The sequence below is a fragment of the Gymnoscopelus microlampas genome, assembly GCF_963454915.1.
Source record: "Gymnoscopelus microlampas genome assembly, chromosome: 8".
In the NCBI taxonomy this organism is placed as follows: domain Eukaryota; kingdom Metazoa; phylum Chordata; class Actinopteri; order Myctophiformes; family Myctophidae; genus Gymnoscopelus; species Gymnoscopelus microlampas.
The window spans coordinates 32,263,706-32,333,920 of record NC_139945.1 but is presented as its reverse complement, the minus strand read 5'-3'; the positions used below and the strand labels follow the sequence as shown (position 1 = coordinate 32,333,920).

The 70,215-nt window shown below is 41.7% G+C and overlaps 3 protein-coding genes across 10 annotated transcripts in view; 1 reads left to right on the top strand and 2 right to left on the bottom strand.

The window, feature by feature from the left end:
- dner (delta/notch-like EGF repeat containing) overlaps positions 1–8,119 on the bottom strand; it is a 72,407-nt gene extending 64,288 nt beyond the window's left edge. Inside the window, exon 1 of the mRNA XM_084065553.1 lies at positions 7,544–8,119. Coding sequence (XP_083921679.1) covers positions 7,544–7,852 — 309 coding nt within the window. The 5' untranslated portion in view covers positions 7,853–8,119. The remainder of the gene's footprint in view (positions 1–7,543) is intronic.
- A 4,221-nt stretch (positions 8,120–12,340) lies between these two features.
- Positions 12,341–55,486, bottom strand: trip12 (thyroid hormone receptor interactor 12). Of its 6 annotated transcripts, none has more exons than XM_084064216.1 (42): positions 55,363–55,486; positions 51,410–51,556; positions 48,444–48,569; positions 46,584–47,383; positions 43,771–43,876; positions 40,362–40,498; positions 39,977–40,060; positions 39,277–39,372; positions 38,777–38,928; positions 38,577–38,612; positions 38,374–38,469; positions 38,179–38,271; positions 36,440–36,601; positions 36,176–36,244; positions 35,889–36,054; positions 35,514–35,631; positions 34,210–34,366; positions 33,378–33,531; positions 32,619–32,847; positions 31,896–32,014; positions 30,221–30,428; positions 29,801–29,901; positions 28,879–29,053; positions 28,617–28,758; positions 26,962–27,171; positions 26,600–26,751; positions 26,068–26,225; positions 25,511–25,584; positions 24,133–24,332; positions 23,790–23,917; positions 23,168–23,319; positions 22,466–22,608; positions 21,493–21,649; positions 20,952–21,050; positions 20,558–20,672; positions 19,985–20,139; positions 19,252–19,461; positions 18,399–18,563; positions 18,192–18,305; positions 17,963–18,057; positions 17,524–17,627; positions 12,341–13,946 (listed from the first exon to the last, which is right to left on the bottom strand). In XM_084064216.1, the coding sequence occupies exons 2-42, from the start codon at positions 51,505–51,507 to the stop codon at positions 13,750–13,752; spliced, it is 6,252 nt and encodes a 2,083-aa protein (XP_083920342.1). In that variant the 5' UTR covers positions 51,508–51,556; positions 55,363–55,486; the 3' UTR covers positions 12,341–13,749. The 6 variants fall into 6 exon arrangements, with proteins under 6 accessions (XP_083920342.1, XP_083920345.1, XP_083920344.1 ...); XM_084064219.1 differs by having other exon boundaries at positions 19,297–19,461; XM_084064218.1 differs by having other exon boundaries at positions 26,980–27,171.
- An 8,665-nt stretch (positions 55,487–64,151) lies between these two features.
- Positions 64,152–70,215, top strand: part of zbtb38 (zinc finger and BTB domain containing 38) — a 12,075-nt gene continuing 6,011 nt past the window's right edge. Inside the window, exons 1-2 of one of the 3 annotated variants that reach the window (XM_084063731.1) lie at positions 64,152–64,252; positions 64,843–65,155. The gene's annotated coding sequence lies outside the window, so the exon portion shown is untranslated. Of the gene's footprint in view, positions 64,253–64,842; positions 65,156–67,522; positions 67,894–70,215 lie in introns of those variants that run through there. The other 2 variants (XM_084063733.1, XM_084063732.1) reach the window with 2 other exon arrangements.

Here is a 70,215-nt window from a genome sequence, read left to right as displayed (position 1 = left end):
TGGCCTTCTTCAGCACTCGGATGTTACCACCGTTATGGTCAAAGCAGGCCAAGCAGTTGCAGCTGCAGTCCTAACGTATGGACTTCCATTTGATATGAGATGATCTTAATCATCCTTAAACAATGGACTGCGACTTATCTTCTTTCCACCTTGCTTTTCTCTGTGTCTGATTACATTTTGTTTATTTTTTACTGTATGTTCATTGTGCTTTTAGCATGTCCCGCTGTTTTGTATCAGTTGTATGTACTCAGTGTCTATTCTAGTTTGCTGCTGCTGTTTTTATATCAATCCTGTTAATCCAAGTTTGACTTCCTTAAATTACCCAATTGGTACAATCTGGTCAAAAGTGCCTAACAGTAGAATATGCACGAGGGATGAAGCCTGTGTCCATGCCAGAAAAGACAGACTACACAGATGTCCAACCTGCAGGAATCCAAAAGGACAGCCAACTGAAAGCTGTTTCCTTTTCCTTTCAGACTGTTCCTAATTAGAGGAATTGCAAGTTTTCTCTTTTTCTTTTTCAAAACAGAGGATGATGACAGAGCGATGCAAGCAGGAGGCTTAACAACTATGACGTCTTAGGAAGCAATCTCCCATGCCTCAGTGATGGCGATTTTGGAGCCATACTTCTATTCTATTGTATTCTATTGTATTCTATTGTATTCTATGGGGAAACCTCCATCTTGATGATGTTTCAGGGGTTTTGATAGAATTTGCCATCACTCCATTCTGCTTTACTACCTGTTTGACAAAGATCATCCACAGCTAAAATGATGTTGAGAACATTGACAGGCAAAGCCAGACCATATGAATGATTTTGCCAACAAACAGCAACATTCAGTGTGCGCTGGTCTGAGCTGCTTCAATGAGTCGAACGATGAGAAGAGGTCCCTTTGCAGAAATTGCATGAGAGTTATATCCAGTGTAAATATATATTTATATATCCCCATGCTCCTTGTGCCTTCCATCTCCCTGCTGCCTAACAAGCTGAGCATATCAAAGAGCCTGTGAGACCAAAGGCTGGCGATGAGCTTTGAGCTGGGCTTAATTGGATGCGGCTGAGGCTGTATGTGAAGCCCGGGGAGATGTACTGTAGGGTTCACTACCACACATCATCACTAACTCCACAATCTCTCATAGTTAGCGTTCAACAGATGAAGGGCTTGGTTTAAGTCACAGACAGTGGATCATCTTTTAAATCCAAATGCCACAAAAATTCAAATACACACGCACGCGCACACATGCGCACGCACGCACGCACGCACGCACACACACACACACACACACACACACACACACACACACACACACACACACACACACACACACACACACACACACACACACACACACACACACACACACACACAATGTGGGCTATGTGTATAATGGGTTGAGTGGGTTGAAAAAGATTGTCAAGCCAATTGATATATGACTTGATCTATGTTTTACTTGATATAAGTAAATTGCATCTTCAATACATTTAATAAAGAAGGAACCGTGACCCTTACCAGTAAACAATAGTTTACATTTTTAGGCATTTAACAGATGTTCTTATCCAGAAGTAGTCACTAAGAAACAGTAAAATAATGGAAGCTATTAAAAAGAAACAGTAATAAGTCTGATAAAGAGTTGCTAAACTCTTAAAATAACATGTTTAATGAGGAAGCACAGTTGGAGGAAGAGCCTCAGAGTATGGATGGAGAAGGGTGATAAGCAAATGCCCCAAGGAGATATATTTCTACTAAATATGACAAATTGTAAAACCATCTAACAATAGCCTTCTCTGTAATAATGACATAATTCTGACGGTAAATTCACGTCATCCCATAATCTTGTAGGGACCAAGCCTATTACCGGATGTTTTATTTAATTTGGACGTGTATTATGCTGATCCTATATGTTAGCATTGCATTGCCCTTTCTTTTTGTATTACTATATTACATATTATGGTATTTTAGGATAACTAATATTAGGCTACTTAATTACTAACTGGAGTGGGTAGTATCTCTCTCTCTCTCATCACTCAGATTTGACGGTAACCACAATCCCATAGCCTGGAGGGACAACAACTGAAGACTTCTCATAGCCTGGATTGTCTCTTGTTCTAGACCAACCAGCCAACCAATTACTGGAAGTTGATCACTCAGTCAGCCTGTCAGCCAGCGACAACGTCATCTGACAGGCTTGTGCTCAGCACAGGCAAAAACATCCTCACTGGTGAGGTTCAGAAACATCATTCCATCAGAGTGCTGACTTTCAGCCTGATAACTGATTATAATGAAGGGAAATTGCTGTACTGCTTCCCTCTCCGCCTTGAAGAAACTCACAGCACAGCCTTCATTCAGTCCTTCACCCATCTTCAAATGAAAACTGAAACCCAACAGATCTAGGCCTCATGCAGCCGAGGCACAAAAGAAATCATTTAGAGCCTACAGTACAATACATACTAGTGTGAGCTCTGCAAATTCCACAATTACCCCCTGAAGTCGGATAGGCAGAACAATCCAATAACTCCCTAGATTCTCGTCATATGGGACTGCAATGCACTCCCATGCAGTCTTATTGTGCCCTATTGTGCTGTGAAGAAGCTTAACAAATCTATCACAGCACACAACAAGGTCTTTCAATAATCAATAAGGTAGAACTGCCTGAATGCAGTAGCTCACAAGAAGATATGCAGCAAAGCGTACACAGGGAGGCCGTGCTATGCAGGAAGGTGTAAACCAATCTAGAAAACCCTCTAGTCTCTAGTGCTCTGGTTTACTTAGAACTGCATTGAGTTCTCTGCAGCCTCTACTGTAAACCAGGTCTAGGAGTGTGACTGCAGGAGAGAGAGAGAGAGAGAGAGAGAGAGAGAGAGAGAGAGAGAGAGAGAGAGAGAGAGAGAGTACATAGGCTACGTGCTTGCAGCTCTGACATAGACATTAACAATGGCATCCAGCATGTTCCACTTTCTTCTTGGAACTCGCCAGGAGGAGAGTAAAGTTTGCCTGATTCCACCTGTCCTGTCAGTCTGTCCATCCCGCTCTGCTTGACCCCCAGCCTCCTCCATCACACAGTGAAATGTTCAGTGTTAGAGAGGGTAAGAATGGACCCCAAATGAACCCACCCCTATCTGCCTGTCCAGCCACCCCTCTCCACCTCCATTACCAACAGCTTTTTTCCCCCGACCCAGTTCTCCATCCCTCTTGCTACACATTTTCTTCAATCTGGGCCATCAATAGTAGTTAGGGCTGTCACAATCATGATATTTTAGTTTAGGTACATTTTCGTACAAATAATTGCGATTAACAATTGAATCAGGTTTTTGGCATTGAACAAATACATAAAAAATACATTTCTGTTTGCCTTTTAGGCTTTGTGAACAAGAATTGCACAGGGTAAATATGGCATATAACTGAAATATACAAATAAATGACAATTATCAATATAAATAATGTATTATGGCCAAAATAAGCCATATTTAATATATTTTTATTTATGAAAAAAAATGTAATAGCTGATCTACAAGCTCACAATGCGGCGCGATCTGTAGCACTTGTAGATCTGCTATTTCCACATTTATTTTTAAATGTTTGAAGAAAAAAAATCAACATGACGATTATGCAACATAATTGCGATTATGTAATAATTGCGACAGGCCTATCGCCAGTGTGTGACACAGTCAGAGGAGGAGAGAGACATGCAAGTCATGGCTGCACCAGAACCAAACAGGTCATTTAGCAAATGACTCCTGGTTGCCATGGAGATGTTGACGGGGGGGTGGGGGGGGAGGGGGGGGATTTATTGCCCCAAAGGCTCCCTCTCATTGGCTGGAGGACCTGGTGTGGAGGAAGAATAGTAGAGGACATTAACGCCACAGGCCTTTATGGGAAACACAAAAACTATACCAGTACACCACCCGAGTAGCGGTACTGTATGTTTTACCCAGTTACCATGACAACCGTTGAACTGATCCCTTCACACCTGCGTTGTGTGACTGGCCCTGTGACATCACTGTCCTCTGCTCGTCATTCCTCCCTCAAGGCTTCACCGATGAGAACAGGGCACAGCAGGCTGTGTGTGCGTGTGTGTGCGTGCGTGCGTGCGTGCGTGTGCTTGTGCGTGTGAGAGAGTGTGTGTGAGACACAGAAGATTCTATTGGGAGTTAAGTGACCTGGTATTACCTAGAAATCGTTCAATTTGAGTACTTTTTCCACCAGTGATTATATGTTTGGCATCAGCCCAAATATGGGCGGCAGTGGCTCAGGGGTACAGTGGCCGGATGGGACCAGTGAGGTTCCTAGTTCGATCCCGGATTCCCCCTGAGTTAGTGTCAAAGTGTCCTTGAGCAAGACACTGAACCCCTAATTGCTCCCGATGAGCAGGTTGTTGCCTTGCATGGTTTCCTCCGCCATCGGGTTATGAATGTGTGTGTGAATGGGTGAATGTAATGCACAATCTATGTAAAGCGCTTTAGATAAAAGCGCTATATAAATGCACCATTTACTTGAATCACTATACTTGTGAGGGCCAAATGTCCAACAAGTATAGCAGAAATAGACATTGTGAGGACAATTTTCCACGAAAAATATTTGTTTTCTGGTTAAAAAAAAGATTTTGTAACGGCTTCAAGGTTAGGCTTAAAAATGGCAATAAATGGCATTCGTAAAATTGACGTTCCTCACAAGTATAGTAATACAAGCGTGTGTGTGTGTGACTGCAAACTGACTGCTGCCGCTGCCCCAGCATTCTATTCTGAGAGATGAAACCAGGACAGTTCTAGGGGTCCCTGGTTAAATGTTCCATTAAGCGGTCCACTCCTCCTCCCAGCTCTCGCTCTGTGAGCAGTTTGCTGTTCTCACCGCCTGGCTGCGACACAGACTGTGACTCCCTGCCTCTACGCCAGTGGTTCTCAAACTTCTTCATGTCAAGGACCCCCAAAATGATATGCATTTGGCCGCGGACCCCCAGGTAAAAATACTTTGTTCCAGGGACCCCCCCCAGAAGCAAAGATTTGAGTTACAAATGTTCGCTTTATAAAAATATTTATATTAAAATATTTGCACAAATTTTCAAAATGTTTTGCTTGTATATCTGCTATTTTTGAATAGCCCAAAGTATAAAAGGTTAAAGTGGTTAAAAATATTGTGACGCTATATTAACACATTTGGCTGGGCCATTTTTAAGCTGAACCCCCCCCCCAAGGACCCCTGGGGGTCCCCGGACCCCACTTTGAAAACCAATGCTCTCTACGCCACTCTACTGTATATCCATAATACTGTATGTACACGATGCACTTGAAAGACCTATGCTCCCCAAAGGGCAAAGGGGTTTAAAGGAGTAGTTCACCCAAGAAATGACATGTTTTCTATCTATTAGACACCCCATGAGGCCTTGAATTCAAGGAGATCTTTTTGTTTTTGTCGCATTCCTAAGCCAATAATTTGATTACCAGCAGAAAGATCTCTGAGTCTCCTACCGGAGAGACCGCCGGTGTAATTGATTTAAATTAGTCATTTTTGGGGTGAACTCCTCCTTTAAGTCAAGGAATGATGCACTGCAATGTAGCTGCACACACACACACACACACACACACACACACACACACACACACACACACACACACACACACACACACACACACTTCACAGACGTCCATCAGGGGGTAATGGCTGCCACCTGTTGGCGGTGCTGTCAAAGCTCTCAGTCACCTTGCGGAGTCCCTCAGTGAAAACCTGTGATCCTGCTCGTCCTCTGTCAAACTGCAGCCCAGAGTGAGCCATGAGCCCTGCTGTTTATACCAGGCATACAACAATTGCATTGAATTGAATGGAAGAGGAAGCATGACATGAGCAATGAGCATCAGTACCTTTAAATAAATAAATTCAGTGATTTTCTACTGACAAATCACTGAATCTTTTCATCTTAGTGTTAATGTAACTCTAAAAGAGTTGCAGGTCAATTTGGTTACATTTGTACACTCTCAGAGTTACAAATGGATAAATGAACACTGAGGATTTTACTGTGTATTTGGAATTTATGTGAAAGGTCAGGGGCACCTCGCCACCAGGCTTCGGTGGATACCAGGCCAATGTTCACCTCTCTCCCTTGTGGCCTGCCCAGACTGGTTTTGTTCAGGTGATTAAGTCAGCACATAATCTTTTGTAGATGAAGGATGGAAATGCAACATAATTAATCCACTGCGAAAAAAACCCACAGGAGGTAAGGACAAGTCTAAATCTGTTCTTGAGGGAGCCCACAGCAGCAGCACACAGGTGCTGCCAATTTCATGAACATAGCACCCTGCTCACACCTCTGCCAATCACTACCAGCCAGTTTGAGACTTGAAAGTGTGTGTGTGTGTGTGTGTGTGTGTGTGTGTGTGTGTGTGTGTGTGTGTGTGTGTGTGTGTGTGTGTGTGTGTGTGTGAGAGACAGAAGATTCTATTGGGAGTTAAGTGACCTGGAATTACCTAGCAATCGTTCTAGTCAATACGCACTTGGTGAAACCACATACTGATGTATCAACATCATTGATTATTGCCTTCCAGGATAGGCTGGACAATTACTGGCTCACTGACTGATATCCCACTCACTACCAATGGTTTCTCCTATGCACAAACAAACACACACACACACACACACACACACACACACACACACACACACACACACACACACACACACACACACACACACACACACACACACACACACACACACACACACACACACGCAGTGCTCAGTCGAGCTTCGCTGCGGCTGCCTGCTCCTCGACTTTGTTGCCACAGCAACGCAGCACTTCTCTGCGTGTCTCAGTAGCAGCACATGCTCCCATTAAAAAATACCATCTATACACAGCAGAGGAAAAATACAACCCAGCTCATCTACACACACACACACACACACACACACACACACACACACACACACACACACACACACACACACACACACACACACACACACACACACACACACACACACACACACACACACACACACACACACACACACACACAGAGACATCTGCAGACAGACACGTATGCACATTAAACTCTAATAATCCACTGAAACCTAATTTTAGGCTGTTACTGCAGCAAGCGTCTCGGTCAACATTATTTCATTCTGTGTCCCAGATCTCTTCTTTTTGCCAGGAAATATGAGGTTAAAATAAGTGAAATAGTTGTATTCTGTTTTCTCTGCATACCCATACCCTCTCATACACTTTCAGGGGAATGCATGTTCTCTTACAGTCGCATCCAATAAAGTAGAAAGGTTGCATCGGATGGATGGGGGGGGATCAATTCACACACACACACACACACACACACACACACACACACACACACACACACACACACACACACACACACACACACACACACACACACACACACACACACACACACACACACAACTTCCTCCACCAGTGTATTCAGAAGAATTGGTATATATACTAAAAGGCAACCATGGGCAAACAGGGCATCAAGCCAATATGCAGCAGAGACCCTGAGTTACACACAGATTAGAGGCTTCATCCTAAAATGCATGCTCACCTCACAGTTGCGTCCGGTGAAGCCCTGGGCGCACGTGCACGTGTACAACCAGGTCTCCTCTGGCCTGCCCTCAGAGGGCAGAGCTAGGCAGAAGCCCCCATTGAGGCAGGGCCGTCCCTCGCAGGGGTCGGGCGGAGGTGTGGCCTGGGTCGGGGTGGGCTCTGCCGGGGACGGGGTGTCGGGGGCCAGCTGGAAAGCAGACGGCAGAGACCCGGCCCTGGCGCCCAGGACGAGGAAAAGGAGCAGGGACACGGAGCACCGCATGGGCTGTCCGCACAAACTCCTCCTGTCTTCCTGGTCCTTCTTCATCTGCTTCGCTTTTGTCTGTTTGCTCCTTTTGTCTTCTTCTTCTTCCACCTGTCCTCCCTGCCTTCTTCTCTTGTTATTTGTATTTCAATTGAGCTCAGAACGATGCCGCTTGCTCTGCCGGCTAGGGGTCAGTGGTGTACGTACGTACGCACGTACGTGTGTGTGTGTGTGTGTGTGTGTGTGTGTGTGTGTGTGTGTGTGAGAGAGAGAGAGAGAGAGAGAGTGTTTAAAGTGAGCGAGAGAGGCAGCTGGTTAAGGATGCTGAATCCTGGCTGTATGCAGGAGGACTGAGAGAGAGAGAGAGAGAGAGAGGGAACAGGCTGGCTGACGGGGAAGAGGAGGGAGGGAGGGAGGGAGGGAGGGAGAGAGAGAGAGAGGGCTGGCTCCTGCTCACTCACTGCCTCCTATCCCTAGTGACGACAGGTGACGCCACTCTCTCTCTCTTTCGCTCTCTGTCTCTCTCTTCCTTTCTTCCCCATCCTTTATTTCTATCTTCCACACACACACACACACACACACACACACACACACACACACACACACACACACACACACACACACACACACACACACACACACACACACACACACACACACACACACACACACACACACACACACACACAGAGAGCGAGCATGACAGAGTGACAGGAGACCTGTGTAGAATCTCATCAGCCTTTAATTTTACAAATTGTCATCCCACGTTTTTTTAACCTATTTTTTCCACCCAGTGCCAATTGCCTAAGATTGTAATCCTGGGTGCTACTCTCCCTCTAGTTTGGGGTACAAGTGGAGAAAATCCTAAGCAGCTTTGCCTTGGTGATTAGCTGCTTTATAGTGATAACAGGCGGCATTACCACAGGGACATGTGATCTGTCACCCCAAACCCGCCGTGGTGGTTTTATCAGGGTGAGAGTTGTCAGAAATTATTCATTCCTAAAGACATCCAGGCATTAGCGGAAATCTTATGGATGGTGACCGCAGACCAGCTTCATCCAAACACAAACACACACACACACACACACACACACACACACACACACACACACACACACACACACACACACACACACACACACACACACACACACACACACACACACGTGTGTCGGTGTGAACACACTTTAACGGATTTGACAGAGGGGCAGCAGGACACCAGGGTGATTGGGCCCTGCATGTGACAGAGACTCAAAACACACTCATCATTGCACTCATCAATTCCCAGCATGTTAAAGGGCCAAGACCACTTTGTTAGAGGTTTGGGTTGTGTAGTCACCTTGCCATGATGTAACTCCAAAGGTGGACAAGAAATCAAACATAATTGCTCAATTGATTAGAAATTGATAATAAAAGATATGCTCCTCATTGACTTACATTGTACGGTAAAACAGCTCTCAAAGTCTTTTAGCCCGTAAACGAACACAAACAAAGGTGATTCAGACAATAAAGAACATCACCAAACCCAGTACTGTTTATGTTTTTAATAACAAATGACAACTTCCTGCAGATTTTACTATTTGAAGATCCAGATACACGGATCCAGTCCGGGTTTTCTTCTTAATAAAAATAGCTAAATCAACAGGAAGTTCACATTTCTATTAAAAAAACAAACAGTACTGGGTTTGGTGATGTTCTACTGTATATTGTCTGAATCAGCTTTGTTTTGTTTGTTTATTTGCCAAAAGAGTGACTTTGAGATCTGTTTCACTGTACAATATAAGTCAATGAGGAGCATATTTTGAATTATCAATTTCTTATCAATGGAGCAATTACTTTTGATTTCTTGTCCACCTTTGGAGTTACAACATGGCACACAACCCAAACCTCTACCAAAGTGGTCTTGCCCTTTAAAAGGATAGTAAGTAAGTAGCCTTCGGAACCAACGGTTCGCAAGCCATGTGGCCCTTAGGTCAGCAGGCTATCTCCCGTTTCCATATTGTGAGGCTGCTTAATGCAAGTACACCCCTTGGACATGATGCTAGTATGTCGCAGGGATTTACCCCCAGTCCAACCCTTCAGGGAGGCACTGGGTACCATTATCATCATTTTTGGTATGACTCGGCTGGGCATTGAACCAACCTCCCAGTGTCAGGGTGGACACTAACCAAAAGGCCACTGAGCTGGACAATAAACGGATGGTGGCAATATACTTTGGTGCAGGAAAATACTCACTAGGTTTGGGACGGTTACTTTCAAAATGTTGTCCATTGTAGGTTATCCACTTCACCCTGGTGTCCCTGTTTAGGGCATGTTATATGGAAACATTTTGAAAAAAAAACTTTATAAGAGATGTCAAAAGTTGTGAGCTTGTAGATCTGCTTGGTGGTTAAACTGATTAAATTTGTAATCACTCATGTGATACTTTTCCTAAACATTTTATAGCAACTAGGCCAATGCTCGTTGGGAAGTCATGCCCTCCAGTTATGTAATACCTGTTGTCAGAATGCGCTGTCAGAGTACTTACAGTGGGCAGTACCCTCCATCAGGCTTGGAGGCCAGTCTATGATGTCAGTAGCCTACTATGACATCATATTGATTGATGACACCACTCCCTCAACAACAGCTTTTGAATAGTAGTTTTCCCCTCCAAGATAACCTGATACAAAAAGTGTATCATAAGTTCACCTCAAGGCTTTCATAGCCTTAATCACATTCAGTACTGAGCTAAGTAATGAAACTGAACTTGACTAGCAAGCTTCATGTTGAACTGCATATAACCTAAATCCAAATGGTGTAAAACTAGAAAGCTTTGGCGGTCTTGACTGTGTCTTCTTGTCATTTCCTCTGCAGAACACGAGCGTCAGAATGATTCATCGCCTCAATTTATGTAAGAGTCCAATGTCTCCGAGAGCGGCTTTGTCGTCACGGCAGGGCTGGTATAATCAATATAGCTGCGGTTGTTAATGAGACGCCAGCCTTAGATTCTACGGCCTCGACTCTCTCATTTCCATATTGAATCCTCCCATGCCACAGTAAATCTGTCACTTAAAACCACTTTAAGCATCTCACCATGACCCTAGGACCCCCTACGAAGCACCACAGGGGTTGGAGGCTGGAGCAACATGGTCTAGCTAGGCCTGGTCATACTGTACGTAAATGGCTGCATTCTAGAAAAGAAGCTGTATGCTAGTGTTCCGTCTTAGACATGAAATAAGGCGTACCATTTTACTTGTCTTTATTGCACTATTACACTATATCAAGGATTAATGATTACACTTGTCCATGCATTCATTTTCAGTGGAATTGACAACTGTAACGGTGTCTTTACAGAGTTTAATGTTTGCACTTTACAAACATTAAAACATGTTTTGATAAGACAGCTGCAGTTGGTTCAGAATGCTGCTGCTCCTTGCGAACATAAAGTGGATCATATCACACCATTTCACAGCTCTTTACACTGGCTCCCTGTATCCAATCATTGATTTCAAAATAATACTGTTGGGTTTAAAAGCATTGAATGGTTTATGGCCATTTTGGCCATAAACCATTCATGCTTTTTGATCACATTTGTGATCTTGTGCCATCATGAACCATCCAAAGAGAACCAAGCTCCAAAATTGTGGTTCAGAGATGTCCCTTTCCCACCCTCAAAACCCACCTGTTCAAAATTGCTTTTCCAAGTTGAGGTCGAGTTGAGAATGTTCTCAAGTCTTGAACCGTTTTGTTTTTATTCTTGTGCTGTTTCAGTTTTCCTAATAAAGTAAGTTGTTCCGGAAATGAAAGGTGTCTAAACAGAAATGATTTAAGCCAAGTGCTGACTGTATATTACATCAGTGCAATATAGCCTACTTTCAACTACAAGCATCACTAGCTGAGCCACCATTTGAGAAAAACGTTCAACAATTCAACCAATGTGACATCATTTTGCCTTAGAAATAATGGCAGGCCTAAATAAGCCTTACATTTTAAACAACTTATTTGACTTAGTTCATGAAATATGATGCAAAGTCATTAATTACATCCTCAAAGTATATTCCATTGAGTAGATCAGATCATAGACTAAAATATTCTGATTCAAGTGCAGACCGCAACCAGAGGACTGGGCAATGTTTTTGGGGGACAACTGGGCACTACTTTGAGAGAACAGGGCATTATGTGGGATAACAGGGCACTATTTGGAGAGGATTACGCAATATTTTGCACATTACATTTTAGAACCAGCTCATTCGTCTGGGGGTTGTTGGGGGAGATGTAGCGCAGTAGCAAAAGCCTAATCTCTCACTTGGCCAAGGGCTGATTCCTAGCGGTAGACGTTTGGTTTCCCATGTGGGAGACACAAGTTAGAATCTCGTGTTACACTAGGACTAGCTGTTCCACACAACTAGAAGCATCAAACACTGAGACAAGAAAAACAACGGTACAAATAAAGAACAATGACTGTCCATGTTCTATTCTGCTGACACCCCTAGCCTATCATAAATAATCCATGACTGAGTGTGACAGGAAGAGAATGATGAAAGGATGGTTAAATAAAGCAATCGTACAAGATTGAGTCAAACAGTTACTTTATTTATGTTCAGGTAAAAACATGAACCTGATGCAGTAAATTATTGCAGATCTTAGAAACCAGCACATGAACGATTGGGCCAAGAGAGCATACAGTGGCGCCCTCCACTGGCCACAGACTGCAGGTGCACACCACGGTTTGTTCCAAGCCAGCAGTGCAAAAAATAAACTACAGCAAGAAAAAAAAAGACAATATAGAAAATTAAAAAAAAAAAAAGTAAAGCAGACATTCACACCTCAAACCGGGTGTGAAACTGCATATAAACTTTATTCCGTAAATGAACTTGAAATGCTATCTGGCCATGAAACGATAAAATGAGACCAGCCAAATCTTGTGCCCAGCTACATTATGTGTTGGTGGGATGCTCAGAGTTTGGCCCTAGCAGTCTACTAAAGGCTATACTTAAAAATCGTCGCACGACGTCGCTTGACAAAAATGACGCATCTTCAACTATGACGCGGTCGAGTGACGAGATATAAATTAGCCTCGAGAGTACCCTGCATTGCCAGTAGGGTCTTACAGAGACACACTACTTGATCAAAGTAAAAAGCAAAACAAATGTATACTGTATGTCCAACACACTGGATACAACCCATCAACATCCGAGCTGAAGCTCTTTGTAAATAAGCAGGCCAGAACACAAAAGTCATCTTGGGTAGAAAATAAAGTAAAGATACTATGCTCTCGTCTACCCGCATTCAACCAACTGCAACTCTCGTTTCCACAGCTTTAAGCAAAAGACACACATTAGGGAGGAAACGTCGAACCGAAATGCAACACACAACTGGGGCGGGGGCAATATAATATACAGAACAGAATGCGAACAGACAAACTGAAAGAAGAGGACATGAGAACAAAGAGCTATTCTATCAAATGTGTAGAATGAGCAAAGTCTGCAAATTTGTCTGTACAAATGATCTTTGGAGCTAAAGTGAACCTAGCTTGCTCGATGGACCCCCTACCCCACCCCTCCTCCCCACCACACAGTGACGTTATCCACCGACCTGGAGAGGAAACATCCCTTTTTTTTTAAATATCACACAGCAATGCAATTTTAAAATGTCACCCAGGTTTTTTCATCTTTTTTTTAAACATTACTCAACTACTGATATAAGTTTTTCTCACTTGTTTTTTGTCTTTTATAATTTTTCTTGTAGGATCTGTGAGTCATGTAACGCCTTTCCTTTTTTTCTTTTTAGGAGAGACAGGGGCAGCAAATATATATCTGAAGTCTTTAATTTTTCTGCAAGCTGCTTTCTCTAACAAGAAGGCTGTACACGTAGCCTTGATGTATGTGATTAAAAAAAGAAAAAGAAAAAAAAACACTATAAGGAAGTCAAGAATTCGTCAGTTGCTGTAGAAGGCATTTGAATGTGGAGACGTTGCGTGATCAGGAAAGGTGGAATGACTGCTGGCCCTCACGGGCTGCAATCAACAGTTTCTCACGCATGATCTCTATGCTGGAATAGTCGGGCAGCTTCAGGTAGTTGACGCAGGTCATGACCGAGGGTAGGAAGTCGTCTGGGTTCTCTGTAGACTCAAACGTCTTCCTGACGATGGTAAGAGGGGGGTTCAGACTCCGGAAACCTGGGATAAGGAGCAACGCCAGTGTTAAAATTCAACACATCCACCTGCTTTCCTATGCATGTGTATTTTTTCAGCATGTATGGATTATTTTGAAGCAGAAAGTTTTCAATGCCATTACTTTGAGAAGGCAGTAAGTCGTATATACACAATTATATATGGTATGGCCTCCTTCACTCAGGGTTTCTGTTGGTGTGAATTGTTCTTGCACTAATTTATGAGATGAAGTATGGTGACCACACACACACTACAATATCAGCTGCCTTGGCCATCTTGGATTCTAATGCCGTAAGCCTCTAGAATCGTTCAGTGTGACATGGTCACAACACTATCTAGGGTAGAGTCCTGGCAGTGTCCAAAATGTCAGGCTGTGTGTGTCGTGTGGCTGCTGCTACAACACCAGAGAATTATATGCTATCAAGACTTCTACCTTTACCGGAAGATCCACTACATACATTTGATGGGTTTCATGTGGCAACTGGTAGTATGTGCAGACAGAAAAATGGCTGTAGATACTAACAGCCCCCTTTGGAGATTTGCCAACACTTGTTGTCCTCTTCTGTCAAGCCAAGCTCAGCCAAGCCCCGAGAAGTCATCCTCCTTTCCTTTTTTGTTTTCTCAAGGTAAAACAATGCCCAGCATACTTCAGCTGACGTAGGTTGAGGCCTCCTCATTGCACAATGTGACAGCAGACTTAATTCAACTCGCACAGTCTGACAAGGCAGATAATCAAGATTTTACCCATTTCCCCCATCACAGAGTATGACATGTAATGAATGTGCAAGACACGAGGGGCCGACGTGGGGCGCTAAAACTAAACTTTGGGATCACCCCAGGAGTTTCTGAGAAGGAGAGGCTGGATGTGGCTCCATGTCAAAAATCCTTCCGGTCGGCGTTTCCAATGTTATCTCCTTGACTAAAAGCTTAATATCTCCATTTCTTTTTAACGTGGTGGAAGCGAGCCGTTTTCGATCGGCGATCACTCTGCAATGGAGGATCGCGTTGGAAATATTATTGTTCCAGGCGTTAGTCGGGACCCTCCGCCGTCTCGCACGCACGCTCTGTTTACATGCACTTCCGCGTCGGGGTTTCTACAGCACGAAACGTATAACGTAAGTGGATGGAACAATGCAGGCACTGAACGTATAATATTTTAATAAACCTCTGGCACACAATGTGTTAAAAAGCGCCTCTGACAAAACCTCCCAACTCCATTGGATCCTCAAACTGTCAGTCAACACCACGCAACTCCCCCTCTCTCCTCTCCTGCTGCCGCTCTACAGCTCAGAGCGCACTGACAGAGGAACAGCACATAAACAGTAACGACGCTGTTTCTCCCCCCGTAGTGTGATAAAACTATACAGTGTACCTGTTTATCAAACTTAGCACTGACGCTAATGTTATGAAAACAAGTAATTCTATTTCTAAAATCTATGACGTGTTTAATGAGAGCATTATGACAAGAAATGGAATAGCATTTCTGTCGCGCTAGTTCTACTGAAACTCCAACTCTGTCAACCCCTCTTTGCAGACGTTATTGTAATATTTAAAGTCCTGTTTATTATTGTAGGCCTATATAAGCAGTGTCATGAAGCATCAGGGCATTAATTCACACGTGATGCATTGTGAGCTTGGAGATCCATTGTTAGCTTTTGGGAATTTAGACCCATTTGAAACCTCTCCCTCATCAACGGAGCTATTGTCTGCTGTTCGGACTCCTACAGCTCCACTTCAGCTGGATTTGGGTTAAGTGGTGATAATATAATGACACATGCAAGTAACTGACAATATATAAAGTCACAATACCAACTTTTATGAGGCAGTATTGGTTTTCTTCATTTCCTGAAAAACGTATTTTGTTTTTCATTTCGTGAACAATGAGTTTTTTGGAGTTAGCAGGTTGCTGCTGGACAGCAGAGATATGCTCTCTGCTGCTGTCACTTTGCTCATGACAGCTTTTGAACGTGTCTCTTGCCTTCCCCAAGTACTGTGATTCATGCATTACCTGCATTTGTACAACTAGCGGTTCGGGCCACGTTGCAATGTATGCTTCAATTAACATTTGCTTAATGCCACTTGTTGGTGCCCTGTCACTGCAACTAACTGTATCATGTAGTTATTTATATTAAAAGGATCCTTGGCTAAAAAGCATTTTATGCTTTAATACATTGCCCTCTATAACTAAAATGAAAAACACCTTAAATGTTTTATTAATAGGAGCGCTGAAGTCCTGACGTCACTGCCATAGAGGGCGCTTTTCCGCAGGTTTGTGGCTTTACTTTTTGTGTTGATATCCTCATTGGGGAATCTTAGATCGCTTCATGTAATAACTGTTCCAAAAATAAACACCACCCTGGCGATTTTACTCATATGGATATGAAGCATCGACTGAAGGTGTAAATCCAAAGAGTAACACAATATAAACACTAGAAACGAGTCAAACAACCCAAAGACTACATTTCCCATGAACGCGGCTGCTGTAGGGACAGTGATTTCAGACCCGGAAGTAGTAGGTCTTAAGAGTTTTAAGGCAGAATTAATTCCATTTTCGCCAGAAATAGGCTGCATCAAATATGAATGAATATCATAAACGATGCAGAGCCACCCCCCTGATAAAAACACCAGGATTGTGTGTTTATGTTTGGAACACAGTTCTTATATGACTTGATCTAAGATTCCCAAATGGGGATTTCAACACAAAAAATAAAGCCACAAACCCGTGAAACAGCGCCCTCTAGTGGCAGTGACGTCAGACTTCGGTGCTCTATAGTTCATCTTTCACTCAAGGGACAACTCCCGTCGCAAGTTGATGATGTAATTTGCCCATGTGTGGTCCAGCCCTATGGAATGTATGTGCTAATAAAAAGTATTGAAAATATTGTTTTGATGCTCATATTAACCGTAGGAAGTATTAAGATGTTTTTTATTAGCACATGCATTCCATAGGGCTGGCCCACACATGGATTGGACATATGACATCATCAACTTGCAACGGGAGCGGTCCCTATTGAGTGAAAGAGGAACTATTTCTAAGATAAATAAAATATTTACGGTGTTTTTCATTTCTGAAGCCGATTCTACATGTCTCCTAAATCCCAACAGTTTTCTGAAAAACGTATGTTTCTATATCAGTGGTGCTCAATCTTTTTCATGTCAAGGACCCCCAAAATGATATGTATTTGGCCGCGGACCCCCATCAAAATATGTTGTTCCAGGGACCCCCCAGAAGCAAAGATTTGAGTTAAAAATGTTCGCTTTAAAAATATATATCTTCAATGATTTGCACACATTTTCACGATTTTTCAAAAATAGCCCAAAGTGTAAAATAATGCTTTTTAGCTCAAATCTAAAAATGACACAGTTCCAGGTCTTAATGGGTTAAGGCGTATAAGGCTCATTAGCCAGGGATCCTTTTAAATTGCTATGCTTGTTATATCTCAATATAAAAATAAATTACCTTTAAAATAATAATCAAAATCTGGGTAACTAGGGAATTCTGGCACATTTCAAGCAAGGTTTATTAATGTGCACTGTCTGTCAAGTAAACCCAAACAAAACATTTGTGTGTGATGCCACTCACCTCCCACAGGCAGTCTGGGGCTTCCAGTAACAAACTGCAGGAAGAGCCTCTGCTGTTCGGCATCAAAGCTACTCAGCACCTCAAACAGGAACCGCACAGCACGGCTGCGGAGACAACACGTGTCAAATAACTCAGCATCTTCAACTTCAGCAGCCACATCTAGCAACTTTGTTCGATTACTCAAGTGTACAAATCATAGTTCTTATTGTCATAACTCAATAGTTGAACATAGCGTTCCGGCAGTTTCATCAATTCCGGAATGAAATCTATATCTATATGACTTCAATTGGGCTAAGACAAAAGAAATACGGTTAACGTAAATATTGAAGGTTTGCATATTTAGTATTTTAAAATCGGCATGTCATACTATGAGTTCTTTTTCCCTCCTTTTTTTTTACATAACGCCAAGGACCTGAGGGTCTGAGGCCGACTGTCCCACCTGTCATGTGTGTAGCCGTGGTCGGGTCGACAGCACTCCATCAGTGTCTTGACGTCCCATGTCTCTGATTTACTGCCGCACAGCAGCTGGTCCAGCTACAACAGCAGGAGATTGAACAAATAAAAAAAAATGACTACAGCTGCAGACATGATTACAATTACAACAGCAATGTACAATCATACACACAATGAACCATGCACATTCAGCAGGAAAAAAAAGAAGTGCTCACCTCCTCTGGATAGAAATACTGTAGGTGATGTAGGGGGAAGACTGACTCAAAGCCTTCCCTAAATGACTCAAATTGCCTGGACACTCCTTCGTTCAGGGTCCAGTACACCACCAACTAAGAGAGAGACAGATTCAAAAACATTGAGACAGAATGTCTTGAAAACAGTCTAGAACTTCTGAATATGTGAAGAGTGAGTGACAGACGTACCCTGAGGTATTCCTCCAGGTTGTAGATGGTGACGGGGACGTCTTTGCCCCCCTTCTTCAGCTCAATGTTGGGGAATCCCGGTAGGGTGAAGTCCAAGCCCAGGTCCTCCACTGAGCAGCCGTTCATGTTCAGGCTCTCCAGCGCCTGCTGCAGGGTTTCCCTCGTCTGAGATGAGACATGCAGGAAAAAGGATGAAGACGCAGAGAAGACAGAAAAGAAGAGATTTAGTCATTCATTTTGATTGAACACCTAAACTAATCCAATAAACATCAAGATAAGAATGGCTTAAAAATAAATGTGATGTGAAGAATATCTGGGGCACAGTAAATATGCAATTCCAAACAGCCTTCAGGAGAAAATGTTCAGAAACTATTATGAATATAGCATGCTCATACACAACAAAACAACTGCCCTCTTAAACAAAAACAAAACCTGTCTGTGATAAGGTGCGTTCTTTGAGAAGTCTGCCAAAAACGTAATAGGTATGTAAAGATATCTTATTCAACAAGGACATACCAGAAATTGATCGTTAGAGGCCTTTAAATTGCCAACCATCCGATCCCTGTCAGTGGTGCTCTCAAATTTGATTTTCAATTTGCACAAACTGGTCTAAGATTCTGTACATAGCCTAAGTGGTATTCCATATTCTATTTATGTTACTTGTCTGTCCTAATAGTTCCTTTTCATTACTTTATTTTATTTCCTCTCTTAACCAGCTCTTAATCCCGTTTATTGTGTCTACAATGCATTAGTTGTATTCTTACTGCTTGCATCATTTGATTACAACCTGTTTGATGTAAAGCATTTTGTACCCTTGTTTTGAGAAGTGCTACAAAATAAAGTTTATTATTACTTTGTGGCACTGTCGCTGAATGCTTTGAGGGGCCATGTTCTTCACCTGTGTTCGGTCCTGCTCTAGCCTTTTCTTCTGGCGGATGATGTCCTCCAGGTGCTGGATGGACTTGGCTACGCCAGGGTCGATGTTGACCAGGTCATGGGAGCTGATGGAGGTTTCGTGCCTCAACATCCACTTGTAGAAGGGCAGCCCCAAGGGTAGGTCCAGCTGAGGGGGATGAGAGGTTGGGTGCTTGTGTTAAAGAGGTTGTGTTAAATGCTGAAAGTTCAAAACACAGTAGGATCTGTGCATCGATACATGTATTCTGGTCCATATTAAGCACTTAAACTATATACACTTTGTTGACCGGTGTCCTCCAGGGGTCTGTACTTGATCCGCTCATTTTTCTCCTCTACACCAAATCTCTGATGAAAATAGCCGATATATAAGCTCACAACTGGTCACATGCATGCTATTTTGTTAGACCCCAGAATACATATGCTAGGGTTCATGTGGTTAAACATCTGTCCCAGGTCTGGACTACATTGACAAGAGTGACACCAGATGCCACATTAATCACATAAGCTTTCCACTGGGACAACAGTAATTATCTACATTTGTATGAGTTAAAAAAAAATCTCCTGGTTTATATTCAACAACTGAAAACAAGTGTCTCTGGTCGTTCCAGCCTTCCAGACAACAGATGGTCAGAACTAAAAAAGAAAAAAAGGAAACAAAAAAACATAATTACAAGTCTGAAGTCCATAATGGCTTTGGCCATCAGCTTTCCCAAGAAGCGGAACTTCATTTTGATTTTGGCGATGTGTGCTGGCTTGGTTGTCCTGCCAAAGGGAACCGCAAATAGTCCCCTGGTGCTGAACATATACTTGGTCGCCTCTTGGCTTCCTGTAGAGGCAGAGTCAACAACATTGATAGTTATTCAGGGAAAAGAGCATCCCAAGAAAATAAACCCAAGGTAGATCATATACCAACAGACATTGAACTGATTTAGCACCCATTAAGATGTTTCACACAAACTTATTTTTAGGTAGGACAAAACATTCACGTCAGAAATGTAGTCTCTGACAGCTTTGGTAAAATATTTCACTGGGCTTCAAGCTACACTCAAGTACACTGCTCAAAACAATAAAGGTAACACTTTGATCCCTTAATTCTTTTGAGCAGTTTTTGTTAGCAGTATGTACACAGTTCATGAAAACTCAAAATAATTAAGGGATCAAAGTGTTCCCTTTATTTTTTTGAGCAGTATATTTTAGTGTGTGTTCAACCTCAAGTGTAGATAAACATGGTGGTACAGTAATACCTTTAGGGTTGGCCAGGGTGACCTCTTCACCCCTCCATAGCCCCAGGTCTGCCCGTTGGAGCTCTTGAGACACCAGAGCATAGAACTCCAGAGTGGGGCCCAGGCCTGTGCCCACCTAAGAGGGAATCACAAGAAAAACATTTATAGTGGTGAAAATTTATGGAGTGAAAATCGGTGACATCTTTCTTATGATATGGAGATCTATGACTATTAGACATAGGCGACATCCAACATGATCACATACTCAACCTTTATTTGCAGCTATGTAATCAATAGCATCATTGCTAGGAAAATAATCGAAAGTTGCAGCACCAATATTTACATACATCTAGTTAATGGCCCAAAACGTATGTCTATATCTGAGTACTGTCAAGCATTTAACATGGTCCAGTACCTCATTCTCATACTGGATTTCCAGCATGGCCCTAGAGCTGCCAAGGTCTTGCATGACAGACTCTGCCTGTTTTAGCAGCTCTTCGCGGTTTATCGTCCTCTGTAAACACAAAACACAATTAAACAAGTGAATACAGACAAAAGGTGGAAAATTTAAGTTTTCAAATTGAGTCTAAAATGCAATTGTCATATCATTTTCTACTAATCCTTGAGATCATATCCTGATTATGACAGACTTAAGCAAACATGATCATCATGCTGATTTCCATCTGTCACTGGGTTAATGACTCAAGCAGAATATAATAAGATATGAACTAATATCTATATGCAACTAATATCTATACAGTAAAATGTGTTAAATGAAATAAGCTTCATTTCTAGCCTCAAAATGTATCTGTGGGTTCCTTTCTACCTCTATTATAAGTGGTAATCATTTAACAGCCAAAGCGTTATCTACGGGTGGCAGGAAATTAAGCACCTAATCAGTTAATGAATTTATGCTATGACAAAGTAAACCACGTCACTATGGCGACAAATTTAACCTTTTTTCGGTCAAGACGTGGTGCCACTCGGCTGTCCTGAGAGTCCGATTGGTTGATCTCGGGGTTAGTGTCAAGTAGGCGCTGCATGGCTCTGTCACGGTCAAAGGCTGTTACGTAGAACAACATCTGCCGTGTGTCGAAAGGGAAGAAGAACGGGCTAAAGTGGTGGAGAGAGAAATGGAGAGGGACAAATACACATTGATAGAGGAACAACAGTAGTGATGCAACAGTAAATCGAACTAATAGATGTAATTGATTATACAAAAGAAAGATTTTAATAAAATACTTGATTTTCAAAAACTACAAAAATAGTAGATCTACAAGTCCACAACACGTCGCAATGCATTGTGAGCTTGTAGAAAGGCAATTTTCGTAAAACAAAAAGTATACAATATGGCTAAAGTGATTAATCAGACGAATTGTTTGTCAACTATAAAAAAAAAATAGAATGTTTTCGTGTCGAGTCGTTGATGAAGATAATCCAAATAATGCGCATTCGATTATTAGATGAATCGAAAAAAACTTCAACGTTTCTCAGGCCAAGGACCCCTTAGCTGAGAGAGAGAGAGATGAAGCAGGGACCCCCACTACATATTGTATAAAACTGTTGCAGATCAAACTTTTTCATAGATTTCATAGATAGTTGGATTCATGCTAATGTGTATTTTAAGACAGTTAATCTTTAAACCCTCAATATTTAGTCAACTTGACTTGTTGCCTCTGTACTTTTTCCCTCTACACCAACTCCGAAAATAGCAGATCTACAAGCTCACAATGCCTTGTGTGATAGGGAACACTATTTTCGGCTATAATGTTCCCTATCACACAAAGATTTGGCGGACCCCCCGTAGTAACTCTGAGGACCCCCTACGGGTCACGGACCCCCTGTTGAAGACCCCTGCTCTAGATAATAATGGCCAAGAAGATAATAGACAACAGGTGCAGACAACAGGTGCATGGGTAGAGCGTTTACCAGGTCTTTCCGAGCTCAATGAGCCAGGTGGGGATGTTTCCTGTCATGATGACCAGCGGGTCCTGTAACTGACGGTTGGCCTTTGCCGTCAGCTTACTGTTGATGAACTCACTATTGGGGATGATCTCCTTACACACAGCATTCTGCAACATGACAGCATTTAGAGTTATTACATTGGTGCTTTTATGCAGTGGTTCTCAAACGTTTTTGGTATGCATTAAGGTCACAGACCCCCATAACGGGTTCATTTGGTTCCATTTGTACACACTTTCGGATTTACAGAATTTTAAGGGTATAGCTGGTGACCCCTTGGAACCCCCTAAAGGTATACACTAAATATGATATTTAGTGTATAAAAAAAACAAAAATCAAAGTATTTTTTCTAGTCTCATGAATTTCATTAATCTGTAAAAAATATATAGTGATTAAAAGCACCATTACATAGGTAGAGCGGTGTATCAATGAAGGGAGAAGCAGGAGACCCATTATCCCATGTTTAAACTACTCAAGATGTAGCTATGGCAAAATAAAAAATATTTTCATACAAAAACATCTTTGCCTTATTAGTCAAATTTTGTTTTACCAGACATTTTATCCAACACTCTTATTTAACAGAGTTGAAAAACAACCATAAAGAGTATCCTTTAATAATGGTGGCAGTGGAATCTTTACAAAAGTCTAAAAGATTAATATCAGACTTACATCATACAAGTAGAACCAGTATCTACTGATGGAGTGCAGGACCCTAAGCAGCAGGTTGACGTCTAAAGAGGGGTCGTCAAAGGTTATGGTCTCTGGTGGCTCCGAAATGAGGTATGTCTCTAAAGGATTGGCGACACTGGGACACACGCCGTCTGAACAAGCACAGGAAGGAGGGAGAAAGAATCACAGACTCATCAAGACAAGTTAACATGTAGAGAATAAGAAAGTGGTTGCAGGTAAAATACCTGGACTTTAGCGGGGGTTATCTGCCTTTAGAATGGATCATGTAATTGGTCCAAATTCATGGTCGACTTATGCGAGGTCGAGCAGAGATAAACCAGGTAGTGGAGGAAATTCCGCACAGTCTTCACTTACAGCAGTAGTTTATTACAACGTTTCAGTCTGAACAAGCTTCATCACGTAACGTTGTAATAAACTGCTGCTGTAAGTGAAGACAGTGTGCTGGACTTCCATTCTTTCATGTTGCACTGGTTGCCACGCACCTGTCCCAGTAGGTGTGCTAAAGGATCTTTCTCTGCAGCTACGGTTGGATGTCTTTAGCCTAAATACATCAACAAAATGAACTGGCTTACATTTCCTGGAACTATATTGAGGCTCTTACCGTGCCACAACTCGTCCTGTTTCTTGGCGTTGCGAGGCGAGGTTTTAGTGGGGGCAGTCTGCGCTCGGCCCCTCTTTCCTCCCACAGCATCTTTGCTGCCATCCTCGTCTTCTCTCACAGGCTTATACCTGGCAGGGTGAGATGTACCAGAAATTGCACATACAGAATTGAAACGTAATGCAATTATCACAGGCTTTAAACCCATTTACCCTGTGACTGCAATCAGGGTTCCTACACTTTTTTACTAATCGATATGAACCCCCCCCCCCCCCCAACCAGATGACCGTATGGTGTAATTAGTTTTTCCGGAAGTAGTTTAGAGCTACAGCCAGAACACTGTTACCATATGGTGTGTGTTTTGGTCCAGATGCCGGCTCGTCCGAGGGGATTGGCCTCATCATCCGTGGACTCCCTCTCCTCCTCGGCCTGAAGGCTGAACTGTCGGACGGCCTGGTACACAGTCATGTTGTACGGCAGCAGGTGGTCACCAATGTAGAACTGTAATCTGTGGCGCACACTGCCAGAATTCAGGAACTGGGCCGCCTGGGAAAATAATTAAGAGTAGATTTCATTTTGAATTAAAGCTCTAGTTTTAACGCAGATCAAACTTTAATGTCCAATAGAAATATCTATATTCATATAGGGCTGTTATTTTGATGTTCACAGGGCTCAAGACTGCGACCAAAATAATATCACATGTGGTCGCATTCCTGTGAGTGCATGATGATCATTATGATGGGATGTGTTAGCCATTGTGGTTGAAAGTAGTACTTTTCTTCTTCAATGGCTCGGTCGGTCTCTCCCTACCTGCACTTTCAGTGCATGTGTACGTAGCGGTGCTGATGAAATGCACAAAAGAATCCTTCTGTTCTTTAAAGTGACTGTCAGCAGTTCTCAGATTGGATGCATGCACATACATTAGTCCTAGAAGTGCTTGGTTCTAATATAGGACACGCTTTAGTCTGTACAAAAAGCTGCCTTGAAATGTATAACATTAACACCATTACAAGAAGAACATTACGAGGGATTAAAAACTCCAGTTAAAGTTCACCTTCTTTTTATAACTGCTTGGCTTTTAAAATAACCTAATGTCTTTTCTCTGAAATTGTAGCTGATAAAGACACCGTGGAAAGTTTCCAGACAGATGACAGATCACTGCTTAATGTTTTTGAACATTGTTAGCCTTGTAGGCTCTGCCATACAGATGGGTGGCTTGTCTGCTCGCTGCGTTCAAGTACCGTACTCATTTGGCACTAAATACAACTTAATTTGTCCCCAGAGGGAAAACTGGTTGTGCTGCAGTAAAAACAGAGAAAACACCCAAGGTTTAACCCAAAGTAAAAAAAAATACATGTAAAAACAAATGCTTTGCTTTTATATGATAACATTTTTGTTATGTTTTCTTTTAAAACTACATTTAGATGGCCTACTTTGTCAGCCACTGCTCATGGCAGAGAAACTAATGTTTGGATTACACTATTTTGCAAATGTCTACTCAAGTCACTCAATCACTGTCAAGTCTTTAGATCAATGCAAAACTATTAATCAGCATGTAAAGTCATAGATGAATACAGTACCATGCTAAACAAAATGCAAGCAAATCATGTGCTGGCACGACAAACCCTGGTTCATATGGCCTTTTGAGAGACATTTCCCAAGTGTGTTTGTAGGAGAGAGAGAGAAGAGGCATATTCTGTTGATATTAAGTGCAAGGTACAAACCAGTGATTCATCTATTTCATCATCTGAACCGTCATCATCACTGTCTTCATCCTCCTCTCTGATTCGTCCATAACCTGTACAGAATAGACTTAATGTAGCATTCCAACTGAGTGCAATGTATTAGACAACAAAAAAACTGAAATATATTATACAAAAGTATTACTGAACGGAACCAATAATAAAACTCAACTATGGCTAAAATAGGCCAAATACTGAATTTTATACTTTCAAATTCTTTCAAAAATGGCACACAACTTGTCACATTGTGACCTTATAGATCTGCTATTTTCACAAAATGTCTGAAAACGTTTTAAAGTTATAAAAATGCAAAGTAGGGACGCCAGGTTGAAAATGGTGGAAATATTACATTTCTGTTAACTTCCTCATCCAGCAGTTTCTCACGATTCTATCGATTATGCAAAATAACTGCAATTGAATCAAATGACTGTGATACGCCAATTATGTAGTAATTGTGAAAGGCCTATTTGCGTAATGTCAAAAACACTGAATAATAGGTGTCTGCCAACTGAATGCTCTCACCAACCATCAGCACTCACCTCGTACAACCAAATATCTTTCAATGGCTTGCACCAAGGCCAGGGGATCAATCTTCACTGGACCGCCCTTCCATTGCTTCACATTAGTGCAATCTGGGTGTCTTTGTAGCTGACACTTCAATTGATGAGTGTTGAAGAATTTCAGTGCCTGAGAGCCTCTGCAAAGGTAGACAAAAAGCATGGTTGAAACTAATACCATCACTAATAAGGGTCCAGTTATTAGTTGACAGCCTTGTGTTGGGTCTCGGCACTGCACCACAGGTCAAAGCAAACTGCTTGTATGGAACCCCATACTTGGCAATAACATTTTGTGAAATGCACCCTAACAACAAGACTATATGGTTAGAATAAAATACATTTACTGACTACAGAGGTCATTATTGAATTAATAGAGAAGATGGTTTTGTAATGGTACCAAAGTCTGGTGAAGACAAATCATAAAAGTGTAGATGTATAAATAAATACAAAATAAGAATACTTAACAGGAGAGGAGATAAAATGAATGGACAATTGACGGCCACAACCCACGTACCTGCTCCCATTGCCGTTGCCACTGGGAAAGTCATGCACTTTAACAGGGAACTGCTCCATTTGGCTCAGGCAATTGTTCATTTTGTGCACCAGTGACAGGAGAGGCCCGTTTTCTGATGGATCCAGTCGGCCTGCAAGCTCCATTCCTGGAACCTGGGAGCCATAGGACAACAAACAGGGAAATTTAAAGACCCATAAAGAGGAATTAAACAAAGCTTTAACAAAATAAACATACAAAAAACACAGACCAAGTCAGGTTACAAAGCCCTTTTGTTAGAGTTAGACATTTCAGAGGACAATAGGTATGTTTTATATCTCAGTAACTCAGATTAAAGCTTCCTAAACGGTGGAGTTTTCTCTCACCGGACAACCATCTCTCACCGGGCAGCCAAAGAAGACATGCAGGAATCTCTTGAGCCGTACATCCCGGCTAATCACTTCCCTGTCGCTGTTGGAGGTTAGATAGAGCAGCAACTGTTTGACCAGCCCACTGTGCTGGATCTCAAATGACGACACGTCAGACTCCGAAACAATACTGCAGATCTCCACCAGACACTCCACACCACCGTCAACCTGGGAAGCAGGATAAAGACAAGACATCATAGATTAGAATTAGCAGATACCATTAACACATTGACTGCCAATCGCGTAGATCGACGCGAACCGATTTAAAGGCGCCACGTGCGTGTATATCTACGCCAACTGGTCTTTTTTTTTTTTTTTTTAAGTTCACATTGCACTTTTTTCAATTTTCATTGTAGCACCACCGGAAACGGAATTATCCGGGATCCGGTTTTGCCGATCCAATCGGCCTCCATTCTACAGCGCACACAAAAACGCTATTTTCTCGTTTGTAGTCTTTCTCCTCGCTGATCACTGTTTAACATAAACCGTTCTAACTACAAGATGGCGACCGTGTTTTTCAAATGGATTTCACTGCTCGACGCAGACCAATCGCGGATGTGTTTACAAACACTTTAATGATCGATCTTAAGGATTTTAACGAGGTCTGTGGCGACATGAAAAAAACAAAAAAACAACAATAAAACGCTGGCACTGGTGAGTACATTATGAGATTAAACGCTGGCATGGAATGTGTTAATGCTTTTGCCAACACCACCATATACCATTAGCAGGTGTATACAAGTATATTTGCAGCTCAATTATAGAAAATCTCATAATCTTTTGGTCAATATTCAAATCATTATTTAACACTTAACCTGCCTGAGTTTTTTTTTTTTTTTTGCAGTTGTCTGCCAGAGATTTTTCAATGAAATTAAAAAAGTACTCAGGAGCCGAGATACAGAATTTTTACGTTTTAAGTTAACAAGGAAGTGGATAGGAGTCTAGATCTTCGAAAAAATCATATCTCCTTGGTCTTTGGGTCAAAAAAAAAAAAAAAAAAAAATGTTTTTCTTCTAAAAACTAAAAATGCTTTATTGGCAGGCAAGTGATGGATTCTATAGAACACATATATGCGTTATTGGCAGAAAATAACGCACCATGCTATGATTTATTGAAAAAAGAAATGTTGAGCTGTTTTTTGCTCCTTCATTGTTTAGTCAGACCATTTTGTATTTGAAATGTGTCATCTTGAATCGCGCTAGAGCTGCACGACTATGGCAAAAATGATAATCATAATGAGATTATCCAAATAACTTGGGGTGTAAACAACTCTTCTGGTGTTTAAGGGAGACAGGTCTCCCTTAAATACGTTACATCAGTAAAAACAACCACTAGATGACTGTTTGATCCTAATAAAGATGATGCTTCTCTACTTAAGGCCCGGCCATAACTACTACAACTCATCTTACAACTAATCTTCACAACATTTTAAATGATATGTAAGACAGCCAAATGAGAGCCCAATCTGGCGAAATTCTCGCACTGGCTAAAAGACCCCAACATGTATAACAATTCTGTATTCTTTTATATTTAAACTGTGACGTCCTGTATTAATTTCCACTTGTGTTGTTGATGGTGTCTTTTAGATTTTGTTTTTGGAGAAAATACTGCACCTGTAAGTTTAGCTGCTCTGTGGCAGTGCAGAGTCTCTGGAGTACATTCAGTGCAGGGTTGCTGCAGTCTACGTTCTCCGAGTTGAAGTAGCGCTCCACAAACTTACTGGCCTGCTCTTTGATCCAGGCCTTGATTTTGTCCCTGAAAATAATAATGTTATCAACAATGGTCACAATAGAGTCAGTGGCTGATCACTGGCATTCACAATTTACGTGACTCACCCAAGAACATACTGAGAACTATCAGCCTTCCTGATCCTACCTGTTATTTGAGATTGAGTCCTTGGGAGGTGCCCTTGCCAGGCCACTCACTCCCGCTGTGCGTGAGGGCTCAGAGCTGGCGCTGTTTGTCTGAGCGCCCAACTTGCCCCAGGTCTTGGGATTGAGACTGGCCAAGAAGGATGATTTGGGAGACTGTGTAGTGGTAGGGCTCTTAGCTGCAGTTAACAAGACAAGAGGATTTAAATGTTCGTAAAGGCAGTATGATTAATGCCAAATTGCACAGTTTTATTATCAGATACATAAAATGCACTGCCTTCTTGAAAATAACTCTTGATATATTTACCAATGTGGTAAAAGCAGGTTCACAGTTGGGTGTATTTTGTTTGCAATGGTGCACGCTACCGTTTCTCTTTAAAATCGACTGTAAAAGCTGGCGTAGCACCAACTCAAAGGCATTAGGGCTCAATATTGCTAACATGATGATATTTTGCAGTTGACAATTGGTGCCTTCAGAAAACATTAACACAAGAAAATGTTGATTAACAATCATTAGTAATGTGGATATGAGATCAAAAAAGGTAGAGGCAATATCATTGATAATGTGGATATGATGCCAAAAAAGGTAGAGGCATTTGATGAAGTTCATTTCACTCAGCTAGAGCAGTATAATAAGAAAAGACACCATTTATCACAATAACCAAATTCCAAGATGATATCTAGTATCAAATCACAATATCAATAGATTGATATAATATTGCCCAACTCTAAAAGGCATCATAGCAAAATGACTGTGAAATGGAATTTAATAAGATTCACCTACACCGTATGCGTTTGCATAAGCAATGATAATTGGGATTAAATATTTCAATTAATACTATGTAGGTCGGAGAGGCTTCTCTGACCTACCAAGTATTTATCTGAACGTTATCACACAGAAAACCATCACTGATGATTAGACTTACCCTGATTGTCTACTTTGTCGTCGTCCCTGGGGGGAGAGTACTTGGGCCTTCTAGGACCTCTTTTAGGCAGCCGTTTCCTCTTCAGGACGTCACTTAACCGACTGGAAGAGGAAGATGGCATTAAAATTAGTCTTCATGGAAGAGGAGGGATTATACTCAATTCATTGCATATGAAGGGTCTCCCATTTACAGGTGCAATAAAAAAAAAATACACACTGCATATGAAGGTTCTCTCATTTACTGGTGCAGTATAAATAACTAAATGGATGATTCTTTGTTTCTTTTGTTAAAGGTGGGCCTATGATGCCATTTGAAACTGCACCAACTACAAGGGCTTAAGGGCTACACAGAAAGTAAATGGGTTGTTTCCAGGTTTATTTATGTAACTGGGTGATAATAGAGAAATGGAGAATCACTAACCCCTGTGGACTGAGGTCCAAAGAATCGTCCATGCTGTGCTGGAAGCTGGGGGATCCGAGGTCAGGGGTGACGTTAGTAGCGGATGTAGTGGATGCAGTGCTAATAGTGGTCGTGCACAAACTGGCAGTGCCACTGGTGCAGGCCTTGGGGGGACTGGTAACCAGGAAGGTTTCCGACTCTGCCAGGTTCTTCACCTGGTGCATTACACCTGGGGAAAATAAATTGACATGTTATTAATTGCTTGCTGCCTCTAACAAGATGCTAGGACAAATACATCACAAGCCTATTCTAATTTGAAGAACCACAAGAATTTGACTTGTAGGGTTAGCCGCATTTCTGTAGGCAAAGTGGCAGAGGTAATTCAGATTGGACTATTATGGACGGTTGGTATAAAAATACAGAAACCATTTTCCCCTTTTTTGGCATCTATTGTTAACACATCGGGCGCCAAACACGGTCTGAACCGTGTTTTCTGTCTTTTTCGTTTTTTCCACACGGGAGGGGCTGTAGCAGCTCTGGAATCACCCACAGTGAATCTGAGAAGGAAGGGCCTTATAGATCACCGTGCCAAAAACATGGCTCCCCATTCGCTTCCATTCTATCTCCTTCTCTAAAACCCCTATAACTCCAAAACCTTTTACGTTGGGGAAAACGACTCATTTTGTATGCGCGATTGCTCCGCCATTGTGACCCGCGGTAAAAATGTTATTCCAGGCGTTAGCCAGGACCATCGTGCAAAATGCACGCATGCTTGTTTCACATGGATTGCTCGTCGTGGAGTCTACAGCTTAAACAGCGCTGCGCAGCTCAACGGTGAAATGTCTGGCACCGAACGTAATCTGTTATTATAAAATTCTGGCACCGAATGTGTTAATTAGTCTCCATTATGACTTAGTCTCCATTATGACCATGGGTTTGCTCCAAAGTAGAGTGCCTAAAATAATATACCCTAATACAGCAACGATCACTGACATGTAGACGTGCAGAAAAAGCATACTAGATTTGAATATCTTGGGTGATGTGATTGGGATATCCCATGAGGAAGGCAGTAGAGACAAAGTACAACTGGTAATCACATGCTCCACTATTCTTTGCATACATCGCTATAATATTAGAGTATGCATCATGGCAGAGATTTGAGCTTTACTTAGCAGAACTATTTTGAACTGCTTCACATTATTACAGCGCATGTAATACTATCCCAGGATAAAACAATGGTTAACTGAAACTCCCAACCTTAAATTAACAGTAATAAAATAAATAACTGTTATATAACTTTAACTCAACTTTTTGTCTTTATAGTTTGAAGCATTGTGATGCATGAACATACAGATTATTTTGCCTCGTACTACCATCTGAGAGACATCTCCATGGTCAGGGGGCATGTGTTAAGTTCCATCACCGTCAACTGAGATCACCGTAAAGTTAATGTATTATAAGACAGTTCTAAGAGTTTTGGGTATCCTTTGGGATGCATTTCAGAGGTACGTAGGGTTGTCAGTTAAGCCAAATTTAAATCAAAGTTTCTGAAAATGTGGTGGTTGGAAATTCATTTGTTTGGGGTAAATACAAGTCTGTGCTACCCACTGGAGGGGTCGACAGCTTCATACCACCAACACCATAATTAAAATAATCATCATTTGTCCACTTTGGGGAGAAGGAAAAGCAACATTACCTTCTCTTCTGAAATAGACGCTGAAGACATCAGGTAGCTTCTGCATGAGAATCTCAGCCATCTGCAAAGAGCCCACTACAATCTTCAGGTCCTGGCTGGACAGCATGGAGGCAATGTGACTGTTGGAAACAAAAACAAAAAACATTTAGCTGCCACTGTGGTTGATGAACTGGATGTTTAGGTTCATGACATGTTTTGATCATGAAATGTTTATCCTCATTGCTCAAGATAATCTTTTGGGGTTTTAGTGATACCCAAGGTGACATCACTGGTCAATGGAACAGGTTTGGACATTCTTCATTCAAAATGTGATGCAGCGATGTCACTCAACATCTACACAATGTCAGTCATCTATGACTTATCTATGAGATATGACTCCAAATGGTAAATACAATCTGAGCCACGTACCGCACCAAACACCGGGGCAGCTTTCCTCAGCTTAACAGACAACCCCTTGAACTTTGTTTATTCTTAACAGACAATCGCTTGAACTTTGTTTATTCTTAAACTGCAAACATGCCACATCCTGCACTCTTCTGCTTTTTTGGCTGTGCTGAATATGTACAACACATCACTCCCTACCTCCGTATTTGAATTATTGGTTCAAGTGTCCTAATCTACACCAGCAACTGAAAAAGGCAGAAACCCTTCTAAGATGGCTAGACGTGTAATGGCTATTGTCTTAAACACGTCAGCGATGGAACAGTGCCACGGACATCTCACCTGGACACAGCATGGTTCCTCAGCACATCCTTCAGCAGCTCAGCGTCAGCAAAGAAGATAATCCTGAGTATGGCTCTAAGGCACTTGTGTCTGACAGCAGGCCCGGCTGAGGAGCTGTACACCTCATACAGGACCCCAAACAAGGTCTTGATGAAGCACTTGGCCAGCTCAGGATCCTCCTTCATTAACTGGGCCCGTGCGTCTTCCCGCCGTACTTCCTGGTGACCCCCTGGACACACAGCAACAACAGGTCAGGTGTCAAGACACATTCAGACTTTTAAGTGAAAGGACAGCAAAAAGGACTCAAGAGAAAAACAAAATATTATGGCAGCATTCAGACTAATTTTATGTTGAGGTGTTAAGTACGACTGCACATCTCTGCATGCCTGGTTTCTTATTGTTTCAGGGTAGTAAAGAATCCAAGTGTTGAGCATTGGGGGTACAATGCAGTGGAGAAATGCCTTCTCTAGCACATTAGCACAATGTCATATGTTAGAAATACATGAGCAATCACTAAGTAACTTCTTAGCTTATGCCCCATTGTGGTATACCTCACACTAAGAAATAATTGCCATAGTGGTAGAGATGTAGTTTGGAAATCCTGACAATTTATAGAAAGATCAATTAGGCATACAGTAGGTAGGAATATTAATATTACCAATATCAAACTCTGGTTTTCATACAAAGGCAACAGATACAATGGTAGTAAAAGACTACAGAGACATTATGCTCAGGTGTAGAGGGTCTTGTCAGTCTTACCTGTGTTGGGGTTGGCGAGAGGATTGGGTTTCCTCTGGATGCCACGTGCTGTGCCTGTGTCCTCATTGATCTGCTGCATAGAGTTGAAGTCAATGGTGTAGACGCGGCCCAGGGTAGACAAGCTGATCTCGTCCTCCCCATTCTGATGGGCTGTCTGCAGGGACAGATAATTACACAATACCACATGTCAGTGTAGTGCACAAATGATGCTGGCTCAACACCATGAGATACGAGGGCAAAGTTTGGGTCCGATTCACCCCTCCTGACAATTGAACTGATGCAGACCAGCCTTGAGCCATATACAGTACGTGTGTGTGTGTGTGTGTGTCTCACTGTCTCTCTTTATGACAAAATAGCAGCCTACATTTGCAAGCGTCCAGTGCCAATTTAGACCATGCTAGATATAGTCAAGTACAACATTAAAATAAATACATCTGTTCAGACAATACATATTTTAATTTACCACAATACATCAGAATGCATGCAAAGTGCAAACACAGCTGAGCAAATACATTAAATGTATTGCAACAAAAACTAACTCCAAATAATACAAATAATCAAAGCTCAGTATTGCAAAAACTAACCCCCAACTTATCTAATCTCATTAACAGAAATATAAATTAGTTCATAAACAGATGAATGCGTATAGATTTCATTCACCAACAGAAGTGATCACATTAACTTAAAATGTGTTTAGAAACACCTATGTGGAAGCATGTATTTGGTGAAAATGAAGTTTCTCCCACCCACTAGTAAAATACAGATGAACATTTGGCCAAAACGTATTCATGTAGAAAAATGTGGTTGATGCATTTGCACATGGTATTGCTACCTCAATGATCCGGCTATCAATGCGGTTATAAGGGTGCCATAACCCCCGGTCATCCCTCCACTGCCAGATGGCTCCTTCTGTGGTCTGGGCACTGCCTTTTTTCAGCATGACATCCACTGCGAAAATGCCCTCTCTGGGCAGACAGGGCATCAGCTCACTGTGGGTACAATAACAAATTACAATTAGGGTCATTCTATGACAAAATCTTTACCTACAGAGAATCAGCTTAATGGAGACAGCCTGGCATTGGGCACCTGACAGATTTAAAACTCAATAATAGATTGAGGGAGTGCGTTATTTGGATCTCTGGGGGCAAGCTATTAGTATACATTTATCGGTTTGGTAGGGCATTCCACATTCTGGTGGCAGTATAGTATAATGTATTTTTCCCCATGTCCGTGACGAATTTAGGAGAATAAGGTCCAAGGAGCTCCCCCTGGTGTTGTGCCCATGGGCTTCTCTCACTCTTAAGGTTGTTTGATAGGTACATGGGCACCGTTCCTCCGTTTTGAACACCAGATGCATTGCAAGTTGCTGTACTGAAACAAGCTAACAAAGCTGATTCTGACCATATACAATATCAAAAAACCCAGTATGGCATTTGTTTTTAAGAAAAATCTAAACTTCCTGTTTATTTTACCATTTGAAGATCTAGATCCGCGGATCCAGTCCGGGTCTGCTTCCTTCTCCACAGAAAATGGCAAAATCAACATGAAGTTGACATTTCTATTAAAAACAAACGCTGTACTGGATTTTCTGATGTTTTATATTCAGAATCAGCTTTGTTTGCATTTGTTTATGTGCTAAAAGAGCAGTTTCACCTAACAATGGAAGTCAATGAGGAGCCGTTTCTAAATTATTAATTTCTAATCAACTAGGCAACGGAGCAAGATATCTTGCAAGTTGGACTAGTTACATCATGCCTAGGTAACTACACAGTCCAAACCTCTACCAAAGTATCCTATAGCTCACAGTGGTTCTGGGCAAGGTTTTCCTAAAAAAAAAAAAAAACTCTTTGTATCAATTATGCCACAAATTCGTTAATTCAGTAATTTAAAATAAAAGTACAAAATTGTAGTCAGAACAAATTGCTTCAGATTTTAATTGAAGATATTTACATAAGAGGAAATAATAAAGAGCAACATTTGTGCTACATACTGTGGATCAAAGTTCCAGCCAGTGTGCGGGACCTTTTTCTTATATTTTATCATAAGAGATCTTCTATTGAACACAATAGGAAGTAAATGACATGCAGGTGAATGCAGGGATGTGCAAGGAGGAAAAAGGGGCTAGAGGGACTTTACCAAATGAGGGAGGTGAGTTCATAGAGCTCCTGAGGGCTCCGGGGAACCAGGTCAATCTGCTCCTGGCAGCTTCCATTTGATGCACCACAGAGGAGAAAGCGCAGAGTCTCGGCTATGTCTGCACAAGATGAGACAGTCTTGTTAAATTGCACTCTTTACACATGGTCTACTGGAACCTACTTGCAAACAACAACATGGTTGACATCTGAAATTACTAAAACAAAATAAACTGCTCTTTGAGACTTTACTCTAGTGTGAACAATTTATCCACAGGCAATCAAGAGTTGACATGTGCAATGTGTTGGACGCTGAGAATGTGTGTGCTCATACAGTATATGAACATGGATCTTCAGGCATGACAGTGAAGTGACTCACTTTGTTTCATGAGCTGCACAGCCAGGCAGGGGCAGTTGGAGCACATGAGGGAGAACATGCGCACCACCATGATGAACATCCCCGAGCTGAGCACAGGGGGAGTCACCACCAGCAGCTGCTGAATGTTGGTCAGTAAGTCCCGTGAGGCCACCTGCTGCAGCAGGTTCTGTTGGGTCAAACACACACATATTGACACATAAGCTCATTAGTGTGGTGGCAAGGTCAGAACGCAAAACACTCAATGCAAACATGGAAGAGGCCTCAATAATAGAGGCACATAAACATACCTCCTCATGCTGAAAGTTGTCCACCAGTCTGGCAAAACAGAGACAAGTGCTTTCGACGGATTTCTTATCCTGGAGAGGGGTTAAATGCGTACACAAATTAATAAATCTCTACTGTAAGAGACACTTAAAAATGTACTGGTTAGACATTACATAGGGTTTTCCAGGCCTTGCTTATGAAAATAATTCAACACATTTGGCACTTTGTAACTTGGTAACTCAATTTAGGTTATAGTTCACTGGTTGTTGACAGGGTTGATCGAGCACCTGGTGTGTGAGTCTCTGAGTCAACAGTGGCAGAGAATCAGCAACAAAGTGGAACTCGTCTGGGGTGATGCTCTGGCAGCAGTTGGCTGCAATGGCCAAGGCATTCCTCTGAGCATTGATGCTGAAGAACTCTAGGTACAACAGACAGTCTGCAAGCCCACCCTAAACAGAAGCAATAGAAACAAGGAGAGAAAAGTGCATAATGACTTCATCAAGTGGTTTAAAAATTAATGCTAGTCCAGGGGACAAAAGGGTATATTGTGAAACAGTTCAATAGTAGAAGAGGTCAGTCTATCGAGGTTATACTTATATTGGGGTCTGGATTTCAAATAAAGCAGCAGACTTTAAGCGTTTCGGAACTACAATTCTATCCGTGGAAGCTTGAGTCATGTTTTTGTTGTTATGGCCACCCTTTATCGTTTTATTTACATTTGTATTTTGTATCTTCTCTTTGTGAGGATTTCTCCCGTGTGTAATTTCTGATGTGTTATAAATCAGGGAGAAGAGTCTGGATTGTGTTTGTCTGTGTTATAAGGAGCCTCTGGGAGTGTCTCTTTTCCTTGCACTCTTCTACGATTAAGACACATTTTAACTCGATGTCCCAAACGAGAAATGAACCAATGTGGAGGAATTGCAAGGACAATTTTTTGCCGAAACATTTCAAAAAAGTGTTTATGGGGTGTACAGGTTAAAAATACATTGTTTCCACTTAGCATTAGCTTATCCCTATTATGGATTAGAGAGTAGACTGAGCACAGAGGGTAGTTGTCATGGGGATGTCGCTAAAGGATGAGCAACTCCAGGGGGAGGGGGTACTACACAGGGGTCCGAGTACGAGGGAAATGCTTTGATAGGCTGAGCAGAGTAAAGGCGAGGCAAGCTGATACTACATATGGAAAAACGCAATTAGCATTAGATCTACTAGACCATACCCGTAGGGGGATATGAGCACCCAAAGTGTGCAGTTTGGCTTATGCGCTGTGAGCCGACAGTTTATCAGAGATGGAAATTGAGTTTGTAGTGTGTACACACACGCATATCCCGTCGCCGCGTTGTGGAGGCACAGAACACACACAAACACCCGCGCATATATAGATGTAACAGCAGGAGCCATCCCCCGTCGCCAACACACACGCGCACACACACACACACAACGGTACATCCTCATGCGGCCAGAGCCGTCCCCCGTCGCGAACACACACACACGGCCGTCGCGCGAACACATATAATGTACATTCTTGACATGTGCCTCCCCAACGTGCATGCGCACGTGTGTGTCCGCGCATACACGGCCGCGGACCCGAGTTGTGGTGCGATCATCTCCCAACCCTCCCTCCCCCCCCCCCACACACACCACGGAGCCGCGACGCAGTTTGATCTCCGGTTGTTTTTTTTAAACGCTAATAAACAGCTGAGATTTGATGAAATTGAAAAACGGGCTTCGCAGTTACGTTCAGATGGTAATGGTCAATGGCTGTGAGCAAAATCAGAGCAATTGCTCCAGCCACTGAGGAGAACCGGGCAGCTTCACCATGAGACGACTACAGACACGACGACTACACGACTACAGAGGTTTGTCAAATTATAGGAGGATGCCAAGGACTGATCTCTTTAGGGTTGGAGAGGTAGTAAAGGGCTTCAGATACTGGCTAGGCCTTACACAAAACAAATTCAATGGGGGTGCAGGGGAGATACAGGTGTTAACAAGAAAAACAGGGAATAGTGAGATTAACACTTACAGCCTGCAGGATGGCTTTACTGTGTCGCCTTGACAACATTTCCAAGGCAGTTAGTGCCTGCTCTGCTACGTCAATGAACTGGATCACCTGAAGCTATAAAATAAAAGTGGGAAAGAGCATTAGCATATCTAAGGGCTACCATTGCAAATAAACAAGACATGAAAGGCCTGAGCAGTGGAGAGGTGGATGTCTCACCTTTTCCAGGAAGACAGGAATGGCATCGACCACCACGGCAGAGGATCGAGGCAGTGCCTCCATCATGTATGTGAGAGCGCGGGAGGCATGGTTCATCTGTATGCGTAAAACAAGGTACATCATAAAGAATACAGTGACGATACAAAATGAATATGAAGAGAAAAGATTCTACAAATAAAATAAAGGGCACATATAATACTCACAATATCAAAGTTATGCTCCATTTGTAACAACGTGATCTGTGAAGGAAAGTGGGCGTTAAAATGCTGAAATCATGGAATGATTAGAGCAACATAAGGTTGTCAATGTTCGCATTTTAACACAAGCAAACATCCAGAGTTGAACATAGACTTGATAGACCAGGTGTAAATCTATGTGTAAATCTATAAGCCAGAATGCTCACCAATGCGGGCACCACACTCTTGACAGGGAATCCTCCCAGTGTCTCTTCATTGCCCATCACCAACAATTGACACATCTCAATGGCAGCCTGGAGCTGCTGGGACTCATCACCTGTGGCCTGCAGGCCTTGCAGCAGCTGCTGAGCTTTGGAGCCTGGGAAGAAAGGGGGTTCCCGAGAGAACCATGATGAGTAGGCCAGGGGTGCAACACTTTCAATTTATTGATTTAATCTATTCCTATTTATTTTTTTATATTGTGACAATAGTCAATCTACAATACAAAGAGTCACAATTCAATGCGTTGTGAGATTGTAGTTGTAATTATTTGCTATATTTTTTTAACATTGTGCGACAAAATATACATTTGAAAAAAGTAACCAAGCAAATAATTGCTAAGAAGATAATCAATAGTTTCAAACGTAAATGAGAATAAAAAAGTACATATTTTATTTTAACACTGGTGTAACACGACAACTTTAAAAGTTGAGGAGGTAGTACTCACTGGCTCCACTTCCTATGGTCCTGTGGAACAGCTGTGACATGCGAGGCCCAAGGGGCCCAAAGAGATGTGGTGGGAGACCCCTGGCCTCCAACAGAGCTAGACATGAACAAAAAGAAATGTACTTAAATAAACTGCATGCTCATACACGCACACATACTGTACACCACAGGCATTTCCATCAGGATGGAGAACAATTTTAATGTATAGTACACCTAGCGACTCCACCTTTCAACACAATGGATGGTGGTTAGAATAAGTTGGCACAGCATTGATCTGAAAGAGTATATAGTTTGACATTCTCCAAGAACACAAGATATCAGCCAGTGCTACAACGTTAGCACCTGGGTAGCACCTTCAGTAGAGCCAGCTAGACCTCATTTTAATAAATTGGAAATAAATGGATGGCTGACCAAAGAGAAATCTGAGGCGTGCCAGAGAGCGTAAATGGCATTTGTGGTGAAAAGACTACACACTGTTACGTTACCCATGGTAGCATACGGTAGCTTGTTATCTAAATGGAAGGACACACTGTCTGTGGTGTTGATGCGCGATATAGCCACATAACTTAGGACATATTCACACATATTCATGGAGGGGACATATTCAACCAGCTCGTTCCACTAGTGGCGATAAGGGTTAATTAATATTGAATTCATGCACAAACCTTAAATAAAATATTAAAGTATTCCCATCTACTTACCTTGCAGCCTGCCCATTTCAGAGTCATCAGACTCACTCTCTCCAGAGGTGGTCATGCCTACGGCTCCAGCAACTGAGCTAGAAGCTGGATATATAAAAAAGGGGGAAAAAGGATGGCACAAGGATGAAGTGTTAATCTAAACCAAGACTAATCTGTGATTGAACTAACAGTGATCATCCCCAGATTGTTCATGGCTACTTAGGAAACAGCAGGGTCTTCCAAGCTGATGACCTAATTTATTATGTGTGGACATAGCTCTATTGCAGCAGCCCTTTGCTGTTTACGCAAAACAAATGCTGCAAATACTTCATAGTCAAATGTTTTAACTGCACACTGGGCAAGGGCCAGGTTCAAGTTTGTTATGGAGTGAAAAGCTGTTACGCACCTGAAGCCCCTTGTGGTGCCTCGTCAGTGCGTGCGGCCGACGAGTTGGCCCCGTCCTGGTTGTTATCAGAGTCGGCCATTTTCTCCTGTCGGCGAGCGTCGGCTGCCCCGCGCTTGCCCAGGCCTGAGCCCCGCCGACTGAAGAAAGGACAGCAGAACAGGTTGTGGTGATGAGTAATAGCATATCAAAGTAGAAAGCATTATACAGTCAGCCATTGTAGAGAAATATACAGTCATGTTTCTGTTTTCTGCTCAATTTGTTTTGGCACCAAGGATGGCTACCAGAGGTGTCATCTGGGCAAAATTATGCGTTTCCTACAGGCATGTATAAGTGCTATGCACTTTTCCTAAAAAGCCTCAAACACCACACCAAAATGCATGTACTTTTATACAATAAAATGTCATCCTCCTATGCCGAACGCCAAAAGCAGAGAAAACTGTATTTAACAGAGAACACGCTGTCTAATGTATATTAAGCTACTGCTCAGACCTAGTGAAATGATCCGAAAAAGGTGAGCTGGAGTGTATGGGATACATTGTTATTGGTTAGGGCTACCCATCCTGTCTGTTGCTGCAAACATCCACCTTGTGTGTATTGATAGAAAGATATCCCGTCTCCCATTGCCATTCATAATATGTTTTCGTTTTTTTTAATAGTTTTTATGCTTTACTTCATGTGTAGACAAACAGGAAACCAAAGGTAGACGGATGAGAGACATGCAAGACAAGATGGGGGTTGGATTCTGACCAGGGTCCTCACTCCTCATGCTCACAAGGAGCATAATGGTCTGAACTAACTGGCTGAGCCATCAGGCACCCCTAACTTGCATCACAGGTTTGCAGACTGCATGTTATGTTACGCAGAATGGCATGTGATGCTATTACATTTATGTCATGTGATAGAATTCAAAAAGTTGTATTACCTATAGTCATTATAACTTAAGAGTTATTACCAATAGTTGACATAGTAGAGGACCTGGCTAGGATATGCACTTAATTTAGGAGAGAATATCTCAACTGTTTTTGGCTAATATGACCCCAAGGAACAACTTAGGAACTGTGAGAAATTCTCTATTCAGGACGAAACACCCAAAAATGACCACGCCCCTTTAAAAATGACCACACCCTGTGTGCTACTTCCAACATGGCTCTATCTTCTAAACCGTTGGAGCTACACATTTTCTGAGGTGCTCAAAATATTATGTTCAATATTTTATGACAAAACACATAAAACGCTATAAACGATCAACGTACTATTGTCCAGGGCCTTAGGGATATTTTTTTTTTGCACAAATCAGTGTTCCAGTAACATTACTCCTTGTTTTATACTTGACATGAGAAAAAGGAACATTACTCCTTGTTTTACTCATAACTGATGACAGATCGTAAAATGCAGTGTTGTGTAAACTTTCATGGATGAAGACTGTTTTCTAAGCCTGTATTACATTTGCTAACCAGTGAGCCCATTAATGTGTCCTCTGGTGCATCTCAGATGCCCGGAGTAAATCAAAGGAGAACCTGCGTTATTTTTAACATTCTGTTAAGAATTCCTTTGGCCTGGTTTTAATTCTCTCGGCTTGGTGCCATGCCTGTACAATGAATGGGGAAACACTAACACCACAATCAAAATACTTCAGTAGAATTTCGTTTATCTGAACCTCACTCATCTAAACAATATCAGCCCACTGAACAGGGTCTGTTTCTTTTAGCAACTAATAGGGACGTTCAAAACGTTCAAACATCATGCTCATTGTGCGCTTGTAGATAGCCTATTTTCTAGCGAGCAACACAGTTGTATTAATAAATCATCATATTAGCCTACTGCATTTACCAAGGTCATGTTTGTTACTCACTGTGGCATGAGCTTGAACCAACCAACCTCTCCACAATTTCATGGCGCATCGAAACTACTGGGTAATTATCAGCTCCATTTGTCACTGGTGTCTTTTCTCATATTTTACTGTATTTGTTTTGTCTCTTGTACTATGTCTACTTGTCTTGTATTGATGTCTGTTTTTGTATGGATAACTATACCACCACTTTGTAACACCCTGCTCAGGGACTTAGCTAACTCTGGCTCAATAACGTGGATGTGAAAACTGACATGTTGATTAACACATTCACCGCCAGAGTTTATTCATTATGTACTCACCCACTGCCAGACATTTGAGTTTTATAACCTTTTGAACCGGTCACAAAAAATTTAGATCCATTAAAATCCGCGATCTGATGGCGTTTATAAACAAAGACGACGGACGTACGAGCCCTCATAGTGTTTAGGTTTTTCTTTCGTCTTCTGTGATTTCAGCGGCTCAAACAGGCTGCAAACGTCATATCCGTTTGGCTGTGACGTGATTTCCGCCCCTCCCCACCGGCCATCTTAGATTAGCTTAGCATCCGATCGGCTATCAGATCGTTCGTAAACACAAAGAGGATAACTGTTCGTCGATCAAAGAAAATAAAATACAACCGGAGCTTACCATTCGTTTTTTAAACCATGATGTTTAGCCAAAACCAGGAAAAAACTGTTTTTTCAAGATAAAAACTGAACCGGAAAACAAAAGCGTCATGGGAAGAGAAAAAAATCAAGGATGGTACCGAAATGTACCGCGATCGTTATTAAACCACATAAAAAGCCGATCCCGAGATATCTCGGGATAGGCGGGTAACGGGTGGATTTGATATCCCGAGATATCTCGGTATTGCCGGTAATTGTGTTAATGTGCACTGTCCCTGATAAATAAAAATAAATCACTTGTGTGCCAAATAGTCTACATAGGCAATCTTCTTGAGTTTGTAATATCACAGTGTGACATCAGCAAGGTTTATAAATGTTAGCGTGCCAGAATAGTGTCCATATATGGGCCTGTTACGTTTGTGATGCCCCCAGTCAACCCACAACGCAATTTTAATATACCGGTAGGATAATAGTCTGGATGGTAACACAAACATTTCAAAAGTAATGTGTCCTACAAAAAATAAATTTCCTATTTGGACAAAATGTTCACTTCAGAGAAGCCGACAGTGTTAGTTGAGTTGTCTTGCATTTAGATTGGATTGCAGTTGGATGTCATTAAATGTTAACAGTTTTACTCTGACAGGCCGCTATACATTTCCAGGTAAATATTCAAGCCATGCCCTGAAACTTTTTCAGCCCTCATGAGTTTCTTATCTACCAGCAAAACGTTGGCAAATTTAACGCAGATGCATTGCAATGCGCTGTGAGCATGTAGATTGGAGATCTGTTGTAGTGTAGACGGAAAAAAAACAGTCTAACTAAATTGCAACTCCGTCCGTTTCACTAAGACTAGAGGGTTTAAGTGGTTAAGGGCTGCTCTCTATCGTTTGTTACCAAAAGACTGCCATTTCTTTTCTTATTTGTACAACTTGAAGTCCCGTGTGACCAGTACCTGGTGCTGGCACAGGAGCCCGTGGTCTTCTGGCGTGTGCTCCGCCGAAAACTGGGGAGCTCTGCTGGAGGAGACTCGCTGCGCTTCTTAGTGGACTTCCTCAAACCTAAATGAAATAACACAGCACAGTTACAATCTCTTATGGACTACATACCACGGGCAAGCATCAAACACAATATCCACAGTGCATAGCTCAATTGATACATAAAGGCTACTTATTACAGTGGTTTGTGGCCAACTTACTTGAGAAAACTAAGGCACCCATAACCCCAAGTTGGGGCGAATGGCTGGGTTTAATTATTGAACACAAAAGGCAAACTCAAATATGTTTTGGGTGGAGCAAGCACATTTGACTATGGTACATAAAGAGGTGACAAGCTCTGCAACAAGAGAAAAGAGCCTCTTATATATTGTTATCATTGCAGTGCAGTTGGGGCGTGTTCAGTGTGGAAAAAGTGCTGTCGATAGCTTTTTTTGTTTTGTATATAGTCATATACTGTATATACACTCAAAGAGCAGGTCACTCAATGCAAAATCTGTTTTTACAATGACCCACTACAACTACAACAAAAGAAAAACAGTCCATAACAGAGCTTTTTTAATTTTATCTTTTCTCAACTGCCAAAAAAAGTAGCTCAGCGCTTTCAAGGGGGTGGCCATTTTCAGAGAGTTTGGCATTCACTCCCCATAGTTTTAATGTAATAAAAGATGGCGATTGGAAAACGCGCTGTGCGAACAGCCGAACACACTCTTTCGACTATTGAAATCAAGACTATTGAAAACAAGACCACATGGCTGCGAGAGCAAGGACTGGTGCAGCTAGGGTCACCATTCAAAACAGTGATGGGTCTAGACAGCAGTAGCTGTAGAGTTGTTTAGAGCCCTGTGCCCCCATCCAGCAGAGTATTAATAGAAACTTCACTATGCCCATATGACAGGACAACCTTCATGTGAAACCTGTGCGGCTAAATGTACCACAAAACTATTTGCAAAAACTTTAACGACAAGTGAATAACAAGTTAAAGGATATGAGAAAAATAACTAAAATTGCAATGTTGGATGACCTCTAACCTTCAATGTACAGTACCAGCACGGTTAAAATTTTGCCACCGTGTTTCTCTCACAGGAGCACCATACAAACATTCGGCATGACGACTACTACTCACCATTACAATCTCTGTTGAGAGTGACTGAAGCAAGCCATGGGTGAAAGGATGAGTGTGTGACAAAAGCCAAGAAAGGGCAGTAATGGCAAGCCTAAGAAAAGGCTAAAGAAAACTACAGGGCTACATGTCATGTCTTTCCTCACCCTGAAATGTGTTGCGGGTCAGCTGGTGGACCAGCCAGCCAGGCAGTCAGATCAACTTAGGGAGGGGTCTGACCATTTGGGGCCAGGTCCCATGGCACGCGCTGCCCTGCCTCAGTTACCATCCCTTTCCTTCGCTAGCCAGAGCGGCTTGCCCAAAGGTTGAACTGATCAGCTAACGCTCACTGAGTCACTTACATACTGTGCATTTATGAACCACGCATTCTATTAATGCACAAAAACCATTCAACTGCAGCAGTTGGTATTTGGTATGCAATCGCTCTACTTTCCATAAGAGCCTATACAAACTGAATTTGACCTTCAATCAACAAGCTCCGTCCCATAACACAATTCCCACAACACAATGTAGCCAGACTATGCACTGCTAGCATAGGGAATGAATTCCTCAATGCCAACTGTATTGCTCATGAAACTTGTAAATATCAAGCACTCACTCAGCACACTTTCATACTACTTCTATGATAGCGAGTACAGTGCATGGATCAGTAGAGTCCCTTGACCACATACTGTAAATGTTATGATCAGTACTCACGTTTCGAGAACTGCTTATGAATATACGGTCCCAAATGTCTGCCTGCCCTACCTGTACAATGACCATTTGTTCCACAATGAACAGCCTTCAGCTGAATTTATAAGTCCTCCAGTTCTAGTCCACCGTTTTTGACACAGGCTGAAATCTGAGCCAGTCCCTCTGCTCCTGGTGAAGCCTGCAAGCTCTTCTGTGAGCTAGACACATAACTAACCCCCCACCACACATGGCTGACTATGTGAGCAATGAGAAAGGGGTGAGCAAATGTGTTTATCTGTAATGCGTGCACATAAGTGTCATATCACTTAGGCTACATGCATGGAGGTTTGTTTTCCGCTTTATCCCTGTGTATGTGTACATAGCCACCATGCTGCTAATGACAACTGAGTGTCTGCGGGGCTTTTCCCAGTAGTGTGTGTTTGTGTGTGTGTGTGTTTGTGCCTTCAGTGAGAGGCAGTAACACCAGCCGTATCAGGTCCCAATAGGGCTTCTGAAACTAAAGCTGTGACACTGCTAGGACCACAGATCCTGTGACATTTAATCCCAGAGACGTAACCTCTATCCCATCCCCACAGCAACAACACTCTTGACCATCTAAACTCTAGCCAGAATACTCCTGTAATAATCCTCTCCTTAACTTATAAACATCAATATGGCAAGTTTACACAAACAAACACACTCTCATGTACGCATATGTACATATGCAAGCGTGCGTGCGTTGCGTATGTAAAACACATGACACTAACACACTATCCTTCAACCAACTCCATCTCGTCGTTTTTCATCACTGGATGAGAGGGAAAATAATATAAAGTGGTCCTATAAAATGGATGGCAGCAAGATGGGAAATAGCTACATGGCCAAACAGCGGCAAATCTTTTCCTGTTGCTTCAAAATATGCCTATTTTACTTGGCATTTTTTCTGAAACTACAAACAAATAAACAATTGTCACTTACTTGCTAGTTTGGCCTGTAATCCTGAGGGCCCAGGCTTAGAGGTCTCAGTCTTGGAGGATCCGGGTAGGGACAGTTTGGGCTTTGGCAGGTTGACTTTGGGGTTGAAGCGGGCTGCCCACTCGAATTTGGAAGAGCCGGCAGCTTTGGCCTGCTCCTTGTCACGGGTGCTTCGGCGGGGAGAAGGGCTGGAGGCTGAACGAGAACGGCGTGCCTTGTTCTGGTCTTTGCCCTGTTTGACCCGGGCACCCTGTGGGGCGGTGTTATTGATGCCTGTGGAAGAGGAGGAGGAGGAAGATGTGGAGGCTGAAGAAGAGGAGTCCGTCACGGTGCTACACCCAGCTTTGGCTGAGGCGGCCGATTTAGAAGCCAGCTTGGTGGGTTTTGCAGTTCTGCCCTCTGTACGGTTGGGGAGGGACCCAGCAGTGCTGCTCAGAGCGGGGAGGGAGTCTGCTTTCTTCCGTTTCTGTGAGGGGGAGGGCCCAGAGGCCCCGCTCTTCTTGCTCTGGCCTCGACCTGAAGATGCAGGTGGCTCTGATGCCTGAGGTCTCTTCTTAGACTTGGTCGGGCCCTTCTTGGTCTCAACTGTATGTTCGCTGGGTGGCGGGAGTGGTGGGAGTGATTTGGACTTCTTAGAAGGGGTTGGGCTATAGGTACTATTGTGGTCAGAGGCCAAACTTCGCTTTAGCCCTCGGGTACTTTTGCTCTTTGACTGGTGGCCTGGGCGCTCTTGCTCCGATGTCCCTGCAGCCTCTGGGTCGTCTTGAAGCACAAATGAAGCCACGGAAAGAGTGAGACCGCTTCTGTCAAGAGTGTGGGAAAGGAAAAAGAGCCCATCTTAGGACATTGCTCAAACTTTCAATGATAAAAGTCATCATATACAATGCCTCATTCAACCTCATTCAGATCTACAGAGGAAAATAAAAACGATGCTAGGGATGGGCGTTTAGGCATTTTTGGGGGGTAAATATGTACTCTTGGGGGTGTTAGCGTTAAAATCATAGTGTGACATCATATTTAATAATTAACTTTGCAGTGCACAGCACCAGTGTTGACAAAGCTACTGTATTGTACTGTATGTAACGCAAATTAAGTCAGTGCTTTATCCCAGCTAACAAAGCCAAATGTCTCATTACCAACAGATCATACAACAATATTTAAAATAAATAAAGTTAAACAGTCTTTAGTCTTTCTGGAAACGTATCCATTTTAAAAGACAGACCATTAAAAACATTAGTAAAACATATCTATGTTTATGTGTAGAATAGAAAGCCTTGTTTATCCCTTAACGTGAACCTCGTTTTGCTGTCATTATATAGATTTCATGGCAGCCAGCAATATTGGAAATTTGATTCATGAATTGTATTAATGGATAAAGTTAAAGTTAATTGCATGGCTCTGAAAAGAGTAGAGTGGTTCAGCTGTCACTACTAGTAACACATATTGGCACCTCACTGTGGTTAAAATTAAAAAAAATCAGTGTGCATCACATAATTGAATGAAGCAATTTTAGAACCAATTAATCCAGTCTGAGAACTGCTGACAGTCACTTTAAAAACAGAATGAGCATGTAATACTATTAATAGTCTTGTATGAGTTAGAATTACATTCAATATATTTTTATATGATTAAAATGGGTTATTTTACATTTTTGGTTAATTCGTTTTAACAGATAGATTTTTTTGTGTACACGGTTAACCATTTAAACGTCCCATCCCTAAAAAAGGTACAAACAAATGGAGAAGAGTTCTTTATGAATTGTATCAAGTATGATGCTTATTTGAAGAAAAGAAAAAAAACACCCAGTGCATACCCCACATATACACGCACACATACTGAGTGCCAAGTAGAGAGAAGGGGTACCTTCTTGAGCTGTGCCCTCTGGACTGGCCAGAGGCTGAGCTGGGCGTGGCTTTGGGAGCCTTAGAATTAGGTCTTCTACTTTCAGGAGGGGAATTTGCTTTATGTTTTACCTGCTCTGACTGCAACCTGTAAGGTTGAAAATTAAAAGACCAAACAACATGTGTGGGTTTGCGTAATCACTCCACATAATGAAACTTAATCAATTCCTTAGGGTTTTTATTTGACTTTAAGCTTGATTAATTGAATACATAGGACCACAATGGAAACAAGCCCCCAGGGCTTTTGTGTCATCCTTTTAGCATTATTGTATAACTGTACCACTGTACTTTTTGCAAACTGTTAATAAAGTATTCAATCAATCAAAAACTTGGTCTTAATATCATTTACAACAAAAAGTAATACCCCAAGGGCATTACTTTTTGTTGTAAATGAGAGCTGTGATACAAGTCAAAATACGGCACAAAAGAATCCCTGTTGATCTAAGAAGAAAATTAAGGCAATCTGATGGCTATCAACACAACCTATAATCTCATACTAGTCAATAGTCAAGTTACAGACCACTAAATAAATGACAAATCTGCACAATGAAATTAATGTTATACATTTTACTGTCAGGTTAACCCATACTCTCAAGATGCATTACAGATTTTCAGAAAAGCGTGAATCCGGTCAACAATGAATACAGTGCATACGTTAAGTTTTCAGAACCTTTCAAATGTTCTACATTTTATGTTACTGTCTCATGTTAGTGGATGAAAAAAACATTCTTCATATCGATCTACTCAGAATACCCCATAATGACAAAGCATCGATTTTTGGAGTGTTTTGTATTCATTACAAATAACCTATTTACATTGAATTAATCAAATCTTTGTTATGACACTTGCAATTGAGCTCTGGTACATCCTACTTCTACCAATGGTCCTTCAGATCCTTCATAACTTACTAGGACATAACTAAGGGACAAACTCGTCTATATAAGGTCTCACAGTTGATGGTGTTGGTCAGATTGAAAACCAAGCCATGAGATTTAGAGAATTGTCTGTCTGTAGACCTGCAAGACATGATCACGTCAAGCCAGAGATCTGGTGAAGGATACAAGAATATTTCTGACGGACTGAAAGTGCTCAAAAGCATGGTAGCCTCCATCATTCTCAAATGAAGAGATTTGGAACCACCAACGTTCTTCCTAGATCTGGCTACCCAGACAAACTGACTATTACCTGAGTAATCAGGGATGGTGGGTGGCATGGATCAGACAGGTAAATGAGAACCCAATGGTCACAATGACTGAGATCTAGAGTTCCTTTGTGGGGGCGGAAGAATATTACAGAAGGACAAATATAAGTGCAGCACCACCACCACCACTCAGTTAATTATTATTAACTGAATGGTAGAGTGGTCAAACTGAAGCATGACATGACATCCTGCTAGCTGGTTGCCAATAGACCATATTCACACAATGGCCATATTGGAATTTTGCATTGAAAAAACAGGGTGGCATTTCATTAACTTAATAGCAAAATGGCCGTCGTGTCAATATGGTCTAGAGAGACCTGAAAAACTCTCAGACCATAAGAAGCAAGATGCTCTGGTCTAATGAAACGAAGATTGAACTCTACGTATGGCGTAACCCAGGCACTGAATAACACCTCATTAATACCATCCCTACAGACAAACAGTGGTAAAAGTATCATGCTGTGGGCAATCTAGGCATGTTTATCTGCGACAGGGGCTGGTAGACCACTTAGGATAGATGGAAAGATGGATACAGAGTATAAAGCAATCCAGTGCTCAGGATTTCAAGGCTGGGGTGAAGTGTTTTTATTTTACCCATTATTCTTAAATTAAGGGAACACTCAGAAAACAGCCAACTGAGCACATTTCAGTCGATAAGGCCAAACCTCATCTGAAAAAGAGATAATAAAATATTGAAATATATAGTAGAAAAGCAGTCGTTTGCGACCATGCATTATGCTCATGGTTTGGTTATCCTACAAAAATGCAAATGACAATTATAAAATCATGTATTTCTCATTTGAAATAAAAATAAAAAAAACATTATTCATCCAACTTGGCTGAATGAAAGTATGCACCAGTGAATTTTGATGGCCGTTGCATGCTGGTGTGTATTTTCCCCTTACGTGATGTTTGTAAGACTACAAAACTTCAAACTGCTCGATTACTGCCTTATAGATGCGACTCAGGGACATAAAGAACCTTGAGCAATTCAGCCAAGTACGGTGGGATTTTATTCTTTGAAAAGGCATGGTTTCAAAATTAAAAGCATTTGTTGGCTAGTCATTATAGTCATCTAATAGTTTAACCGACGTATTTCTATGCCGACTAGCAGCACCACTTAATAGGTTTACATTTGAACAAGACAACGATACAAAGCATACCACGAGAGCTGCAGTGAAGCATATGATTGGCCAAATGGATATAGATGTATTCTCCGACTTGGCTATTGTTTACAATTGTATCCAGTTAAAGACAACACAGGAAACCTCTTGAGTGGCGCATCGCTGGACAAACCTGAAATTAGTTGTGCACCGATGCTCCTATCCAACCTGGCTGAACTTGAACCAGTTTGCCAAGAATGCGTGAAACTTCCAAAAGAAAAGTGCCAATCTTGTAGGATTAATCGAGACCCAAGATTGTCACGTTCAAGGCCAGGCCGAAGGTGGTTTAACCAAGCATTAAGTGAGGGCAGGGGTCTAAATACTTACATAAATAAATATTAAGTAAATATTTCTTGTTTTTAAGAAATGTAGAAAATGCAAACATAACAAAACTGTTTTTGCTTCGTCATTGTGGAGCATGGTGTATAGATTGATGAGACAAAGCAAATAATTGTATCCATTTTGAGTCTGAAACAAAATGTGGAAAAATTGAAAGGGTCTGAAAACTTTCCATATGCACCGTCTAATAGAATTGAAAATGATTGGGTGACCAGGTCAACTCACCTTCCCGTGACTGTGTGGTCTTGTGGTTGGGCCGCAGCAGTGTTCCTCTGTGAACGGCGCAGTGACCCCCCTGGATTGGAATTAGGCCGGTTGGACATTGGCACCTCTCTCCTGAAGGGACATACCCTTTCTAGACACTACCATTCACTGAAGGGAAAGCAAGAGAGACAGAAACCACATGAGCACTGAAAGAATGTGTGTGTTGTCGTTGGTGACCTGACGATTCTCTTCAAAACCAAATGATTTATCTATTGTCTAAATCCTTCAACTGCCGTCAGTTTCACGTTGTGGCTAACCTCACCACTTCAAAAAAACAATACTAGACTTAAAATACCTTTAATGAGAATATTCAATCGACTAGGCTGAAACCTGAGTGATTACGCAGACTATGCCCCATTACAGGTATAAAAAACCCTGAATAACTTGTTTTGTATAGGTGGGATGTTTTAAGTGTCCTTACATTTTCCAGGGTCACTGAAAACAATGCAATACCAGCACACGACAATGCCAATCAATAAAATCTATTTGAATGCCCTGTAAATGCTAGATCTGAGGGTCTGTGTCCAACAAAATGGCTACAATTTCCTTCTGCAATATACCACAGGCTAAGTCAACAAACAAACAACTGAGTCTCCATTACTTATTTTGTGCAACATTATACTATGGTTACCAAACGTAATGAGTGGAAATATCCTAAGATAAAAAACAACTCAGAATGATTCACATTATTTATTTTTGCTACGTCAGGCTGCTAACACGTTTTGGTCTAGACAGAGAGGTTAGGTTACCCTAACCAGGAAGACCATGAACAGATTGCCATAACTCTTCATCAACATGAATCTTCAAAGTTACCCAAATTGACAAGAAATACTTATTAAATGCATACTATGCTTTTAAAAGGGCATTTACTTCTGAGATCGTAATGTTTATCAATATTCATTTTAGACCATTGAGGAATCTGTACTTATCTATAAGACAAATACTCAAGTGAGCCATAGTTAAAATCATACTGTCAAGCAGCCATGTCGTAATTTCTAGTTATATAATAAGTGTGTATTCTGGGCTGCTTATTGAACATCCTTAGATGTCTAACAATTAGTGGCAGCATAGCATTGTGGGATATTGTCACCAGGATATCATATTAGCAGGCATGGGTAAATTCCTCTAGAAACTAAGCTTAATCTTATTATCATGAGTCAAACTACCTGCTAGTGAACTGCTAGGACAGATTACAACATGAAATGCAAAACTTCATAAACCTAAGACGTTTTATCAATAGTGTATACAGTTGGTACGGTACAATTTAATATTTTACAATCTGGAATTTAGCATTTCATCTGGAATTAGATCCTAAAATCATGATAATTACTCAAAAAAATACGCCACACTTGGAAAAATCACAAGGCCATTTTAGGCCTACATTGACAGTGCATCCTCGTCTTTGTTTATTCGTCCATTCTGACAACTGGCGTCGCACAGTCGATTACAGCGTTTAATCAACTAACGCACATAGTACAGAGTTCGAAGCAAATATCGGCAATAAACGCATATCCATTCAAAAAACATTAATATGCCAAAGAGAATTCCGAATTTTACACCCCATGATTTACAGCGGCCTACAATTCTGACGTAGTTTGCTACATTCGCTAGCATTACCAGCTAACATGTTTAGCCTCAGAATCTATTAATCCCATACATTATTGCCAGTAAACGCACACTTTTCTTAACAGAGCCGCGTAAACGCCCTGTATGTTACAAAACAAAACGGCTATCAAACGGTTTGAGTGTTTAATTAATAGCGTAACGGTATCTACATGGGTAAAGTGGTAAACAAATAGTAAAGCGACCCCTACATTAAGTTCCGTGGGGCTAACTTCAGTTAGCTGTGGTGACATGAAAATGCGTAGCTGCCGCACCGGGTGGATGTGCATTAAATAGAGCCCACTATCACACTTAATGCACCATGTGAGGCATGAAACAACTACATCCATTCCTCTTAGTACGCCCTCAAAAACACGAGAAGAAATGCATTCGCAAAGAAGAACTAAAGGTCATTATTGCCTTATATGTGTGGAGAAGAACTACCATTACGATCACCTGAGATGTTCCATGGAAAATGGCAGCATATCGGTTGGACTAATAATGTCTTCACACGAGATGTTTGCTGTTAATGTAAGCAGTAAAAAATCCGACGCGAGCTGCTCTTAAACCTGGCAGGAGAAGTGCGTTGACATGACTCCTTCACTCATTTATATTAGCTTTTTTTATTATTTTTGACTCGTTTATTATCTTTGAGAAATTCTTGCTTCTTTTTTTTAGTGCATTCTGTCCTATGTTTGTGCAGCACTTTGTGACTCATGTCTGGAGCTATATAAATAAAGTTATTATTATTATTCACTTACTGGCATATTGAGTTGGTTGACCAGCAAAAGCTTCAGTTGAGAGAAAAATATATCAATATTTATATCATAAATAAGTGTCTGGCGCAAGCAGAGCCAGTCTGGGTTTGTTTATGAGTCGAAAAATCGAAAGGCCAGCGTTAGCTCGTTAGCTATAGCCAACCTCAGGCCCAGTATCAAACTCCTACCAGCTGTCAACGTGAACACAAACACACACAGCTAGCAAACCCGTTGGCTAGTGAGAGGATGATGATGATCACAAGGTAAACTGCTGCTAACGAAAAGGCCAGATTCACTACTTCTGCATTAGCCACCGTTAGCACGACCTGTCGCTATATAGCCAAGTCGCGACGATGCCATTTAAGCGAGCAGCTTAACTAGCTAGTTGATTAAACGGATTAACAAAGTTAATTTACATGCACTGATCAGATCACCCGTTCACGTTACAAGACAAAATAGATGACTTAATACAACGAGTCAGCCGATGTCTATTATTCGTCCACTGGGTTAATGCTGATTGTCAATAAATAAATGCAAGCTGTATGGCCTGTGGCAATTATGTAGCATTTACAAAGAGTTTCCTCGTTGAGATTATCTGGCTAAAGGAGAATTTGTTGACCGCATCGATATCCGGTTACAGGGTATAGTCGTGTAAACATTGTGAAGTTAGCGTAGCAGCTAGCAGCGTTGCCATATTTGGTGAGAGAAATAGGCAACCAGGTCGATGAAAACAAGCCCAAAAGAAGCAACTATATGCCACATGAGAACTTGAAAACCTATTCTGCATCGGCTGTTTGAAATACGAGCTTATAACGCGTCGCGGGCTTGTAGATCTGCCATTTTCTAAAACTCTTGCAATAAAATGTGGAATATTTGGATTTTTTTCTTTTTTAAACATTCTAACACAAATGCTCCCTGGGGCACAAAACACTTGTGAAAATATTTGAGAACCACTTTAAATAATAATTAAAAACATTGGAAAGCCTGAATAAGCAAGTACACTTAAGAAACAAGACCCCAAAAAACGCAATAACCACCAATTTTTACAAGCAACTTTACAGAGAGAAAAAAAGCCCAAGTCGCTTATAATAAGCAAACATGGCAACACTGATAGCAGCTAGCTGCTGTGGCACTGCAAGCTAATGGACGTTAGCAAAGCCTTGTTGTCGCCAAGCTAACGCGTTAACAAATAACTGCCAACTCGACAAGAGGCCAGTAGGTTATTGTTTAAAACAAAACGACCACAATCAATGATAGTTCTAAACGCCAATACGGTGAGCTGGTGGGAGATGTTTTTAACGGGACTGTCTGCGGGCTGTCACGCTAGTTTTAGCTCGCTGTACGTTAGTTTAGCTGAACAAACGAAATGGCCTCTTGGTACATTTTTTCTCCCAACTAACACACAAAAAACAGCAAAGCAGGAACATGACTCGAGATATTTTCGCAACAACACAACAAATTATCGTTCCCCCCCGTAGTATTTCGTTACATAGTCAACAATGATGTAGAGACGTTTGTTGGCCAGGATGTCAGTATGTTTTGTGTCATTGTTACCTATTTGTTCCAGTGTTGTAGTTGTAACAGACAGACAGTGCACCACCAGCTCCTCTTTCTCTCTCTCTATCGCCTGAGCCCTGCTGCTACCTTCACATCAGCTGAGAGGCCTGGAACTACTGCAATATACCTCCGCCGCGATTCTTCCCAGCGTTGCCAGGTTCCGCGAGAGAAACAAGCAGCAAGGTCTAGGAAAACAAGTCCAAAGGAAGCCACATGAGCTCAGCACTGGTGTTAGAATACATTGGCCATTTGAAAATAGCCGATCTACAAGCACACAACGCAACGCGAAAAATCTTGTATGGGAGTCTCTGCCACAAACTATTTTCAGGAGGTTGATTCTACAAATATAATATTAATTTTGGGGGTCCTTGACATGAAAATGTTTGAGAACCACTGGTTAAAACAACATTAGGAAACACGCCCTAATAAGCAACTACAGCTTCCCATGGTATCACAACACCACTAAGGCCTTAAAACAAGGCTTCAGACATCCCAAAACAAACTGGTAAGGCTACAAGATTGGCCTCAATCATACAACCCATCTAACCCCTGCTCATTTAGCTAGGGTTGGTTGGCTCAGGGTTGAGGACAGAGTACAGCAACTTGCTATGGGCCTGGTCTACAAGATTCGACACAACATTGGGATCCCCCTGTATTTGTCAAAATACTTCCAAAACGTAAATGAAGTCCACGATCATAACACCAGAGGCAGCTCCACTGATCATGTTCAACCCAGATTTGGCACAAGCAAGTGAATGAACTCTTTCTCATGCTATACAACAGAAATGTGGAATGCCCTACCCAAAGGAGTAAAGGCGTGTAAAACCCTACTCACTTTCAAAACTGCCCTAAAGAATCACCTTCAGGAGGCTGCAATTCCAAACTGGCCCCTGTTAAAGTCTTAACCTACACCCCCCCCCCCAACCCCCCTCCTAAAACTGTCTATTGTACATATTTCTTGTTTTTCATACCAGCACCCTGTAAGCTGATTGTATGACGTTCTGCATAGTAGTGTATATTTGTATGTCTTCTTAAACGTCATCATGATTTGAGTGCACAGGGATCTTATTTTAAATAAGCCAAGTGCTTTTATGAGCGATCCAGTTTAGAGGACCTTGTATTGTGAATTGTACTACCATGTACTGTTTCCATGTCTTTCTAAATAAAGTATTCGATCAATCAATCAAACTTTAGAAACAAGCCCAAAAAAAAAACCTGCAACCACCAATATTTAGAAGCAACCTTACAGAAAAAGAAGCCCAAAGTCGCTTATAATAAAATGACATGGCAACACTGATTCTTCCGCTAGGAGGAACTACTTTGTTCTGGCTTTCGACATCACATCAGTGTTATATTTATAGATTAGAACATGTATTCACTGTCTGTTTACAGCCACATTACTGTAATGATATCATTCACCAAAAGTCCATAAGATGGGTGAGCTATTTCCCCCAAAATTTGTCATGACATTATTTATTCAAAGTAAGGTGTTGTTGTTGTTGTTGTTGTTGTTGGTGGTGGTGGTGGTGGTAAGAAGGTGAAGGTTATAGTCCTTGATGTAGTGTATTCATCCGCTGGGTCGTGACCCCCGCCCCCGATATTCAGGAGAAAAAAAATCGAATTATGTCTGGGTCTGATAATTGATATGCGAGTCACTTCAATGATCAAGGGTTTCTTTTAGAAATAACTAGAATTGCTTCTACCTGTTGTCACGGTTACAATTCAAGTCCCCAAAAAAATCATCATTGCTTGGGGGAAAGGTATTTGAGATAAATGGCCAAAGTTATCCTCCCTCAAAGGTCTTTTTTTACAAAATAATATGACAAAAAATAATATGCAATATATTGCTGTGCAAGGCAATGGCATGCAGAGACAAACCAATTGTGACTTCTGTTGTCCAGACACTGGGTCAACTGCCAATATCATCAATGACATTTGTGCAACCAGGTTCATATCAGCTACAGTGTGAGTGTACTCTATACATCCTCAGCTAATGATTGCTTGTTATAGCTAATAGTTAAAGGACGACTTCACCCATTTTCAACCTTCATATAATGGTCCTCACTAATGCTCATGATAAAATGATATATAAAAAATCTACTCTGTCTGTGTCCCTATGGACACTTCAGAAACCTGCCTACCAGTGACATCATTGTTTTTTTTTAACAAGATTTTTTTTTTTTCTTTTGATTTGAATTAACGTGAGAAGAATGGCTTCCATGCCAACTTTCCAGGTATAGAAAGCCTGCAGTTTCCATTAGCTTGGATTCACCATCGATGATGTCACTGGTAGGTGGGTTTCTGAACTGTCCACAGTTTTCCTCTGAGACACAGACCGAGTAGACAAAAATGGTACCATATTATAATGAGCATTAGGGAGGACCAGTTATACAAAGGTTGAAAATGGGCAAAGTCGTCCATTAATGCAAGCCATTTTGCATTTTCTTCAAAACACACGTTTCCTACAGATTTTGACTGAAACTCACACAAATCGGTGCACTCTAGAGTTATGTGATAAACATACGTATCATTCAGATTGTCGTATTTCATTCCGATTGGCTATGGATGCCTTCCAAAGTTTGCAGGAGGGGCCTATTTTTAAAATATATGCCCAAAATCTTGAACTATCTAAACAACGCAGAGCCAAAAACGCTTTCACTCACCCTGCGTTTTAACAGCGGGCAACTCTGGGCGACGTCGCCCAAAAATATAATGAAAGTCTATGAGAGCGGGCGATCGGGCGAAGTGGGCGGGGGGGCGATGAAAGATGGATTTTCTTTATCTTTTTGGGCGATATCGCCCGGCATCGCCCGGAGTTGCCCGCTGTTAAAACGCAGGGTTAGACTCAGAGGTGCCGCCAGAAATGTTACAAATGTCAAAAAATAATTCACCAAATTAGGTACAAATTATCTTGGGAGTTATGTGACAATGAGCGCTTTGATATTCCATGCGGTTTGCCTGTCATTGGTTTCCAAAATTTGTGGGAGGGGCAGCCTATTTTCTTACAAAAGAAACGATCATGAACATCCAGTCAACCCCATAATGGAATTGCATGTTGACAGGCCTCTATAGCAGTGGTTCTCAATCTTTTGGGGCTAAGCGCTCCGCTATACATAATGTTTCGTCCATGGCACCCCATTTTACATTTGTTACTTTTCAGTGGTAAATAGTAGTAAAATATGAATATAAGGTGCAAAAGGCACCTTATATTCATGGCATATTTTACTACTTTGATTTAACATAACAGTATGATAAGCGCTACTGGTATATTTATAACATTATAATGATTATTATTATTATTATTATTACATGATGATGGAGACCACATCATTCAAATGAACGCACACTGTTGAAAACATGTTCACTCTCTTTTTCATTTTGTGATTTCCATCTCTTAAAATATTCAATGTCTTTGGACTAGTATCCCGGTTGGCTAATTTGCATGGTACTATCACTAGTAGCACATTCATTGCCAAATATATTCTGGCCTCCAGTACTTCACAAGGTGTTTTTACATTACAGTAGACCGGCTGGGATTCCCCATCAGCATGGTGGGGACTTTGTTGAAAACACGGTGCTGCTGGCTGCCAGCTTGCTGCTGTTTCCCACTGTGTTTTAGTTCCTTTTCGCCCAGATAAACCCCAGTGTCTCCTTATTGGCTGTGAATTTTATTACATCATCCCCTGCAACCATGTTTGATGTCCAAGTTTCGTCCATGTTTGACATGGTGAGTTCCTTAAACTTAGAGGTTTCTTGTGGTGCCAGCTTATCATCAAAGCCATTTAAATGCATTTATCATTGTGCGCCCTGAGTGCTCCTAGAAAGCAGCTATGAATTTCCGACCAGAGAGAGTGTGTGTGTGTGTGTGTGTGTGTGTGTGTGTGTGTGTGTGTGTGTGTGTGTGTGTGTGTGTGTGTGTGTGTGTGTGTGTGTGTGTGTGTGTGTGTGCGCGCGTGTGTACGCGTGTATGCGCACCTTTGTTGTGTTGTTCTATTTTTTTTTTAAATTGTTTTTAAAATATTTTTTGGGGGCTTTTTATGCCTTTATTTAGAAAGGGATAGGGAAAATAGGCTGACAGGAAATGGGGAGAGAGATGGTGGGGTGACACGCAGCAAAGGTCGTCGGGAAAGGAGTCGACCCCGCGGCATGCTGTCAGGCTGGCATTGCAGCCTAGAGTGCCTGGACCGTCACACTACGGCCCAGGCCTCAGTGTTGTGCTATATTTTTATTGGGATGTCCCAGCTCTACAATTCTGAGCGTTTTGGGAACAGATTGTGAGGAGTCACACATTGTGCTGATTGTCTCCGCCAGGCCGAAAGGCATGGCCGAGACTATGTTTTGCACCCTGTCCGTCCGTCCGTCCGTCCGTACGTATGTCTGTCTGTGAGCAGCTAATCTCCGGTACCGTTGGCCCGGTCGCTGCGAAACTGTGCACACACACTCCTTGGATGCCAACCTCTGCCCCTGAACTTTTCAGATTGGCCTGTTATAGCGCCACCAGGAGGCAGATTTGTGCAAAACACATTTTTGGATATTACTCCTACAGATTTTGTCCAAACATCACACAAATCGGTACACAGTATCTCTATAGTCATGTGATCAACACGGATCTGTCCGATTTCCCATATTCCATTCTGATTGCCTAAGATTGGCTTCCAAAGTTTGCAGGATTGGTTCGCTTTGAACAAAATGCCTCAAATCATGAACGCAGCATGCAATTTCCATGACATTTTGCACATTCCCACAAGGCAGAGGAAGAAATGGCACTTGAAAATTTTCAAATCAGCCTTATGATGGCGCTATAAAAGGCCACTTTACGTTTTTACCTATAACTGCACCGATCTGTGTGAATCTTTGCCCGCACACTCCCTAGTGTGTGCGTGCAAAGTGTGCGACCTGTCCAAACCTTATTATTTTTCCTACTCCTACAGATTCTGTCCAAAAATCACACAAATCGGTACACAGTATCTCTATAGTCATGTGATAAAGACAGATGTGTCCAATATTTCATATTCCATCCTAATAGGCTAACATTGGCTTCCAAAGTTTGCTGGAGAGGTCTGTTTTGAACAAAACGCCTCATGAACGGAGCGTGAAATTTCCGTGAAGTTTTGCACGCACATTCCCACTAGGCCGAGGAAGAAATGCCACCCTTTTCACATTGGCCTGTTATAGCGCCACCAGTAGGTCTAATTTAGCCATACACATTTTTGGAACAAAATGCCTCAAATCACCATGAATGCAGTGTCAGATTGCCTTGAAAGGCCTAAGAAGAAATGGTACCCTTTTCACATTGGCCTATAATAGCGCCACCAGGAGGCCACAATAACCTACCTGACCTGGCTGGAGACCTGGAGACCTGTGCTCCGAGGAGCACTTTTTCTAGTTTCATCTGACTTTGAGGTCTTCAATGCCAATACAATACAATTCTGGCATACAATACCAATGCCAGACAAGATGACTAATATTTACCATCTTCTGTTAAAAAAACAAACCATTGTTGTTATGCATGTACAGTGCAAAGGACAGGCTACATGAGTTTTGGACTTTTGTAAAAGAAGAACCAGCCAATTTAATTACTTGTGTTTTGGGGGTTCATGAGTTTAAAACAAAGACGTAATTTGTTCAGTTTCTGAAATAGTTTAATCCCAGTGGCTTAATAATAGTGGCAAATGTTTTGCTACATGCATAGTATTCTCATCACAGGTTTTGCTCTCCAATATGGCACAATGCAACAGCCATGGTTGTAATTTAATGATGAATACCTGCTATTTGATTACAATCACCTGATTTTGTCTGTGATCGAATAATATCATTATTTGTTGCTACTGTCTTGTTAACTTATAGGTTACTTAGTAAAATTAACATAGGCCTACTGTCAGTATTTAATGAATATACTATTACTGTACAAAAGGCCCTGTCTTTGTCTGCTGTCAACTTGCCTTGGCCATGAGCAGCCCCAAGTGCAGCGAGGGAGACACCTTCTGCAATGAATTAACTCTGATTGAGGATTACTCACCCTGTAAAACTGCAGACCACACTAACAGTCAGGTTGGTCAAACGAAGCCAATTAAGCCAACATTGCTTTTTCTCTTCTCGTGAATATCTGATTAGCGTGCATGAAGAACAAACGTGAGTATAGCGATCACCTCAGTTATGGGTAAATCCTAAAGCTCTTCGTTTTGTAGAGCACACACACTGCAGTTGTAGACTCATATTTGGTTTGCTCCTTTAGCATTCTGCCCATTATTGTAGTGTGTGTGCTGGCTGTTTGTCTGGACTGTTACTTTTGTACTGACTTGTGTCTAGCACGACTTATACATGACTCGTAGTCTGTTATTATAGGGGATGTAAGTGATATTTTTCATAACAAGTTCTATTTAGGTAGTAATCATTGCTACAGAGTGATATTTCAGTAACAGGGTGTTTCCCCATCCAGCTCTCCCCTATACAGCTTCACTTTTCTTTTTTCTTTCATCACTGCCAATTCAATTTGTTTATCCTGTATCCTGTATTATAACAATGATTGCAATAGAGCTATTTAACACTTTTTGTTGGTTTGTTTGTTTAAAAACAAAATCACTTACACCGGCTTAAATTACAATAATAATTTCACTGACAGATACCAGAGGTCCCCTGGCCTCGTTCAATTACATACAAGTACATTTCAAACAGTATACAGTATAACTGAGGATGATTCTAAAATGCCGTATAAATCCTAAGATTTTTCTGAAAAACAAAAAAAAGAAAATTCTGAGCTCAGTTTAGACCTTTGGCTTTTACTGAAAATTAATTAAATACATTTAATTTGTCTTAATGTTCATTAAAAAAGTAAATCAATAAAAAAATAGAAAAAGTGCTCCTCGGAGCACAGGTCTGCGCCAGGTCAGGTAGGTTATTATGGCCTCCTGGTGGCGCTACAACAGGCCAATGTGAAAAGGGTGGCATTTCTTCCTCGGCCTAGTGGGAATGTGCGTGCAAAATTTAACGGAAATTTGAACAGCATTTTGTTCAAAACGGACCTATCCTGCAAACTTTGGAAGGCAATGTTAGCCAATTAGGAAGCAATATGAAATATCGGACTCATCCATCTATCTTGATCACATGACTATAGAGATACTGTGTACCGATTTAGGAGAGTTTTGGACAGAATCTGAAGGAGTAATGGCAAAAAATGTGTTTTACAAAAGTCAGCCTCCTGGTGGTGCTCTAAAAGGCAGAAGTGAAAATGCATAGCACTGGTTTTTCCTTGGCCTCTAGGGATTGTGCGTGCAAAGTTTCACACAGATCAGTGCAGTTATAGGTAAAATCACGAATCGACCTGTTATAGCGCTACCATGAGGCTGATTCAAAAAAATTCAAGTGGCATTTCCTTGGCCTAGTGGGAATGTGTGCACAATTTCACGGAAATCGCATGCTGCGTTCATGATTTGAGGCATTTTGTTCAAAACAAACCAATCCTGCAAACTTTGGAAGCCAATGTTAGCCAATCAGGATGGAATATGGAAAATCGGACAGATCCGTGTTGATCACATGACTATAGAGATACTGTGTATTGTTTTGCGTGATGTTTGGACAAAATCTGTAGGAGTAATATCCAAAAATGTGTTTTTCAAAAATCGGCCTCCTGGTGGTGCTATAACAGGCCAATCTGGAAAATTTGGGGCAGAGGTTTGGTTTGGCATCCAGGGAGTGTGTGTGCGCACAGTTTCGCAGTGACCGGGCCAACAGTGCCGGAGATTAGCTGCTCACACAGACAGACGGACACACTGACAGGGTGCAAAACAAAGTCTCAGCCATGCCTTTCGGCCTGGCGGAGACAAACATAGTCTCGGCTAAGAGACATGCAGAGTAGTAATTTTCAGTATTATCCAAAGATTATTTTACATTATATACAATTTGAATTTATTAATATTAAAAACAAAACAAGAAAATAGAAATAAAAACTGATCATAGTACACTGATCAAGTAAAATAAGAAAATAAGAAAAAAATATATAAAAGTACATACTGAGCAGAAAAGACAAAACAAAGACATAATGCTTCAACTTGTGTGAAATAAAAATTTAGAAAATTAAAAGTGGTTTTAGAATACCCATAACGTGACAATATTATGGATGCCTATCATCTAATTACCCACTCTGGGATTTCAATTTATTTATTAAACTTCTTTTGTAGGATAGGGTGGATGTGGTAGCCAGTTAGCCTGGTAAACCCTCCCTCTGGAAATCGCATTTCCATTTGATTTCTGGAATCAAATGGAAATAAGATTTCCGGAGGGAGGGTTTACCAGGCTAGTAGCCACTTGGTGGAAATGGGTCTGATTTTGTTATTACCCATAATATAGGTTGGAATAATGCATTACATGTCATGAAAGTCATGACTTAAAAGTATGAAACTTTTAACTTCTAAATGTATTAAATCCTAATCAATTCAGATAATGCACCAGGGATCTGAGCAAGTCACAAGGCAGAAAGCTACAATCATAACACGGTCAAAGGTCATTTGGAAAATACACTTCTTGTTTATGAACAACAACTTTTAGCTGTTGTTGCGCCCTCTGCTGAGGAAGACCCTGCTATGCTCAAGTCTGCTGCTAGCCATGGAGCTCAGCTGGTCTAGTGCTGCTGATAAGAATCTGGAATCATAGATCTGGAAACTATGCTGAAGTCACAATGTAGCCAGCAGAGGGAGCAACAAGGCAGTGAAAATCAGTAGGAGGAGGCTTCAGCAAATAAAACCTTGGGTATCGTGTGCAAAACAACTGCTGTAATTCTCGTCACCATCTCCAGGCCTAAAGGCTTCAACATATTTTAAAAACGTACAAGCAGGCCCTTCCTCCTCACCTGAATACAATGAATGGGAGCAACATTAACATAATATGAAAGGTATGAGCTGTTTTCTCTGCTTCTAATAGGTACATCTTTAAAAGATCTGATACTGAGAGACTGTTACGTATGAGAGATAAAATGTAAACAACTAGCTTACACTAAAACAACGTAAGCCTATAACTATCTATCCTATAACACATCAAAACATACAGCCACACCAATAAGGTGTCTTTGTATTTTCCTCTAACGTGTTAAAAAGTAACAATACAGTGTATAGTATATCATTATGCTACTTTTCCAAAAGTGAATCCTGTCAATCCAAAACATCGCTTTTCTGTCTAAATGTAAAGATGGATGTTGAAACAGATCTGCCATGGCTGTGCACTGACTGGCACTGAGGCCTATTATTAGCCTGAGCTGCTGAACACTGAACACCGCCTTCTCAGCTGAGCCTTGTTTGGGAGGAAAAAATGTCATTACGTAACAATAAAAGGTCTGTCTCCCGGAACCACTTCCTGAATACCACTGGGCCCGAACGTGAGGCTAAGCTCAAGCTGAAGGCTCATCTGTTTGTTTGTTTTTTGAGCGAAGCCTGCCTCCTTTCTGCATATCCTTCTGCCTCCACTCATCACACCCCCTCTTTTCAGCTCTTCTCTTTGTGGGTCAGTGATGCAACAGGAGTGACGCAGTAGTGTCAGCGGCCTCCAGACAGGCACCAAAACAAGCCGGAAGAGGACCAGCCAGATCCACAGTGGGCCACCAGACGACGACGACTGGGGGGGGGGGGTGGGGGGGACGACGACAAGAAGGTGGCAGACCAAAGGGAGCACAGGAGCTGCATGGGTAGTCATTCTCCTAACTTCCCATCCTGCACGACCGCCAGAGAGACTGCTCACTTCCACTGCAGAGGAGTGAGCTAGGGCTGCTGTGATCATCCACGACCACGAAGAAACATTTTTGGTAGGCTGCTGCCAAGTGCAAAAGATCATTCCCTCTTGGGAATGATTTGTATGCTGTGAGAGTGTGAATGTTTTGAGCATGAGGACGAGGCCTTACTAACTTAGCCTTGTGCTATGAGCTTTGCCTCCCCGCTGGTTGATGTCCCCACAGGCTCCATCTGGGCCTACTGAGAAGTTAAGGCATAGTGCTTTGTCCTGTGGGTTTGGGAAACATCCCAGGTTATATCAAGTACAGTTATGTTTTACAAGTGATGATTTCACCGGGTTTGACTAGATCCTCTTCTATTCACAGTAGTTGTGTTTAGCTTAATTTTCATTGATGCTTATCAACCATCACTGCTAGACTGTAAATATTATTCATGGATAGTTACTTTGCAGTTTTCAAAACACTACACAAGGGAATGAAGTGTGTTCTTCAATTATTTGTATGTAGGCATAGCTGTTACAAAATGAATAAAGGAATACAGCTGAGCCTTGGGGTGAGGACGACTGTAACAAAAATGAATAAAGGAACACAGCCGAGCCATGGGGTGGATAAGATGTGTGGTAATAGAACTCTAAAGCAGCATCATACTTCTTGCAGGAACTAAGTTTGGCGAGGTTGTACTAACTTAATGTGATTGTAGAGATAACAAATGTGTTCCCTTGCCAAAGTTGTTTTCGGCACCTTTTGCACCTACAACATTTTTGAACTAGCTGAAATCACAGCAGATGACGGGAATGAGAAATCGTGTGATTTGTCAGAAATTCATATTCCATACTAAACGGGCAGGGTTTTAACTAATTGAACGTACAACGTTCAAAGCAGAACGACATTGATTATGAAACAATTTGGTCCATAGGACTTCTTCTGTTTCAGCAAGACAAAGACATTTTGACTTCTTTTGAAGTATGCTGCCGGCTTAAGGATTGTATAGTGAAATGCAGCACATCATGCCTATAGACAAAATAAAACGTGTTAAAGGTTATAGGGACCCTTTTCAGTGGCATGGCGTTTCACTGTGTTGGTGGCCCTGATTTTGTTGTTGTTGCCGCATAACATAGCAAAGTTCAGAAGCTTATGGAGGTGTGAGTGCTGGACTGCTGCCAAGCCAGTGCACTAGCTGCTCCCAGGGCAAATGCAGGGCCCTAGAGAGCAATCAGGTAACAAGGAAGAGCAGGGCCCTGCAGACACTACCAGAAATAGCAGTAGACCAAGCTTATGGTAATGGTGTGAATAGTGGTCACAGACATAACCATGTGACAAGCCAAGAGAAAGTGGGGTTGATAAACAGTTTGACCATAACAGATTTGTCATGGTCAAAGTCATCATCAAGCATACCTTGCAGAGCACAAACAGAGAGCAATGTGGTTTCCTCTGAGGAAATGACTGACAATTCAGCACGCGCTGTTATGTTGTGTGAAATCAAGCATGTGTTATGTACATTTTAATGGCTGGTTCAGCGAAGCAACTTTCAAAGCCGGCCCCTCATCGGGATGAGGGGCCAAACAAAAACAAGAAAAAACGTCACTCCTTATTAAGTCAGGTAAAGGAGCCATTGGCTCCCTTGCAGGCTTGGGCACAGTAAAAACCATAGTGATAATTTAACTCTGTGCGTGTACAAATGAGACCAAACCGGTTCCATTTGTACACTCTGAGTTCTATTAACACTCTGGCGTGTACAGTGTGATGAGACTAACCGTGCCATGTCTGGTTCAGCCTCTACCAGCCCCCCCCCCACCCCCACCCTTTCTCACCCCGTCTGCAGTGCTGACGCATCTGCTGCTTTCGCATCAATCAGCACCCTCTATATAGGTAAACCCAGTCTGCGTGGCTCCAGCGAAGCTGCCAGTAGCAATCTTGCTTCCATTTAAAAATATTTTTTGCAATAATGTGAGTGAGAGAACGTCTTATGTTCTTTCTTTTTTTGTTCATTTCCCCTTTTGATTGGTAAGATACAAAAAATGGCAGTGATAAATTAGCGCTTTCTCTGATTGCAGTACGCAACCACAGTCACTGTGTAAACACAAGCGAAAGGTGTCACAGTAATTACTGTACGGCAGCGAAGACAAAAGAGACTATGCAGGTGTGCAAAGGCAGTAGAGTGACACACCGCAGCTGCATGTGAGAATTTCTTTCTTGGTCAGAGTGGAGATGTGGACAGATTTGGGCTGCTATGGTGCTGAGGTAGATTTAAAACAGCGACAGTTGTACGCCACCACCAGCCATGCGGCTGAACATTTTCTCTCCCTGCTCGCGTGCTGTGCTGCTGCTGTGTGATGTAGCACCCAGCGGCTCTCCGCTCCTTCTGCAGCCCTCTGCCATGCTTAATAAAAGTTGCTGTTTCCTGCTTGGCAGCTTCAGAGTGCTCCAGTAGCCCGACTAGCACAGAGGCAAAAGCCTTAGTCCAGTTCAGCTATATGCCATAACTGCTGATCTTTCCTGTAGCTGTAGTGGGTCTGAGAAGAGGGACTGGGAATAAGAGGGCAGGACAGAAGTAGCCCAGGACCTGGGTTGCATGGTTAGAAGCGAAGGACGTTGGAGCCGAAGTCATCCGCACTAAGAGGAGAGGAAGAAAGAGGACACAAAAAGCTCTGCTCTTGACAGCATCGTTGTTCAGCGACCAGCTTAGAACAAATTTCCCCTTGCTCTGGTGAAACTTGATGTACAGTAAAATGTATGTAAAGCTGTAAAAGAGGGACACAGCATGACATTGTTTCCTGTTTGCCCTCTGCATCATTTTCTCTGATTTACTAAAGGTATGTTTTGCATGTTTTCCCCCAATTTACAACCTCTTTTGTGCGGAAATATGCTTTGCAGTGGTGCGTTGAGTATGGCTTTTGGTTTGACATTTTCGCTCTTTGTTTGACATGAGTGTATGCTATAATGCCTTTGCTTGGTTCGTGGTTAGCGATGAGGGGATTTTATGGTGCAGGTTGTAAAGAATTCATTTTATACAGGCTTTGAAGGTGAAGTAAGCCTGGGTGTGGCAAAAACATATCCGTTATCGAAAATTAAAACAATTCTGCTGAAAATTTCCGCTTAGCCACATCAGTGTGGAAAGATTGTAGAAACTGAAAACGATCAACTAAAATGGTAGCCTGCAAGGACAGGTACAAATTTAATTGCTTCAATAAATAGCACAAATCAGAAAAATCAGCATCAAGGCTGCCGTTTAGTGCTCCTTGTTATTGGATGAGAAAGTCCATCGATTGCGTTTCTGCTGCAGAAAAAGACAAGTATTCAGACTCGTAAACACATATTCAGTACACAGTATACCCAAGTGAAGACAAAAGGACACCTCCATTGCACGTAAGCGCTCTGTGTTGCATATTCTCATCAAGCGCAGGATGTACTACAGTATATCTGTGTGTATGTGTGAGGGAGAAAGGACTGAATTCCCGGATGGCTAATGCAGTCGTTCTCCATCCGGATGAATCCCAATAAGTGCTGCGCCACAGCATGTTGCCGTGACAACGGAGGCCTGTCTAAGAGGGAGGCAGGAGGCTGGCTGTGTTTTCAGTGATATGAGAGCGCTGGCAGCCATATTGTAATTATGTATTACCTTCACATAACTAAAAATTACATCAATTAAAAAGAAAATATATATATATATGACACTGATTGCAAAAATTGCACACACTGTTTTGATAAAAAAATATATAATTGTAAATGATATTACCTTTTATTTAGCCTTATATAAAAATTATACTCTGCTTTAAAATTGTACACATTGCGTGAACAATATCACAAACAAAAGTGAGCACAAAATAAAATGTAAAGATTATATTTACTTGTCAGATCATTTAATATGGTTCAAATTACACGGCTTTACAGTGTAATTTGAATCGTTTAAATCTATTAATTTGTATTCATGGTTTCAGAAATGTGTGTTCTCTCATTCTTCAATGACCAAGCTGACAGTACAAAGGACAACTTCACGAGATAATTTAAATGAACCCTGTTTTGCATAACAGGGGTCCCTCCGGGGTAGCAATTAACTAAAGGGACATCTGAAAATAAATATCATGATATTATGCTTATTTAGAGCAGGAACAAATGACAGCCTTTAAACGCACAACCATTTTACCATCCTTGAAATCACTCCCATATTGAACAGAAGGAGAAAATGGCCGTATGATTCTGAACATTGTGCTCTTTGAAAATCAAAGATGACCTTTAGCCAAAAGGGCTTACTCTTACTATTTTTCCCACATTAACCATTCAGGTAATATAGCATTGATGGGTTATATTAAACAGTATGACTTATACCGTAAAATGAAGAAATTAAATCTAATGAAATTAAATAAAGAACTGTGACTGGCCTCTGCGCGACATTTGAATAATCTTTATGTACCATCTTGATCTGTACGTGTTCTCTACACGTACCTAAATCTTTGTTTCATCCTTATTGTGGAGATGTTATGATGACTGAATTTCAATCCAGATTAATAAGGGTCTATCTATGTAGGTCAGTGAGTTCACCACATCCAACTCGGCTTACTTGTCCAGGCAGATACAACCAGCCCCCTATTTGTGTTGTGATGAAGACTAGATGACTCAAGTGATGACTCATAACCCATCAATTATCACATGCATACAATTATAGCATCACCCCTGCCTGAGTGATGGGTCCTTTATCAAAGATTATTAACTTCCTCTTAGGTGTGTGTGCGTGTGCGTGTGTGTGTGTGTGTGTGTGTGTGTGTGTGTGTGTGTGTGTGTGTGTGTGTGTGTGTGTGTGTGTGTGTGTGTGTGTGTGCGTGTGCGTGTGTGTGTGCGTGTGCGTGTGCGTGTGCGTGTGCGTGTGTGTGTGTGTGTGTGTGTGTGTGTGTGTGTGTGCGTGCGCGCGCGCAGTGACCCACCTCCTCATAAAAAGTCATCATCTCAGCCTTTATTGATTATCAAGCTTCTATGGTACTTTATTTGTACGACTCTTTCCGCCTCACAGGATGTTGATTAACTGTTCCTACCGTTTGATATGAGGCAGAGGTGTGGGTGAGAACAGTAAAAACATCCCTTCGCTGCTTACCAATAGTGAACTAAATCAGATGCTAGCACCGAGTGAAGTATATCACCCA

Coding starts and splice junctions, on each gene's coding strand:
- trip12 (XM_084064216.1), bottom strand. CDS start 51,507: ATGTCCAACCGGCCTAATTCCAATCCAGGGGGGTCACTGCGCCGTTCA. Junction 30,429..31,895: donor CGTCTATTTCAGAAGAGAAG/GTAATGTTGCTT, acceptor TATTTTCCCCAG/GTGTAATGCACCAGGTGAAG. Junction 20,140..20,557: donor CACCCTGGCCAACCCTAAAG/GTATTACTGTAC, acceptor CTGCCTCTACAG/GAAGCCAAGAGGCGACCAAG.